Genomic DNA, 72,089 nt, shown 5'->3' with positions numbered 1-72,089 from the left:
CAATTTGCATTAGTTTTCATATAATCACTGAATCTATTGAAAATTGTGAAATTGTACATACCCTTCATTAATATACACTTAAAAACAAAGCAATTGTCTACAAGACTACAAAAAAACACAAAATAGCAAAAAAAACACAAAAAAGCTAATCTCAAATATCAAAGTCATGCATTTGGTTGTATTGAATTATTGCCTTTGAATTTCTGTTCCTTTATAATTGTTTTCATACGTATATAAATGATAATGCAGCACGTAGCTTAAGATAGAGTATTTAACATAATTTCCAGTTTATTTATTTCATTTAATCCTACTACATGGACATAGTTCAGCTTTCTTAATGTCGTATGATATTAAAATCTTCAAAATAATAACTTGTGAAGTAAATTGTAACTTTACATGCATTCATTTATCCGAGTTGTGATGTAGAATCATCATGATCTTTTTGTAATTCTGATATACATGTATTTCATGTTTTCTTCATTTAATTTATTCCTGCGCCAAGTTTTGTTTTCATCAATTAAATTGCAAATTATTATTCATTGAAACACGAAACAAGTATCTGCTTAGTCAAACAAACGTATTTTGAGTTGATATATTCATGTTTTAGACTGTTTGGCTAATCTTAAGGCTTGCTAAAATGTTAATGAAATTTTTAAACTAGAAATGTGTCCATAGGACACGGGTGTCCCAAAACGCCACTTTTCTGTCAATCTAATGACTCTAGGTCAAATATTTTTTGGACTCCATGTGCAACAAGTTGAAAACTAAACAAATTTACTACAAGTAAAGGGCAAGAACTTTTGTAAATACCGAATAAATCCATAAGCAAACCCCAAAGTGCATAAGTACACATGCTGACCAACATTCTCGTAAATTCAGGCCTACAAGTCAAATACTTTTTGCGCTATGCATGAACAAGTTGAAAAAATGCAAATTTATACAACTGTAAGTCAAGGGCAATAACTCTAACAAAACTAAAAAAAAGCCACATACAAAGTTGCAGGTGCATAGCTTCACAGCGATGTTGATCATTATTCCTGTAATTAAGTGATGTTGATCATTATTCCTGTAAAGTTGGTTGATTCTAACTCCAGCACTCAAGGAACAAATAACACAACATAATAAAAACGGTTTTAATAAGTCAAGGGAAATAATTCTACAGCTTGTGGATAAATCCACAAGCGAATCCCTAGGTGCGCATCAACATATGCTGAGCAACCTTCCCGTAATGTTTAATGACACTATGTCGAATCCTTTTTGAGTTACATGCGATACAAGTTGAAAATTGCAAATTTTTACTAAGTCAAGGGCAATAACTCTAACATTACTAAAAAATCCAGACATGCACAACAACACATGCTGATCAACATTCCTGTAAAGTTTCATGACTTTAGGTCAATGACTTTTTGAGTTACATGCAACATAAAAAAACGGACGGACGGACAAGGGTGAATCTAAATGCCCGCCACTATAAAAATACTAAATAAATCCACACGAAAATACTCAGGTGCAAAACTACACATGCTGATCAACACTCCTGTTAAGTTTCATGACTCAAGGTCAAATACCTTTAAAGTTACGTGTGACACAAAAGTTAACGGACGGACAGGCAAGGGTAAATCTAAATTCCCGCCACTAAAGTGGGGGCACAAAAATTAATTCTAATTGTTAAATAGCATTTATCTAAAAATTTGTTCTTTTTTATCCAAAGCTTATCAAGTAATGATTGATATGTAGTTGTTTTCATTTGATTTCTAGGATAAGGTAGCTACGTTAGAGAAAACTATAACATTTTATTTACTTTTGCACATTTTATTTGGTTTTAGTACGCAATTATATAATGTTTGCTATAAGAATTTTTGATAACTATTATTGAATTTATGGCTTGGTACCAGGTATTTTCGATTTATGTAATAACTATTCGAGTAAAAAGAAAATCGTGTTTATTAAAGATAATCAAATGTTAACTCTGAACGGATGTAAAACTTTGATGTTAAACTATAAAGTGTCTAACTTTGACAGCTTCAGAAATTATCTTGTTTTTTTTCTGTGATATATATGCTTAGGAATGGCAATAAAACAGTCATATTCAACGTTTTTAAAATACTCATTTCATTTTAAAGACTTACATTTTTATAATTATACGAAAACCCAATCTCTATATAGAAAATCAACATGCTTTGCAATATATACAGTCCGTTTTGCAATTAAGATTGCACTTTGAAAAGAAGCGTATGAATCGAAGCCAAACATTTACTTATATATGTTTCATTTTATTATAGTCTGATTTTATTGACCTGTCAATTATGAATACATTATAGGACTCATTTAGATATTCGATCCCACTTCGGCTTGGTCCGTGTAGTTTACGAGAATTAATGTGGAGTATATTAGTCATGGATTGAAAGTCACGAAGTTTTTCGTAAATACACAATAGGACAGTCGGTAAAGAGAATGCCTGATAATTGAGAGGTCTGTGGTTCGATCCTTACTGTTGCCATTGTTTTAGTACTCTCTTTATTTTTGCAGTATATTTTAATGGAACAGATTAGTAGTGTGTTTTACGGCATTGAAAAGACATGTATTGATTTTAGTCCGTTTTAATTTTAAACATAAAATCTTAAAAAAAAAATATGTTATTTAAAAAGAGTTATACATAACAAAATTAAGTAAAACATAATAAAAAACGAACAACATAAAATAATCATATATAGATTCAATAATGTTGAAAGTATTATTAAGAAAAAAATGGACCAACGCGACCACGAACTTAAAACACATGTGTTACTTAGATTATAAGCTCGTGATTTACCCTATTGCGCTATAGTGCTGAGAACACTTTGTTTAGAGATACAAATTAAATTAAATTCCATCGTACAGCTTACACTTCACGGAACTTACCGAACATCTACCGAAGATTAATATATTGTGTGCATCGACCGTGTAATCAGTATGTAATTGACAGGTCAATAAAACAAACAATACCAGGGACAGTTTCATCAGTTGGTGACTACAACAGACCACATTACCTACCAAACAAATTTTGTTTTATTTCTACTTAAAATATATATTAATGTTTGTTTGTTTGTTTGTTTCATTTTACGCCTTTTTCCAACAGTATTTCAGTCATATAGGCGGGTAGTTTCCTAACCATCGTTCCTGGAGAGTTACACCAGTACTAGACTACCTTCCTCCGCGCTAAACTACCAAAGCATCTCCCGGGGATCGAACTTACGCCAGAGAGGTAACTGGATTAGAAGTCATCGACTTTAACCCCTCGACCACGGAGGCGGTACAGATATTAATGTAGTAAAACATGTACTAAATGCAAACAGACACACACTGTAATTAATTAAAACTTTTATCCCTGCTTAACTTAAATTATAAAAGTATTCCGCCATTATCACTGCATAGCTTGAAATTTCAACCTGTAAGAATCAAAAGTGTGTGCAAACACACGTCAATAATCATCATATATCAATTATATCTTATTTCATCTTAACAAACGTGTTAATCTTACTATTGGAAATATCTAAGATCAGATCAGATAATTAAATATCTGTATTGATGCCCAAATTTTTTTAAAATAGGATAGCAATAATATAATTGAAGAGAAAGTAATTTTTGGGAAAGTTATAACAATATTACACATTTTACCTTTTATGCATGTAAAATAAAAAAAAATTAAATATTAATCCACTGATAATGTCTAGATCTTGAAGTCATTATCTAGCTGTATTTACAAGTTTTAAATGTAACTGTTTCTTACACTTATCCTTATTGCAATAATTTCAAATCCAAATATATGACGACACAAATGTGTGGATGATCAATTCATGTTACGCTCATATTTAAGAAATCAATTCATTTGATCAAATATGGTCTTTTCTTCTGAAAATACATGCCCATTCCATATTTATAAAAGAGGCAAAACATTCTAATGATTTTAAATTTTTAAAGAAATGAGACAAGATTGTAAAGATAATAACTTATCTGATATACTTATGGATGTCGTTTCTGTTACAGTAAGGTCAGGAAACAGGAAATCACAAATAAAACTGAACGGAAGAATTGTCGTAGATAAATGTTTTAAATAAGACATCGGAGATTATGTCCATGAACAGGCTCAATCAAACAGAGCCTGCAACATTTTCAATTTTGCCGTGTTGGGCTTATTTTAGGGATTCTGTTTTTATCTATTTCGTGAAAGGAAAAAGTGAAATGTGTTATTTTTATAGAAAAAACGGGTGGGGTGGAAAATTTAAAAGTGCTGATGGTAATAATTGCTTTTTATCCTTTTCTAGTAGGCATGAGAAGTTGTCAAATACTCTATGTATGATGACTTCATAGTTCATAGTAATGGAAAAAGGAACAAATACATATTGTCATCCTAGTGCAGTTATTAATAGAGTAAAAATCTGGAAACAAAGTGATCCCTTGGAAGCATTAATCACAACAAAATTGCAAGAGAATTGCAAACTTGGTTTGATTGAGTATGTACATGAGGGATACTGAATACATGCAACATCCCTCACGCCCCCTAGCACCGACTTGAGCGGTACTCAATTCTCAACACTTAATAGTGCTGTCATCAATGATCCAGAAGGACCAGAAAAATATAACAACACTGAAGTGAAGTACGGGGCAACATTTTACAGCTGCCACACAGCACCTGACACCTGCTGTTCTGAAGTAGAAAGACAGATTACTAGTTAGTTATAACTCTTAAGGGACAATTGTATACAGTTGAATGTATTGTTGAATGTCTCATTTTGGATGCAATATTGACAGTTTATTTTTTTGTAAAAACCTAAAAGTTCATAAAGTGCCATTTTATGATTAGAGTTATTTTAATCTATTTTGAATGACATTTTCTTTTACATTCCTAGCAATATATTTGTCGTACAAAGTTTAATATCTAACTCGTTATTTAAGTGCGTTCACTCCATAAGATCAATCACAAAATTATGCAAGAGCAGGACGGTCAAGAAGAGATGATTGACGTTGAGATATGCTTTGTTGGGAAAGACAACACGGCTCATTGTTAGAAGAGATAAATCGTTATTGAATCTCAGTACGGACAATAGCATCACATAATACATTTCTCTTTGTATTTGTCTGATATGAAAGGTAATTTATATGTATACAAGTTTCTAGAGTACAATCGGAATTGTTATTCTTACCAATTCCCTGAACAAAGAATCCAATTATTAAATAAAATGTAAAAAATGTCTTTGCAAAAAAGTTATCAAGATAGATATAACATATAAACCGATATATTGTAACATCTATCTTTTTAAAACAAAGTAACATCTATCTTTTTAAATCAAAGTACAGTATACAACTTGCGAAGTCACAAAGCACTCCCCTTGTGGCTAGTTCAATATATGTTTCTTTAAGATTTGTACTCGTCCAAATATTTTCCCGTATTTTACATTTTAAGCTCACCAGAACCAAAGATTCAGTATGAGCTATTAGTATCAAAAAGCCATGCTCAACTGGTGATGGGCAATATGCCAAAACAAAAACGGATATTGCAGAAACTTTGGCTAAAACTTTTGAAAAGAACTCTTCTTCAAGCAATTATTCAAATAAATTTCAACAACATAAAAGTAAAGCTGAGAAAGAGCATATTAAATTTGCTTCAACAAACAACATAGACTATAATTCCCTTTTCTCTGTTGATATACTTAATTTATTCAATCAAAACTGCAAAAGATAGTGCTGCAGGCCCGGACGAAATTTACTACCAGTTTCTTAAACATTTACCATCCCAATCCCTAGACTTGCTTCTTGAAATTTTTAACAAAATTTGGGTATCTGTTGAACTCCCCAACACTTGGAAAAATGCATTGGTTATTCCTATCCCTAAACCTGGAAAAGATTCAACTGACCCTACAAATTATCGTCCAATTTCACTTACAAGTTGCCTCTGCAAAACATTCGAGAGAATGATAAATAATCGGTTAGTTTGGTATCTAGAAAATAATGGAATTATCACTAATTTTCAGTCAGGTTTTCGTAAACAGCGAAGTACAAACGTTCATCTTTTACGACTTGAGACTTTTATAAAAGAAGCCTTTGTAAATAAACAACACCTGGTATCAATTTTCTTTGATCTTGAAAAGGCTTACGACACTACTTGGAAAAATGGTATCCTAAAAGATCTAAAGGATGCTGGACTTAATGGCAGACTTCCTCTTTTCATTTCTGGAGTTTTAAACGATAGGCACTTTAAAGTAAGACTTGGTTCAACTTTTTCTCAGGACCACCAACAAGAACAAGGTGTTCCTCAAGGACGCATACTTTCTGTTACACTTTTTGGCCTTAAAATAAACAATATTTCTAGCGCTCTTACACCAGGCATAGATTGTTCTCTTTATGTATACGATTTTCTTATCTGCTATCGATCGAAAAGTATGAGAACAATTGAACGACGACTTCAAAAATATTTAGATAAAATTCAAAAGTGGGCAATAGAAAATGGTTTTAAATTTTCAAAGTCAAAAACTCAATGTGTTCATTTCTGTCGATTGCGGAAACAACATAATGACCCTGAACTTTACATATCTGGTTCTAATATTCCAGTAGTTGATGAAGCTAAGTTTTTAGGAATTATATTTGATAAAAAACTTTCTTTTATACCACATATTAAACATTTGAAAACTAAATGCCTAAAAGCTTTAAATTTACTTAAGGTTTTATCAAGTACAAATTGGGGATCAAATTCTTCCACATTACTGAAATTATACAGAAGTCTTATCCGATCAAAATTAGATTATGGTTCTGTAGTATATGGGTCTGCAAGAAAATCATATCTTCAAATGCTAGATACCATACATCACCAGGGTTTACGTTTAGCTTAAGGTGCTTTTCGCACTTCACCTGTAGAAAGAAGTCTATATGCAGAAGCTGGGGAACCATCGCTTCATCTTCGTCGAAAAAAGCTATCACTTCAATACGCAACAAGAATTTCATCTAATAGCAAAAATCCAGCTAAAAATATTATTTCAAACCAAGTTATACTGAAAAATTTATTAACAAACCAAAGGAACTTAAACCATTACGCCTTCGTATAAAAGATGATTTAGATAAACTTAAAATTAATCCAGACAGTATCCTTCAAAATGACGATGAGGATATTCCACCTTTGACTTATAATTCCCGAAAATAAATATTAACCTTTAAAATATAAAAAAGTCATCAAATTCACCTGAATACTTCAAAGAGAAGCTTCTAGCAATTAAGGAAGAACATGAAGATTTTATACATACTTATACGGACGGTTCAAAAGAATGTTGCAAAGTAGGTGCGGCTGTGTTTGAAAATAATTTTACATCTAGTATGAGGTTACCAGATAATGCATCAATTTTTACTGCTGAAGCAAAAGCTATCGATTTAGCATTATCATACATAGCACAGCATACCCACGATAAATTTGTGATATTTTCTGACTCGCTTTCTGTTTTAATATCCATTAAAAATAAAAAAATCTGACAATATCATGGTAAAGATACTTCTTTTACGATTTCATGATATACTAAAAACAAAATATGTTAAATTATATTGGATTCCAAGTCATGTAGGAATACGAGGAAATGAAAAAAAAGATGCTTTAGCTAAACAATCATTAAATTTTCAAAAAAACTGACTTATTGTTACCTGCTTGTTATTTTAGACCGGCTATAAATAAACTCGTATCATCTGAATGGAAAGCAAACTTGGACAATGCCGTGTTTAATAAACTTCACGATATAATCCCATCTCTTGATGTGTCACCATCTCTATCTCTGTCGAACCGCAGTGATCAAACAGTTCTTCTTCGATGCCGAATTGGACACACTAAAATCATCCACTCTTCTCTCCTTAAAAATGACAATGCCCCTTTCTGTGTAGGTTGTAATGAAAATTTTACTGTCAAGCACTTTCTTCTTGAATGTCATGATTTTTCACAGGCCCGTAATAGATTTTATTCTGTTAATTCATTCAAAGAACTTTTTAATACAATTCCATCAAACAACATAATTGATTATTTGAAAGAGATAAACTTGTATTCTAGGATCTAACTGGTTCATTTCTATTGTCATTAACAAAGTTTTACATAAGATTTTAAGCCTTTAGTAGCATTCGGCACGTGTTGACGTGTCGTAAAAATCCAAACAAACAAACAAACAAACATCCAGCGCCCGTCGTTATGCGTCAACAATCGTATTCTACTCTGAAACTGCTGGGCAGATTTACTTCAAGTATGGTCTGTAGCATCCTTATGACAGTCACACTTAGATTTGCTCATGTCATTTCAATTGGCCCCTTTAAGGGGTCAACAGAGCTAAAATCAGAAAAACCTTAAACATCACCAACTACAGAACTAATTGATGGATGATCACCAAACTTTATCTGTAGCATTATTAGGTAGTCTTTTATCAAGTTTGCTCAAATCAATTTGATTGGCACATTTACAAAGTCTCTTGAGCTTAAAATAGAAAAAAGACATCTTTTTCTACAGAACTAATGAATGGATGATCACCAAGTTTTGTCAGTAGCATACTTGGTAAGTCGTTTAGCAAGTTTGCTCATATTAACTTGACTTGCCCCTTTGATGGGCCGCTAAAGCTAAAAATAGGAATACCTTCAAACGTCTGTTATTACAGAACTAATTGAAGGATGATCACCAAACTCTGCTGTAGCATTCTTAGGTTGTATTTTATCAATTTTGCTTATATTGATTTGATTGACCCTTGTAGGGGTCTCTACAGCTAAAAATAGAAAAACCTTTAGACGTCTTCTTCTACAGAACTAATTGATGGATGATCACCAAACATTGTCTGTAGCATTTCATGGGTAGTCTTTTCTCTATTTTATCACGTTTGCTCATATTAATTTGATTTGCCCATTTTTGGGGCCGCTAAAATTAAAAATAGAAACACCTTTAAACGTCTGCTTCTACAGATGTTATTGATGGATGATCACCAAATTTTTGTCTGTAGCATTCTTATGTGGTCTTTCATCAAGTGTGTTTATATTAATTTGACTGGCCTCTTTTAAGGACTGTTAATTTAAAGCTAAAAAAAGAAATACATTTAAACATCTCCTTATACAAAACTAATGATGGGTGATCACCAAACTTTGTCTTTAGCATTCTTCGGAAGTCTTTTATCAATTTTGGTCATATCAATAGGATAAACCCCTTCTAGGGACCGCTTAAGCTACTAGAAATAGAAAAAAAAAACATTGAACATCATTTCGTACAGAAATAATTGATGGATGATCACCAAATTTTGTCTGAACCATTCTTGGGTAGTCTTTTATCAAGTTTGCTCATATTTATGTGATTGGCCCCTTGTAGGGGCCGCTGGAGCTAAATATAGACATACCTTTAAACGTCTCCTTCTATGGAAACAATTTATAGATATCACCAAATTTTGCATGTTGCATTCTTAGGAAGTTTTATCTCAAGTTTGCTCATATTGTTGTGATTTTTAGGGGCCACTAAGGCTTAAAATAGAAAAACCTTTGAATATTATTTCCTACTGAACCATTCGTAGATGATCACCAGACTTTGTCTGTAGCATTCTTAGGTAGTCATTTATGAAATTCTGGAAACAAAGTGATCCTCCAGAAATATTAATCACAACAAAATAACATAGGAATTGCAGACTCGGTTTGATTGAGTCTGTACATAAGGGATAATGAATAAGTGCAGCATCCCTCACGCCCCGTAGCACTGGCTTGAGCGGTACTCAATTCTCAACACTTTATAGTGTTGGCATCAATAATCCCGAAGGACCAGAAAATATAACAACACTGAAGTGAAGTACGGGGCAACTTTTTACGGCTGCCACACGGCACTTTTGCTCATATTAATTTGATTGGCACTTGTAAGGGGCCGCTAAAGTTTAAAATAGAAATACTTTTAACGTCTGCTACAGAACTAATGGATGGATAATCACCAAATTTTGTTTGTAACATTCTTAGTTGCTCATATTAATTTGATTGGCCCATTTTAGGGGCTGCTTAAGCTGAAAATCTAAAGGCTAAGCTTAAACCTTTGATCATCATCTCCTACTGAAATAATTGTCTGTAGCATTCTTCCGCCTATATGGCTGAAATACTGTTGAAAAGGCGTAAACATGAAACAAACAAACTGCAGCATTCTTAAGTAGTCTTTTATAAAAAAAAATAAAGAAAGACAGAATCCCTAAAAAAATCCCATCACGGCAAAATTGAAAATGTTGCAGGCTCAGTTTGATTGAGCCTGTTCATGGACGGTACTGGAAAGTGCAAGTTACCGTCCACGCCCCCCCTCTAGCACCAGCTTAAGCAGAATTCAACATTTAATACGAACTGGTACAATTTGGAATTTTGAAACATCAGCAGATGTTCATATGCCGGTTATCATGGAACTTTCAATATGACACTTAAGTGCCATTCCATGAAAAGAGGCATATGGTCCCCAAGTTAAAAAAATGCATGTGCCCTAAACAAGAAAAAATGGGCGAAACTATATAAAACAGGCTTAGGAAAACTCCAAAACGAGCTATAATAGCTATCTCAAACGATCTATTATAGCTCGTTTATATGAATGAATGAAAATAATTAAAAGTAACGATTTACTTTCCTATCCGAATTATCGAGCACTGTCCGAACTTGTGCAACTACAACAATATAATAAAAATTCTGTTAAATCAGTCTCAGCAATCTGCTTCCTGTTTAAAGGGGGCAATACACAGTTTTCAAGGCTTCTCGGCAAACAACTGACTGCGCCACAATCAAAACCTCACACACAAGTCTGTAATCACACACCTGAAATAAATGCATTTTATATTTAACATATATATATGTATCTCACAGCAAACAATTAAAAATACATGTCCACCTTCTAGTTTTCTGGCACACAGCCCTGTGTTTTTCATTGTTTTGGTCGCGAAAATCAACGACAAAATAAGCGGATTATCCCTATTCGCAAAATACAACAATATATTAACGTCAAAAAATTAAATCACAAGCTCTAGTGTTTCTTCCTTCTTAAACAATGCACAATCTGAAAATAACATCCAAACGGGGTGCCATCCACCTACTTTTTTCACTATTCTAAGTCTTCTGCATACCCTTTAAATTGAAGAGCTGATTCACCGGCTAGCTCCAGAAACCACACGTTCGCATCCGACAGGTACTCTCTCATAAAAACAAGGGTCAACGCCACTAAATTCAATTTTACTAAATAGCTAAAACATAATACTAGTCATTGAAACTTGAAATATAGTAACTATAAACATTTAGAACCTCAAATATCCACTTTAATTTCAAAACTGTCTCTTATTTGTAAATTCCACCCTGGCCAATTCGAAACTAAACAGCCGAAACTGTGTACTGCCTCCTTAAAGCACAACAAAACATTTTTAAAACCACAATTTTGCCCTTCGTTTCTATAATTTGATCAATTTGAATGAAATTTACCAGCAAATATTGCCAATAAGAAAAGGTCATGAATACTGAGAATTTACCTTAAAATTACCCATTTTTTAATGACAAAACAAGAAGTATTTCAAAGTCCACAAAACACATGATTATGATGCATTTACAATTCTACTAACATTCTTTCATGCTAAGCATATATTCAGGCATATTTTCAATCCATTTTAAGATGTGCCAACTTCTCTCCTGCTCCAATTTCTGCTCTAGAGCATGTGTTGTATCAAGATTTTCAATGTTCAGTTATTCCGCAAAAAAGCTGCCATGCTAGAATTTCGAGCTACAGACAATGAAAAATTGTCATTCTTTGATAGAAATCTGCTTCAAGATACATAGCAAAATGACATTTCAAGGATTTAAAAGTGAAACTGATTTACATAATGCTAATTTATGACATTGCGAAAGGAAAATTGATTGCGATGTGTTTCGCGTTTGAGCAAAATCAGCTGTTTTATGTTTATTCTTGACCGTCCCTTCAAAATCTGCTTATCAAAGTTAAAAAAACTGTCAGATAGATCAAAATTGATATTTATTCAAGTATTTAGGCTATTTCAACCATTTATGACCACTCCCAGTATGAAACAGTTCTGAAAAACATGTTCAGAAATTACTTAAAAAATGGACTGGCCTCGCAAAAAATGCCCGATCCGAGGCCTTCATTTGAACTAAAATGGTTGGAATCGATGCGATAGTCCAAAATTTTATACGAAAATTGCTTTTTTCTATCATTTGATGCTCCTGGAACCACTATGTTAGAGAAAATGACTCAGGTGAGCTTAAATGTGAAGATGAATAGCTCACCAAACACTTAAATTCATGATTTTTAACTGTCAATGAAGAATTACCTCCCCTTGATTTTGCTTTCTTATATAGACATGAAGCAAAATATGCACTTTAAAAGCTCATATTTCACCATTGCCACAGCTTTGGGTCAATATAAACATGTAATTATGATATTAAAAAGTACTTACAAAAAATCAAATTTTGCTCTTAAGGGGGCAATACACAGTTTTCAAGGCTTCTCGGCAAACAACTGACTGCGCCACAATCAAAACCTCACACACAAGTCTGTAATCACACACCTGAAATAAATGCATTTCATATTTAACATATATATATGTATCTCACAGCAAACAATTAAAAATACATGTCCACCTTCTAGTTTTCTGGCACACAGCCCTGTGTTTTTCATTGTTTTGGTCGCGAAAATCAACGACAAAATAAGCGGATTATCCCTATTCGCAAAATACAACAATATATTAACGTCAAAAAATTAAATCACAAGCTCTAGTGTTTCTTCCTTCTTAAACAATGCACAATCTGAAAATAACATCCAAACGGGGTGCCATCCACCTACTTTTTTCACTATTCTAAGTCTTCTGCATACCCTTTAAATTGAAGAGCTGATTCACCGGCTAGCTCCAGAAACCACACGTTCGCATCCGACAGGTACTCTCTCATAAAAACAAGGGTCAACGCCACTAAATTCAATTTTACTAAATAGCTAAAACATAATACTAGTCATTGAAACTTGAAATATAGTAACTATAAACATTTAGAACCTCAAATATCCACTTCAATTTCAAAACTGTCTCTTATTTGTAAATTTGACCCTGGCCAATTCGAAACTAAACAGCCGAAACTGTGTACTGCCTCCTAAAATGTACGGGCTCCGTAAATGATCAGCATCCGTTTCAAACGAAATCTGTTGTTTCTGGTGTTATGTGTACAGGGTGTTCTCATTTTCATTTTACCAAATTGTTTTTCAATTAAAAGCAATCTATATTTGGTTTAAATAAAAAATATTTTAATATTAATCACATAAGTCACATGACTTCCTGTGCACGATTTTCGCGTAATTTCAGAAGTCGTTATTTTTATTATTGCCGCAATATGGTATATATTTGTTTATTATTTGTTATTATAGCATAAAATCGGCTATTTTTCCCTTTTTTGCCCCTGTTATAACGGGACCAAAACCATTAACATAGTCACGCGCTCTTGTTTTAGCCCGGTTTTACCTATGCACAATACATACCGGGCCAATTTGTTTTTGTTTGTTTGGATTTTTACGGCACGTCAACACATAACTGGCCATATCGTGCCGAATGCTATAATAGGCTTAAAATATTATGTAAAACATTGTAAATGACAATAGAAATGAGCCAATTAGATCCTAGAATACAAATTTATCTCTTTTAAATAACCAATTATGTTTTTTGATGGAATTGTATTAAAAAGTTCTTTGAATGAATTTACAGAATAAAATCTATTACGGGCCTGTGAAAAATCATGACATTCAAGAAGAAAATGCTTGACAGTAAAATTTTCATTACAACGTACACAGAAAAAGGCATTGTCATTTGTGAGGAGATAAGAGTGGGTAATTTTAGTGTGTCCAATTCGGCATCGAAGAAGAACTGTTTGATCACGGCGGTTTGACAGAGATAGAGATGGTGACATATCAAGAGATGGGTTTATATCGTGAAGTTTATTAAAAACAAAACAATGACAAGTTGGCCTGTCTACCAAAGCTTTATATTGAAATTATTGATTCGAGGGCCTCAATAGCATAAGGCAAGTAGAATTCAAGAAGCCATGCCGGAAATACGGCGTATAGACATAGCCGCTAATCTTGGTTGTCGCCCTTTCTAAGAAACGGACAGTTTTCAATGTAAACAAATAGATGTCATTCAGTTTAACCCTCAAATTAACTTACAAAACAAGATCACACAAAATTAATATGAGAAAATGTTGTTTAATTGATGTTTATATTGATAAATGCTCTTTATATTTTATTAAGAGAATAATGTTTTGTGCCTGATATTCTTTTATAAACTTGTGAGCTTGAAAAAAAAACGACTCTGATGTCACTGATCTTTTTTCTACCGTCAATCTGAAATCATTCTAGGAATTTCTGAGGGTCATGTTTTGTCTTGGGCAGAGCAATTTAATGTGTTTTTCTTAATAAAATTCCTAATGTTGAGCTTTGTTAAATCAATTAAAATTCGAATTGTCGAACGGTTCTGAGCATTTGGATTTCCCATTCAAGAAGTTGGCCCCGGAAAAATAAAACGCATACGTAAAACATGTAGAATTGGATAAATACCGTCCAAGCACAAGGATTTAATGTATGTGTTTTGTATAAAATATACATCATGAATCTTTAAAAAAAATTGTTTGCTATAATAGCGTCAACGCACGTTATTTTCTTGTTATAAAGTCTGCAGAGTCCTTCGGAACTGTTGGAGCCCTCGCCCTACCGGCCTCGGGCACCAACCGTTCCTCGAGACTCTGCAGACGTTATAACACGAACAAACGTGCGTTTACCCTATAATATAGTCCTTTTCATTTATTTCACTAAAATATCACAAATCGTCATCTGATTCAATATCATTTTCTGAAAAAAGATAAATTAATAAACATAAACACTTAGCCTATATTGCTTGTTACAATTACAATAATTATGTATTCTTATCGTAAAAATATATCTACTAGCGGAATTGATTTCTAAAATGAAAAGAATCATATGTTGCAATAAGAACATTAAAAAAGAAATATAATTATATCTGCTTTTACGTGTTTAAGCATAGAAAACGAAAGGAAACAATCCTGGCAAAAATGTCACAAACCAGAAATGTAGGGCCAAACAACACTAGTTATATAGAAGACCCAGTAAAAAGGTACCAGTCACTTCATCAAAGGAAAAACACGATTTATAAGAAGGAACATAATTATATATTACCATCATTACATTCTTCTACATTTGTATAACAACATCCTTGTAAAACATTAGAATGTCCTTCTTTGTCTTCACTGTAATTAGTAATTTGATTATATAACAACTTTGCTTGCAAAGTACTTTCAGATTAAAAAGAAGCGTTTCTACTTTCATTAAAGGAATTATTTAAATTTTCCTCTCTTTTTCAAATATGTAATGTTTTTTTTATTTATGGAAGATGAATGAGCTAGCCGAACTGACAAAAACGGAATTTAAGGTGAACTGGAAAACGCAGTCAGGGGCAAGTGGCGTCTTCAACATGGGAGTCCACGGTAGGAAATAAATATAACATGACATAGGGTTTTCTTTATTTTTTAATTATAATTTATATCAATATGTAATTTATATTTCTGTACATTAAGTCATAATACTGATAATATAGGAGAAAATGTTGTGGAGGAAGTTTCCGACACTATTAACGTTGAAGCACCACCTGAAGCGGAACCTGTGTACCCATATCCGCCGATTGTGCTGATGATGATTAGAAGGAGAGTGGAAGTGGATTTAAAACCAAATGTGACATTTGTATCAAAAAAGTGTATGTAAGAAAAAAAGATTTATGGCTGAACTGTGAATATAGACGTACTTGTGATTATTGGGCTCATGCTCTATGCGTTGGTATGTAGTGAAAAGTGAAAGAGACTTGCAAGATGTAAAATTATTTTGCCCATTTCATATTAAAAGTTACATGCAATAAATTATAGCGTTGATAACTTAAATTTCATGCCATTTACATTCTAAACCAAATACTTCTCCTGCATCCCCATTTTTCGAATTTCTTTTATGGCTTCTTCTATTATAATCGATATTTTCTGTTTTGTTTTCTTTTGACAGGACAGGGCACATAAGGTAACTTGCACTTTCAAGTACCGTCCATGAACAGGCTCAAAAACAAACCAAACCCGCCCAAAATTTTTATTTTTCCCGTGTTTGGGGTTTCTTTAGGGGTTCTGTATTTTTCCCCTTTTATGAAAACCTGCCCTATCAAAAGATTAGACGTCAAAATTTTTTAAAAAAACAGGCAATATCCTAAGGGGATTATACAGTATTCAAGTAAATACTTTGGGAAACCCCCCAAATTGAAAAGGGGCCCAAAAAGAAGAAACTTTCAAGTTTCCCAAAAACATGTATTTCACAGAAATTTAATGTTGTGCTGAATGATTTTCCAAAAGGAAAAAAAATTTAAAAAATAAATTGATTAATTTTTAAATTATTGGACTTTTCCCCAAAACCCGATAGCTAAAAAACCTTTTTTTCCCGGTGGGCTAGGGATTAAGTCCTGAGGGCGGGCCCAAAAAGTGTTAAAAATTTTGATGTTTTTGTCTAGTCTGGTTTTCATTATTACTTTTTTCTTTAAAATGAAAAACCTTACTGCTGTTATAGAAAACTAACAATGTTTTTTTACTATGAAAACCTATAAATTTCAAACGGTCTTAGTAATTTGCGATAAAAAGTGATGTTCTCTGAGCAATCCAGCAACCTGTCTTTGCCCTGTCCTTTTTTATGTTTGGGGTCCGCCTGGGCTCCTTCCCATTGGTTCTTGTTGCTGGGTCATATGGGGGTTACGTTCATTGAACGCCGCCTTTCCTTGTTGATCTTGTTTATCATATTTTAACATATATATTGTGTGAAATGATTACAATGATTTTTCCCCTTTCAAAAATCCATTTTATTTAGTTCCGCCCATTGTTTTCTCGTTTAGGGCACACGCTTTTTATTACTTGGGGACCATACGCCGCTTTTCATGGAATGGCACGGAAGTGTCACATTGAAGGTTCCATGATAACCGCCGTATGAACACATCTGCGGATGTTTCTAAATTCAAAATTTTACTATTTCAAGTTTAAATGTTGAATTCTGCTTGGGCCGGTGCTAGGGGGCGTGGACGGTAACTTGCACTTTCCAGTACCTACCATGAACAGGCTCAATCAAACCGAGCCTGCAACATTTTCAATTTTGCCGTGTTGGGCTTTCTTTAGGGATTCTGTATTTATCTATTTTATGATCACATCCGTGTTATTTGTGCCGTGTGGCGGCTGTAAAAAGTCTCCCCGTACATTTAATCAATGATGTTATATTTTCGATCCTTGAAGATCGTTCAGCACGACATTATTGTTGTGCTTGTGGTATTTTTAGTTTCAAATTTTTGGCATTTTCTAGTTGGGTGGTTCCAACATTCCTACTTGAATAATGTTGAATCATTCTTAGGATATGTTGCCTGCTTTTTAAATTTGTCTTTTGACGTCTTATCTGTGATACGCAGGCTTCATAACCTCTGATCCCCTTTCAAAATTCCATTTTTATTTAGTTTCCGCCCATTGTTTTCTCGTTTAGGGCACACGCTTTTTATTACTTGGGGACCATACGCCGCTTTTCATGGAATGGCACGTAAGTGTCACATTGAAGGTTCCATGATAACCGCCGTATGAACACCTCTGCGGATGTTTCTAAATTCAAAATTTTACTATTTCACGTTTAAATGTTGAATTCTGCTTGGGCCGGTGCTAGGGGGCGTGGACGGTAACTTGCACTTCCCAGTACCGTCCATGAACAGGCTCAATTAAACCGAGCCTGCAACATTTTCAATTTTGCCGTGTTGGGCTTTCTTTAGGGATTCTGTATTTATCTATTTTAATCAATGTTTTCTTTGATTATTTTGGGTTTTACGTCACATCGACACAGTATAAGTCATATAGCGACGTTCCAGCTTTATTGGTGGAGGAAGACCTCAAGTGCCCCTCCGTGCATTATTTCATGCACGAACGGGTACCTGAGTAGAACCACAGACGTTCCGTAAGCTAGCTGGAAAGCTTCGTCACACGAAAGAATCCAAAATTCAGGAAAGAAAGTGATCCCTGGGAAGCATTCATCACAACAAAATAACATACGAATTGTAGACTCAGTTTGATTGAGTCTGAACATGAGGGATAATGAACAAGTGCAACATCCCTCACGACCCCTAGCACCGCATTGAGCGGTACTCAATTCTCAAAAAATAGATTAATACAGAATCCCTAAAGAAAGCCCAACACGACAAAATTGAAAATGTTGCAGACTCGGTTTGATTGAGCCTGTCATGGACGGTACTGGGAAGTGCAAGTTACCGTCCACGCCCCCTAGCACCGACTTAAGCAGAATTCATCATTCAAACAAAGTATTACAATTTTGATACATCCGCAGATGTGTTCATACGGCGGTTATCATGGAACCTTCAATGTGACACTTCCGTGTCATTCCATGAAAAGCGGCGTATGGTCCCCAAGTAATAAAAGCGTGTGCCCTAAACGAGAAAACAATGGGCGGAACTAAATAAAAAATTCCGGAAACAAAGTGATCCCTCGGAAGCATTAATCACAACAAAATAACATAAGAAATGCAGACTCGGTTTGATTGAGTCTGTACATGAGGGATAATGGATAAGTGCAACATCCCTCAGATTCCCTTTCAAAATTCCATTGTATTTAGTTCCGCCCATTGATTTCTCGTTTAGGGCAAAGGCATTCTTTTACATAGGGACCATACGCCACTTTTTATGGAATGGCACTTCTGTGTCACATTGAAGGTTCCATGATAACCGCCTTATTAACACATCTGTGGATGTTTATAAATTCAACATATTATCATTTTCGTGTTGATTGTTGAATTCTGCTTTAGCCGGTGAAAGGGGGTGTGGACGGTAACTTGCAATTTCCAGTACAATTTCAATTTTGTTATGTTGGACTTTCTTTAGGGATTCTGCTTTTCTCTATTTTATTAAAAATTTCTTCCTCAAGGAAGCATATTTTCTGTTACACTACTTGGCATTTTAAAATAAACAATATAGCTAGTGCTCTTACACCAGGCATAAATTGGTCTCTATATGTAGACGAGTTTTCTTATTTGTCAAAAAGTATGAGAACAATTGAAAGACAATTTCAACAAAATTTAGATAAAATTCAAAAGTGGGCAACAGAAAATGGTTTTAAATTTTCAAAGCCAAAAACTCAATGTGTTCATTTTTGTCGATTACGGAAACATCATTATGACCCTGAACTTTACATATCTGTTTCTAAAATTCCAGTTGTTGATGAATCTAAATTTTTAGGAATTATTTTGATTAAAACTTTCTTTTATATCACATATTAAACATTTGAAAACTAAATGTCTAAAAGCTTGAAATTTACTTAAGGTTTTATCCAGTACAAATCGGGGAACAAATTCTTCCACATTACTGAAATCATACAGAAAATATGATAAACAAGATCGACAAGGAAAGGCGGCATTCAATGAACGCAGCCCCCACCCGGCCCAGCAACAAGATAAGTCGTATCCGATCAAAATTAGATTATGGTTTTGTAGTATATCGGTCTGCAAGAAAACCATATCTTCAAATGCTAGATACCTTACATCACCAGGGTTAACGATTAAAGTTGAAATCGTGAAGTCAAACTCGTGAATACGTGAAGTTGAAATCGTAAATTTGTGTAGTTGAAATTTTGAATTCATAAATTCACAATCAAACCGAGACTGCAACATTTTCAATTTTTCCGTGTTGGGCTTTCTTTAGGGATTCTGTATTTATCTATTTCATAAAGATAAACCTCTGAATAAACGAAATTGAAATGTTACCACTGGTCTTTCGCAATATCATCTTGTATTAATGCTTCAGTCAATAAATTTAACAACCGCCTCCGTGGTCGAGGGGTTAGAGTCGATGACTTCTTATCCAGTTACCTCTGGCGTGGGTTCGATCCCTGGGAGATGCTTTGGTAGTTTAGCGCGGAGGAAGGTAGTCTAGTACTGGTGTAACTCTCCAGGAACGATGGTTAGGAAACTACCCGCCTCTATGACGGAAATACTGTTGGAAAAAGGCGTAAAATGAAACAAACAAACAATTATTTTAACATTATAGTTAAAAGATGCTTCATTTTAATGCTTATTCAGCAGAGAAATATTTTTGGATACATTATAATTAATCTCTAATATGTACGTAAGAAATAATCAGTCAGGTAATTTCAAGAATTCGTTCTAGAAATATGCTTATAAAACTATTTTGTTTTTCTTTTGAATGATTTTGAAGTTTAGAATAGAGTGAAACGGTCATCAACACTATAACTAATGATGTAGACAGTAAGGTCAATATAATATTATATTTTTACATAGTTAGTACACCTTTTCGTCACTTCCGTGATCAACTAAATCACTTAAAACTCCTTCAACATTTTATTTTCAAAACTGTTTTTGTAAGAATATCCGAATGATAAATTGCTATTTGTTTATCAATATTTTAAATATTTTGGAGTTTATGCCAATGACCATCCGAGCTTAAAAATATCTATCTGCACAAACAGTTAAAAATTATATATACTGTACTGCAGTAAGAAAATATTTATTAAAACTGTAAAGATTGTGTAATGCAAACACGATACTGAATATCATAACATTTGTACATTTAAAGTTTGTTTTTTGTTTGGTTTTACGGCGCACTAACACAAACTTTGTTGTGATTAATGCTTCCGTTTCCAGATTTTTATACTTCACAACAGCAGGTGTCAAGTGCTGTGTGGCATGGCCCCGTTCTTCACTTCAGTGTTGTTATATGTTTCTGGTCCTTCGGGATCATTGATGCTAGCGGGCGTGAGGGATGTTGCACGTATTCATTATCCCTCATGTACAGACTCCATCAAACCGAGTCTGCAATACTATGTAATTTTGTTGTGATTAATGCTTCCGAGGGATCACTTTGTTTCCAGATTTTTGATTTATGTCGACCTTTGTTATTTACGTAAAGGACTTTCAATTCAAATGCTCCCACAATGAAAGGCTATAACACACTGAAAGTGACAATAATTCCATTTGTTAACTGATTTCTATGAACAGACTTTACTGAATTGAATTCTAATGGATTTGCTAACATTAAATTCAAAGTTATTTAAATAAACTTTATAACGATAACTAAAATCATTAAAGTTATTGTGGTTTGGTGCACCATTAACCGGTTTAAACTCCCCAATAGTCATTATTATGCTACTGACCGTTCCAAGGCGGCGCCCCTCTGTGTTCCTCAGATGTATGTCTATGTTGTTTTAGGTGTCAAGGGCCGTGTGGCAGGCGTAAAAAGTTGCCCCGTACTTCACCTCAGTGTTGTTATATTTTCTGGCCCTTCGGGATCATTAATGCCAACACTATAAAGTGTTGAGAATTGAGTACCGCTCAAGCCGGTGCTAGGGGGCGTGGGGGATGTTGCACTTATTCATTATCCTTCATGTACAGACTCAATCAAACCGAGTCTGCAATTCTTATGTTCTTTTGTTGTGATTGATGCTTCCGAGGGATCACTTGATTTCCAGAATTTTATACTGTTTTCGTGACAGTTTTGCTTGTGTCTCTTGTTGTTTCTCGTCTACGGTAAGTACCTTCCCCTTTGTCCCTGTTTTTTATTTATTTTATTCATCCCCCCCCCTTCCCCATGTCTCATGTCCCTTTCTCCTGTGCCTTTGACTTTATGGGCCTAATATTTAATCATTTATTTGTTTTCTTTTAGTTCCTAATCAGTTACTTATTAATTGCCTGCCCGTGCTCTACCTTATGCCTTTTTCTTTGGGGTCCTCCTGGGCTCCTTGCCGATGACTCTTGTTGCTGGTCGGGTGGGGGCTTCGTTCATTGAACGCCGCCTTTCCTTGTCGATCTTGTTTATCATATTTTTTGTAGAATAAGCCTCGGATATCAATACAAGGAGTAAGAATAGTAGTAGTTTATGATTATCAATAGAAAAGCGTCGTTTTGAAAGGTTTGATTGAAGGAAGAAACGATACAAGAGTCATGAAATAGTGTTATTGTGAATGTATGCATCAAGACGTAATTGCTGTTATTGTCATTTGTTTTGTTTTGGTGACACTTTTGCTCGTGTCTCTTGTTGTTTCTCGTCTACGGTAAGTATCTTCCCTTTGTCCCTGGTTTATATTTATTTTATTCCCCCCCTTCCCCTTGTCTCATGTCCCCTTCCCCTCTGCCTTTTGACATTGTGGGCCTTATATTAAATCATTTATTATGCCCCCGCCATGTAATGGCCGGGGCATATAGTGTTACCCTCTTCCGTCCTTCCGTCATTCTGTCATTCCGTCATCATCAATTTCCGTGCATTATCTTAGTAACGGTTGCACATATTCAACTCAAATTTGACATATGGATATGTCATGAGAAAATACAGGTCAAGTTCGAATTTGGTCATGGTTCGATGATTTTTGGCAGAGTTATGCCCCTTTTACTTTGAAAATAATATGAAATTTTCAGTTTCCGTTCATTATCTCCCCAACGGTACAACACATTCATCTCAAATTTGACATATGGATATGTCATGAGAAAATACAGGTCAAGTTCGAATTTGGTCATGGTTCAACGATTTTTAGCAGAGTTATGCCCCTTTTACTTTGAAAATAATATGAAATTTTCAGTTTCCGTTCATTATCTCCCCAACCGTACAACACATTCAACTCAAATTTAAAATATGGATATGTCATGAGAAAATACAGGTCAAGTTCGAATTTGGTCATGGTTCGATGATTTTTGGCAGAGTTATGCCCCTTTTACTTTGAAAATAATATGAAATTTTCAGTTTCCGTTCATTATCTCCCCAACGGTACAACACATTCAACTCAAATTTGACATATGGATATGTCATGAGAAAATACAGGTCAAGGTTGAATTTGGTCATGGTTCGATGATTTTTGGCAGAGTTATGCTCCTTTTACCTTGAAAATAATATGAAATTTTCAGTTTCTGTTTATTATCTCCCCAACAGTACAACACATTCAACTCAAATTTGACATATGGATATTTTTTTGGAATGCCCAGGTCAAGTTCGAATTTGGTCATGGTTCAATAATTTTTTGCAGAGTAATGCCCTTTTCACTTTGAAAATAATATGAAATTTACAGTTTCTGTTCATTATCTACCCAACAGTGTTACACTCAAATTTGACATATGGATATGTCAAAGGAATGGGCAGGTCAAGTTGGAATTTGGTCATGGTTCGATGATTTTTTGGCAGAGTTATGTCCCTTTCACTTTGAAAATAATATAGATACATCTTAGGAATAGGCAGTTTCAGCACTCATACTTTTGTGGAAATGTATGTAGCCATTATTTTGGCTACAAATATGAAATATGCTATTTTCAAAAGGTTAAGACTGAATAATTTCAGTGCCTTGAACATTGAATGAAAATGGTTTGTGTTAACATTGAAAAGTTTTAAGGGTTTTGAACTTAAAATGAAAACAATAATTTGTGCAAACAAATTTGGAACTAAATATTATAACATCTGAAATTTTGGCTGCATACGGGGGCATCCGTGGCATGATGACACATTTCTAGTTTGTTTTGTTTTATTTCCTTATAAGTTACTTATTATGTATTCTGATGTAGTGGTTTGCCTGCCCGTACTCTGCCTTGTGCCCAGTCCTGTTTTTCTTTGGGGTCCTCCTGGGCTCCTTGCCGCTGGCGCTTGTTGCTTGGTCGGGTGGGGGCTCCGTTCATTGAATGCCGCCTTTCCTTGTCGATCTTGTTTATCATATTCTCTAAACATCCTTTCTTGATCTTTGTTATCGTTTTATCAATTTTTACTTAAACATAATCTATAATCCAATTTTACGAGTCATATTATCAAATTGGATTTTAAGAAAAATCAAGATGTGATTGTTGGTGTATTTCAACCTTTAATGTAAAGAATCAACAAGACAGCGACGGCCAGTCATAAATACCGTACCGGCAACTGATGAATAAAGATTTACAACAATTCATCAAATAGAGTGAAATAAGAATCCCTAAAGAAAATCCAACGCGGCAAAATTGAAAATGTTGCAGGCTCGGTTAATTGAGCATGTTCATGGACGGTACTGTCAAGTGCAAACTACCGTCCACGCCCCCTAGCACTGGCTTAAGCAGAAGTCAACATTTAACAGGAAAATGGTTACATTTTGAATTTAGAAACATCCGCAGATGTGTTAGTGTATAATTTCTATTGTTCTGGTACGGATTTAGTTCCCTGATTGAAGTAGATTCAAATTATCAAAAAATAAGGCTATGCTGCCTGCCCTTGACATCTTGCCTGTGATATGCAATATGCATGTTTCATAACCTCGGATCCCCTTTAAATATTTCATTTTATTTAGTTTTGGTTAAGCCGTTGCTATGGGACGTTTTCCAGTTCCGTCTATGAACAGGCTCAATCAAACTAAAACTGCAACATTTTTCTTATTTTGTCGTTTCTGGTGTTCTTTAGGGATTCCGTGTTATGTTTTCACTTCAGTGTTGTTATATTTTTCTGGTCCTTCGGGATCCGTTGCTATGGGACGTTTTCCAGTTCCGTCTATGAACAGGCTCAATCAAACTAAAACTGCAACATTTTTCTAATTTTGTCGTTTCTGGTGTTCTTTAGGGATTCCGTGTTATGTTTTCACTTCAGTGTTGTTATATTTTTCTGGTCCTTCGGGATCATTGATGCCAGTACTATAACATGTAAGTGTTGAGAATTGAGTACCGCTCAAGCCGGTGCTAGGGGGCGTGAGGGATGTTGCACGTATCCATTATCCCTCATGTACAGACTCCATCAAAACAACAAGAACAACGACCAACAAGGTAAAGGCAACGTTCACAGGACGCCGCCCCCTGACACACCCAAGCAGGACACCCAGAAGGCACCAAACAAGCACCCAGAGCGGACACAAGGGCGAAAGGAGCGGGATATGTAATCAATTCTCTTGTAATTTTTGTGTCGTCTCTACGGAGTAGTGGCGACATATAGGGATCACTTCTCCGTCGTCTGTCTGTCCGTATGTCCGTCACAAAACTTGTCCGGACTACTCCTCATGAATTACTGGTGCAATTTCATCCAAACTTTGCAGGAATGATCAGTACCAAGTCTAGTTGTGCATATTGTCAGCATTTTCCAGTTCAATGATTTTTGTCAGAGTTATGGCCCTTTGATAATTTTTATTTTTAAAGTTTGTCCGGACTACTTCTCTTATACCACTGATGCAATTTCTTATACCACTGATGCAACCACTGTTTCAAGTGCTGTGTGGCAGCCGTAAAAAGTTGCCCCGTACTGAGTGTTGAGAATTGAGTACCGCTCAAGCCGGTGCTAGGGGGCGTGAGGGATGTTGCACACATTCATTATCCCTCATGTACAGACTCAATCAAAGCGAGTCTGCAATTCTTACGTTATTTTGTTGTGATAAATGCTTCCGAGGGATCACTTTGTTTCCAGAATTTTTCACAGGATTGATATGAAGCTCAAGACCTTGCGCATATTGCACGGGTTTTCCGGTTGAATGCTTTTGGCCGAGTTATGACCCTTTGATAAAAAAGGTGTTTTTCTTCTGTGTGTTGCCAGATACACAAAAGCTTGTCCGAACTACTCCTCATAAACTACTGGCGCAAATTCATCGAATCTTTACAGGAATGATCAGTACCAAATCTAGTTGTGCACTGTCCGTCTGTCATAAAACTTGTCCCAACATGAAATTGGCCATCATGAGGCGACACACGTGATCACTATTCGCTCTTGTGTTGTGATTAATGCTTCCGAGGGATCACTTTTTTTCCAGATTTTTATACTACACAATAGCAGGTGTCAAGTACTGTGTGGCAGCTGTAAAAAGTTGCCCCGTACTTCACTTCAGTGTTGTTATATTTTTCTGGTCCCGAATTCGGGATCATTGATGCCAGCACTATTAAGTGTTGAGAATTGAGTCTCGCTCAAGCTGGTGCTAGGGGGCGTGAGGGATGTTGCACGGAGCCATTATCCCTAATGTACAGACTCAATCAAACCGAGTCTGCAATTCTCTTGTAATTTTGTTGTGATTAATGCTTCCGAGGGGTCACTTTGTTTCCAGATTTTTAACTTTAACAATAAGTTTTTGGCTCAGTGTGGTTAGTATGTGTTAATGTGCCGTTAAACCATAATTCACAACGTATGACCAATGGCTACGAGTCATAACAATAGAAAGAAAACCAGTAGCGGTCTATGCATTAGCGGTACCGGTATGTTTTTATCACCTTTCTAGCGATTGCATTGATACTCCACAATACACACTTTAAGATGTTGTGCTTTCCTTGAAAAGAACGGCTTTACGACAAAACAACACTGTATACATGTAAGTCATAATTCTTTTAATATACATCCTGAAGAATGTATTTGGGAGGGAAAGTACTTGTTTTTATACGATAGCATTTTACTATAAATGTATTTGCAGTTTATTTCTCTACTAAATAGCTTATGGCTGTATTTCGACTCCGAAACATGTATCAGTTAAACAGGTTGGTGAAAATGCCCAATGTTTGTAGCTTTAATTGCCCCATCGGGCTTAAATATTTCAAAGGAAACGCCTCCTTTCCTTGTAGCCTAATTAATTTGGCGTGAACTGTCAAACCGTTACGCCTAATTTTAACTGTCATTTTTACGCACGGAAAATCTACCGGCAACACTATCGATAGTTTGGACTGATTTTTACTGCTTAAACCTGAAAGTAACTTCAATGTCCTCTAAAAATCAATAGAATATAAATTCTAGTACTAACTTCTCCTAGAAAAAATATTAGATTGTACCTGCCTTGTTCATCTTGTTTATCATATTTTATACTTGTATACCGAACCGAACCATAACAAACAGATAATGATTATCAATACAAGGTTCGACAAGCAAGCAAAGAAATGTAAAGAAACAGAAAAAACTTATCCACATATCCGCCCTCCAAAAAAACACACCAAAAAACGCCTGAAACTGCAAAACCGAAACATAAATACACATGGGTGCCAAAGACGGCTCTGGTAGGTACATGTGCTCCCTTGCGCCGGTTTCAACAGAATTTATCACTTAAACATAATAATGTAGAAATTTTAATCAACACCCACAGATGTGTACAAAATACGGCGGTAATCATGGAACTTTCAATGCAACACATTCGAGGTGCCGTTCAATGAAAAGCGGGAACTAGATAACATGGATTTTTAAATGGATATAGGTTAAACTCATACTCAATAAAACAAAAATTGATACTAAAATCTATTCAAATAAAAAATACAAACATTCATTTCGCTTCCTTTTCATTGATTTCTTTCACCCATTCTATTTGTTCACTAAGAAAAAATTAAAAAGTCGAGCGTTGCCCCCGCCCCGCGGTGGCTCTTGTTAGAAATATTGTAAAGATAGACAAATTGAACAGTTAGAAATTGGATTTCCAAGTGATAAAATTGTGGCTTTCCACTTGAAATAATTGTTATGTTTTTATATCAATTAATTGACGTCAGGGTAGCCTGACGTCTGTGGTATTCCACTGAGAAAGTGACATTAAATTACAAAACGGTACACTGTGTTGTGATTAAATCCACCTCAAAGAGAACTATAAATTTAGCGCATAAAAATACAACATGTATATTAAAAAATACTTGTAAGTGTTCCATCATATTAAACAATCGTTCGAGTTTTATCAAACTAAATCATATCACTTTGACAAAAATTTCCACAGTTACAATCATGAAAAACATGTGCCAGACAATCACAATATGCATACAAACCAGGTTAACCGCAGGCGTTATGCCCAACCCTTCTGGAAGAAATACATATTGTATAAAAAAAACAACAAACCAGCAGGGACGTAGGAGGACCCATGCTCTGTCCGGTCATAAAGTCGCCCTAATCAACCCCTTGGTTTATATCAAGTCTGCTTTGTAAAACCATTGCAACATGCATTAAAGTTTTGCCAACATCAACAAATAATGCTTTAAAAACCATATTCATGATGCTAGTACAAAGTCATTAATACTTGAAAGGCTAAATTTTAATTTGTAAAAGGTAATGGCTGTTCTCTTTGAGATCCTCGATAGAAACTGAATACTAGTCACACCCTGTTAATATATATACTCCGACGCAGTCAAGCAAAACTGACCCATCCAGTTTTATTCCAACGGTACGGACAAGACAACAGTTATCCGCCATACATTGTAATGCGGATAATTTGAAAATAACTAGTTAAAATTTTAGTAAATGACTGTGTTAGTGTTCGTGGTTAGATTATCATAATTGATGAACTTATGCAAAAACCTTAAAATAAATATACAACATAGTCACAGAGCACCAGTATAGAGGAGTTCTTCATTTAGTTTCAAAGAAAATGTCAAATTATTATTATTGCTGTGCAATTGTCTGGTCATCTTCATGCAAACATTTCTGTCGCCCATGAATCACACAGTATTTTGCCCCTTTTCAACTTGGTCAAAATTGCCAAATTAAGTAGAATTATTATAAAATTATGAAAGGTATCAACATGACACATTGAGTACTTGTTTATCACGACGGGTACAATGGTTTGACAAGGGCATAACTCTGAATACTTTATAGTTTTCAAAGTTTTGCCCCTTTATTACTTAATTTTCTTTCTTGTAAGGCCATTTTCTCTTTAAGTTAAAAATAGGGGCTTTCTCTAAAGCCAGCGTGAGCCCTGAATCCATTTAGAAAAGGCAAGTAAGATATTCCCCATTTTTGACTTTGAATTTTTTCGGGTAAAATTTGGGGTAAAATTATTTTTGAAAGACGTTTCTTGAGAACAAAGATTTGTACTTGAAATCATATTTGAAATTATTTTTCTAGGGGAAGATAATCATCTGCTTAATAATTTCCCTTTTTGTGTCACCTTCTATATTGTAGCAGTGACATAAAGGGATCACTTTTCGGTCATCTGTCGGCCAGTCTGTCCACAGGGCTGTTGTCCCCAGAAACTATTGGTGCAATTTCATTATTTTGTACTACTAATTCAAATTAAATTAAACTTGACACTGGATTAATTTTTACCTGTACTTTCACATATTTAACGTGTTTTATTTTGTTACATTTTGCCGAGTTAAGCCCGTGTTCCTTAATTGAAACTATATATTGTCGAGTACATCACTAAATATCCTTGAATTTTAGCAAATGATAGGTAATAGTTGGAGGCGGTTTATAAAATGAGTGTGTTGAATTGTGAGAAAATAGAATATACTTTTCTTTATGTTTGCTTTTTACATCACTAAATTCGATCCAAGAATGCCTTTCAAATCATTCATTTAAATTATTAGAGCAACAATCCCTACAGTTCAGTAAATACTTACAATTTATTATATATTTCAGACGTGTGTAGGATTAAACAAAGAAAATGAAAAAGCGAAAGGTAATTTTAAATTTATATTCCATATTTTATCCTGACCACTATTATAGTCCCTATCCGCCATGCCTGCTTTAAGTATCATAATAGAAGTTGTTAAAATACTGATGATCAAGATGGCAGCAAAAGTTTACAATAGATCATGCATTAAGAGCCCTTACCAAACAACTTGGCAGTCAATGAATGGCACAATGAAGTCGGATCACAAGCTGATAACATATATAAATTTGGTGTGAAGCTTGAAATATTTTGGAACCAAGGAGTGTCTATATTTATCCTTTGGCGCGGGGAAAACTGGGACAAAGTCTGGTCTCAGACACAAAGTCTAATATTATTTGTCTCTCAGAGCTGATTCAGAAGATTGATAGTAATTCACTTGTAAGGATATTGGTAATTACTGGTTAGTTATCGAGGAGATGGTTAGGTGGATGAATACAAACCGCAAAAGGACAAAATGTGTATTCAAATCAGCTAAAAATCAGATAAACAAAATTATATTTATAAAGATTTACGCTGTTTTTCTTTCTCCCTCAGCTTTGTAAATACCTTTTCCTACCTAAAGAAGAAGGCGTAAGTCATTACTTTTAATTACCGGAAGAAATAATTTGAAGTTGAAGCCCCCCCCCCCCTCCTCCCATATTTACATGTACCTGTAGTTTTCATCCACTCTGTTATATTAATGGTTTGGTTTATACAGATTGTATTAGTTCAATTGTGTAGAAAGCTTTGAGCTTATAGACATACTTTCGAACCCGTGCCTGGAACCAGCTAGTACTGTGCAATGAATGTAAAGTTTCTTGCCCAAGGAAACAATGATTCTTCCCTGACGCGGTTTGAACCCGTGCGGCTAGCAATCATTAGATTACTAGGCTGACGGTTTATTTGACACTTGATCGACTATGTTTTAACAATTTATAGCATACTTAAAGGTTTCATTTATCTTATTCTTAGTTTGAAATTAAACTAGAATTTTCAGTGGAAAATGCTCCAGCAAGAAGCAAAAGGGTTTCCAAGGTAAGACAGAATCATTTTTGATGAGTTAATTTTAACATTTTGATAGATTTCTAACTAAAATTTTCAGGTTTTTCCTACAAAAATATAAGTTGCTCTTGCCTAAAATAATGCTTGGAAGCCTGGGTTCTTCCTACACCACTTAAGCTAGAATGTCGCCATATGACCAATACATAAAACCCAATCAAACAAACAAACTTCATGTGATATATTGTGACACAGTTGTATTGGGAAAAATTGAAGAAAATGAAATCATTAATCGATAGTAATTGAAAAAGAATAACTAAGTTTATTATTTACAATACTAAAGAAAATAAAAATTTGTTGGTCAATAAGGTTGAAGCATGATGTAGATTAAATAGAATTCTTGAAGATTATCCTCTCATTAATTTAAATCATTTTTTAAAATTTGGACACATTTGTTAAGGGAGATTTACAATTTTTTTTGTTTGTTTGTTTGGATTTTTACGGCACGTCAACACATAACTGGCCATATCGTGCCGAATGCTATAATAGGCTTAAAATATTATGTAAAACATTGTAAATGACAATAGAAATGAGCCAATTAGATCCTAGAATACAAATTTATCTCTTTTAAATAATCAATTATGTTTTTTGATGGAATTGTATTAAAAAGTTCTTTGAGTGAATTTACAGAATAAAATCTATTACGGGCCTGTGAAAAATCATGACATTCAAGAAGAAAATGCTTGACAGTAAAATTTTCATTACAACCTACACAGAAAGGGGCATTGTCATTTGTGAGGAGATAAGAGTGGGTAATTTTAGTGTGTCCAATTCGGCATCGAAGAAGAACTGTTTGATCACGGCAATTGATGCATGAAAAACAGTGGTATAAAGTCAGTCAGAATGTTTTCCTTTGACATACAGATCAGTTGCAGTATTACATGCCTATATTCACTTTCTGTTTCAGAATTTTACAAAGTTAGATCTGTGAATGGATGTGAAAGATTCTTAAAGAAAAAATATTTTTAAAGACAATTAAAAAGGAAATAAAGAATAAATATATATCACATACTGTGAATAACATTTTTTCTGGTTATGAGACATTTAAATCATTATACAGGAAAAAAATCCAAGAACATTATTTTTTTGTAATTTATTATTAAGATAATTGTAAAGAACTTGGGGGTAGAGTCAAGTTATTACAACAGATGCTGATGCATAGGGGTTATGTTCAAGAGTGCCAATGAGTATTTTTGTATGGGCCTCCTAAACATACTGTAGATTTGAAATGCAGGAGAGTGGGCGATATGGAAGAAATAGAGAAGTTTCATTATATGTAACAGGTACCAGTTTAGTCATCTTTCACAAGAAGTGAAGAATGTAATTAAATGCAAAAATTGTAGAGGGAGTTCCTTTCAAAAAGTGGCAAACTTTAGGTAAATTGAGCTAAAATAATGCAAACATTCGATTCTTGACGCAACACTTTTACGGAAACATACTCTGATAATCGCCCTTTACATTAGCAACTAAGCATACAAAATCATTTTTGAACGAAAAATATTTCAATGAAAATTTATGCTCATCATAAAATATTTACCTGTTTGAAACAAATGGCGTTTTTAAAAAACAATTCCCTATTTCTAAGTAGAAACGTTAGATTGCTACGTGAAATTCTTTAAGTTAAGAGAGATGATCGTATTTTTAAGGGAAAAAATAAGATAAGATGTTTATTAAATATAAATAAAGTTTTGTCTTTAAAAAAGGTGATTTTAAGATTTCCACATTAGTAATGTGATATTTAGGGATAAAATAAATGAACAGCAGGAGGTAACTTTGTTTGTTTGTTTCATTTTAACGCCCTTTTCCAACAGTATTTCAGTCATATAGGCGGGTAGTTTTCTAACCATCGTTTCTGGACAGTTTCACCAGTACTTGACTACCTTCCTCCGCGCTAAACTACCAAAGCATCTCCCGTGGATCGAACCCACGCCAGAGAGGTAATTGGATTTGAAGTCATCGACTGTAACCCCTCGACCACGGGGGCGGTATAGGAGGTAATTTCTATTGGACTACGCTTATAAACAGTACTAAGAGAAACTATGTCAGAGATACGTGTAATGAACCAACTTACCATGCTCCAGCATATCCATATATTTACTACAGTATTGTGCTAACTGGAGCAGTGTTTATTTACATATGTTGACCTTAGTTATTGAATATTTATTGACAACCGGTTTTCCACTTTATAATAAGGAAAGTTGTTCTAAAAATAAACTGTGTAAACTTACCTCCATCTGTACTGTATTTTACACTTTTAATTTTATTAGTTAATAGAACGATATGAATTTCATATTAAAGAACATGCATTAGTTGTACACCAACTTGTGTACAATAAATGTGAATTGCAACAGATTGAACAGTTGCTTACAAGTTTAACTTTAAGGCATTTTGCCATATCTGCTTAGCTTCAAGTCCTACAAACAAAACAGCAGTTACGGCAGAAAAATGACAATATATTAAAGACAATTTATGTTCAGTTACTTTCTTAAAGCAATTATTTAAACTGATACAAACTAGTTTCTGCATATTTTAATAGACTGAAAGATACATCAAAAACACATCTTATTCTTTTCAATTATAATCTCTAAATCACCTTTCTTGTAATCTTCTTTGAAGTTGTATGCATACACAGAGGGGTCATTTTTATGTTTTACATTGTACCATTGTGGAAACCCTGGGACTATACTTATAACTATTCTTTGTATGACCCATCTTGAAACTTGTGTTTTACCAACAAACAGAGGTATGTGCCTTCAGAAGTGTCAACATCAAGAGCATTCTCGATGAGTAGCAGCAAATTGCTCTTCAGTGTTTCATTATCAAGCTTTTTGCATATGCCTTCTTGATTTTTTTGTTACATTGAAAACTGTTTTATCCCTGCACTGTTGCTTGAGAACATTTTTCTGAAAACTATCTGGCTTTTCAGTGCCTTTTCTATCTGTTTTGCAGAATGTCCAACAGCCGCTATGCCTTCATCACATTAGTTTGTTTGTTTGTTTGTTTCATTTTACGCCTTTTCCCAACAGTATTTCAGTCATATAGGCGGGTAGTTTCCTAACCATCGTTCCTGGAGAGTTACATCAGTACTAGACCACCTTCCTTTGCGCTAAACTACCAAAGCATCTCCCGGGGATCGAACCCACGCCAGAGAGGTATCTGGATTCGAAGTCATCTACTCTAGCTCCTCGACCACGGAGGCTTGACCCATTTTTAAACAGTCATTAGAAGCTCCATCAAGAAAGTCTACAAGGATTTTAAAATGAATGTTTCCTTAATGCCCAATGCCACTGCTTTCAAAAGATCATTTGATGTCCCATAAATATTATCTAGAAAAGTCTGTTTATCTGGCGCATGGAAAAATACCGCTTCACCGACCATAAAGAGCATGTTAAATTTGTTGTGCCGAAATCGCATGATTAAATTTTTTTGGTCTTTAGATCCAAGATAAGTTCTTTCATGGCATACTTGCTCCATTTTTTTTCATCCTCCCCTACTGCACAATCTTTACAGAATGTCCTCAGTAATCTCAAAGTGCCGCTTTCAGATTTATGATAACGCTTAAGCCTTAAATATGTTGCTGATTCGATATTATCGGTTGTATGATTTTTTTTTCAAATTTCAGGATTGAGCTTTCACAATTATCAGCCATGCCAACAAAGAGATGTAAACCACAAAAGGAGTTATTCATGTTTCCACAAAGCTCCTGCTGTTCTGTTGACATTTTTTCATAATTGTCAATCACATGACGTAGACACTCTTGTCTTTCGAGAAATTGTTTAATGTCTTTTCTGTACTTGCTCGGTCGGACATAGTATTACGGATATTTTTTAGTATATCATAACCAATACCAAGATCTTGCTTTTTGTCACAGTGTGTTGAAATATCACTTACAATCTGTTTTAATGTCTCTGATGTTGAACCACTTTTGTCTGACATTTCCCTTAAGACAAGCATATATGAGCTATCATTGTCACTAATAACATATGTTTTTCCCATGCTTTCTTGTTTCATCAGTGTACTTAGAGGTGCTGTCGAAGACGCTGCAACCTTTCCTAGTTGCTTGTGAGCTAGGGTAACTTTGTGATCAACAAATGAGTCAACTGCTTGCCGAAAAGGTATATTCAGTAAAGTTTTGCCACAAAGTTTACCTATTTCTTTGATAACTGGTTCAACATTGCTGGTCAAGTTAAATCTGCCAAGTTAAGTGTTTTTCTCTGGATCCATCAGGTTAATAGGAGGTGTGTTTTGGACAAGAGATTCAAGATAGGTAACATCAGTTATAAGTTCATTATTTGAAAATTTTAATTTTCTATTTCCTTATTCAAACTCATTTATATTGAATGTTTTAATTTCAACTTGTTTCTTTAACAAGTAAACAATCTTTTTCATGTTTCATTGATTTAATATCCCTTGCCATGTTCTTCATATGAAGATGTGTGGTAGCAAGTCTCTTTTTATGCACCGGGCATATAGTAATTGAGCTGTCCGTCTGTCTGTCTGTCCGTCCGTCCGTCTGTCCGTACGAGGTTAAACTAGAACGACAAGTTGGAGTTTTTTTAAGTTCTACCTGTACCAATGGCTTCTTAGTTTACACACTTACTAATCGATACAAAGTACATGATCTGGTCAAGTTGCATAACTATGGCTTCCATATTTACCAAGTTATTGCCCTTATCAGCACTTAGAAAATGAATAATGGTTAACCTTAAACGGCAAGTTGGAAATATCTTAAAATTTAACTATACTTATGGCTTGATAATTTCCACACTTACTTATCAATGCTTAGTACATGATATTGCCAAGTTATATAGCTGTGTCATCCATATTTCCCAGTTATTTCCCTTTTTTCACTTTGAAAATAAGGCCTTGTCTGGTTAACCTATTCCAGCAAGTTAGATTTAATGTAAGTTTCTCTTATTTAATGATATCTTGCATATTTGGTAGGTTGTTACCTTTAATGGTCCTCTAATTTTTTGTGGAGTAAGTGGTCTCTAGGGTCAAAGTCAAGGTCACTGGTTTAGGAAATAGATTTAAACATTTTTGCTCATACAGCCTTTATTTTTTGGTTGATGTCTTTCATGTTTAATACAAACATGCCAAGGGAGGTCCTCTTTCTTTGGGTATAGTAAGGGGTCATTTGTCACCAATGTCAAGGTCACCAATGTAAAAATAAGATTTTTACATTTTTACAGGTGTATTAACCATATTTTATAGACAGATGCCATTTATAATTGATAGGAAAATAAAATTTGATGGAGTTAGTGGTCAGTTGGGTCAAGGTCACCAGTGCTAAAAATAGATTTTTACACTTTTGCCCATACAGCCTTTATTTATTGACATATAAATTGCATATTTGGTAGGAAGAAAACTTGCATATTATTCTTACTTTGGATGTAGTAAGGGGTCAGTTGGGTCAAGGTCACAAGTGCTAAAAATAGATTTTTTACACTTTTGCCCATTCAGCCTTTATTTATTTACAGATTTATTTCATTATTGGTTGGATGATAAAATTTTTAAATTTTCGCGACACAAGGCTTTTTAAGCAAAAATTTGGGGTTTTTTGGTTAAATTTTGGGATGGGGAATTTTCGGGAAATTTTTTAAAAAACTTGAACTTTCCCCTTTTTAAACAGTATTAAATAAATTTCAATTCCCTTTACCATTTGTCATTTCCCTTAGGAAAAAGCAATTTTTCATTGAATTTTTTAAAAAAAACAAAATCCGGGGGATTTTGAAATAGGACATTTTGTTTCATTTTTGAAAAAATTTTAACTACATTTATTACTTTATGGTTACTGACTACATTTAAAAAATGATATAATTGTTTGTGATGTTTAGTTACAGATTGCTTCCCCAGTCACCTGATTATCAGTAAAATATGGACAGAGTCAGTCTCAATGTACCAAGTGAATTCAGTTTGAATTGTTTTGTATTAAAAATATAATTAATAATCTATAGAGAACCCTTTAAGAAAGTCTAAAGCAACAAGATTGAAATGCTGCAGTGTCGGTTTTATCGAGTCTGTTCATAGAAGTTATATAGTGGAATGTGCAAACCTGAGGCGCGTTCGGGAAGGAGAGTGCCCTGCTTAAAATAGAGTGCTCGTCTCCTGAACGAGTGCGCGCGAGAGTGTTACCTGTGAGCGCGCGCGAATCGACGATAAAGGAGATTCGCTTGGAATTTCAAGATGGCAGACATTGGAAGTTTAAGCGAGTTATCGCTGCAAAATGTTGAAAATAATCAAAGTTTTACGATTCTAGTGCCTGAGAATCTATTTGAAAAATGTTCAAACGGTAAGATTTATTGTTTTATTAAATTTTTAATGTTCATTTAGAGGTATTATTCGTGTTTTTGGCGATTAATAGAGGTTGTCAGCACGATTTCAATTTCCAGAAAATGAGTTGCACTCAGGAGTCGGGTAGCTTCTCATATTTAATTAAGCAACAGTAGATAGGGCCGAATGAATAAGCGTAAGATTCTCCACTACGTTTATGAACAGCAGGGCTATTTCTAAAGAAGAAAAATGCCTGTTGGAACGGGAGTATTTTTCATGTTTTGAAAGTGGTAAATATCGTTTTACAAATTGAGCAATTAGGGAGATCCCCAAGAATAACTAAATGGACTTGGTTTGATTATTTTTAAAGTAATAATTTCAATTTCTCTCGATTAATTTCAGATCCATTGATTGCTACGCAGATTTCAATAAGATTGAAGAACCGTTCACAACTGATGGTATACCAAAGGAGAGAACTCTAGGTAGGTTGGCCCAAAAAAATTTAGTTGCACATTTTAAGTGATAGAAAAGAAGCATTCTTACAATTAACATGAAAAGTGAGAAGCATGCGACTATGTACATGGTAAATTGATATAAAATAAAATGATAAAAGTTAAAAGACAAACTTGAGTGGATTTTTATTAAGTACCTTTAAAAATTGACATTTGTGTTGTATGCAATTAGTAACAACTTTCAGATTGATTTCACATAAACACGATAATATTCATTATTTTAGGTCTTTCTTTCTTCTTCGATGCCGAACTGGACACACTAAAATTACCCACTCTTATCTCCTCACAAATGACAATGCCCCTTTCTGTGTAGGTTGTAATGAAAATTTTACTGTCAAGCATTTTCTTCTTGAATGTCATGATTTTTCACAGGCCCGTAATAGATTTTATTCTGTAAATTCACTCAAAGAACTCTTTGATACAATTCCATCAAAAAACATAATTGATTATTTGAAAGAGATAAACTTGTATTCTAGGATCTAATTGGCTCATTTCTATTGTCATTTACAAAGTTTTACATAACATTTTAAGCCTATTATAGCATTCGGCACGATATGGCCAGTTATGTGTTGACGTAGTGTAAAAATCAAAACAAACGAAACGAAACTTTCTTTAAAGAATTTGAATTTTATTAGTGTTCGAAATTAGCAGTAGTACCTATTACTAAATATCTCCACGGGCTACCAACTTTTCATAGTTACAAGCCCAACCCAGCTACTGTATTTTCAGAGGCAATATAAACACCGTTTTGAACAAATGAATTGTGCTAGTGAAATGTCTTTTGGGCTAGTAAATATTCCAATCTGGTAATCTGACCAGCCTAGTGGATTCAAATCCGAATTTCTTACACTGTTTTATTAATGTTAAGTTAAATTGAAATTTTGACTTTTTGTCTACAGAAAAATATGGTAAGTGAGTAGATATTAGCTTCAAAATGGTATCGATAAAATATGTTTTGAACTAGTGATGCAATATTTTAATAATTGATATTCGAAATGAATTTTGTGTCTTGAAGCACATAAACAATGTAAACAACATAAGATGGACACTTGAACAATACTATATTATTTTATTGATACCATTTATGAGTTTTATTGTGTAGTCTCTTGAAAAGTGCCAATTTAGCTATGTTTCTGAAATATATATCAAAACAGTAAAAGGGATTCTTTTAGAAAAATTGGATTCAAAAATTTCATAATGTATTTAACAAAGAATGTCATTCTCAATATACCAAGATTATTGATTTACTCCGAAATGAATATATTTGGGTTTTCCCAGATTATCATGTAGGTACAAATAAACCTATCATACGGAAAAGTTAAAAAATGCTTCCAATAAAACGAACATGGTCAAAACAAGACTTTTCCGGCCCTGGCGCTGTTGCAGTTTTTAACTTAAAAGAATCTATCTAGCAATGTTGGCATTGGTCTCCATTCTACTACATATATGTAGAATTTAGGTGAATAGTATCGTTATTGTGTCTGTCGTAAGTAGTTAGGTTTTGGGAATTATTAACAGAAATCCTAGACAAAGCTTATATTAATTTTCTTTTTTTGGTATTGGTTTTCTGCTCTAGCTTCTGTCTGTGAGTCATACTTTATTAATTAAATATTAAATATGCAAGATATCATTAAAGTAAAAATGTTATTTTCAGCTTTGAACGTCCAACTTTCACTTTTTACTTTGCTTAAGACACATATGTACTTTAGTGAAGTCTTCAAGTCTTATTCAAGCTTCTGATTAAAATAAAAACAATAACATGAATTGTTAGTATGGCATAGACATTCTGTTGACTTTAATTAACACTTGTGTTTCCCACTAGCAAATCTTAAAATTTTGAAAAGACAGCATCAATATAAATTCACTGATTTAAGCTTATTTATGTAGGTAGACATCTACTTTAATTGAAAAAAAATAATTATGTATAAAACCATAAAATTATGATGTTCGAAAATCACATGCTTATTTAATTGGATGTGTCACTGCATGTTTTCAATGTTTATAGGCTATGTTGAGTCACTTCGTGTGTTACAAAGCTGCAACTTGTTGGTTGAACTGGTTAACAAGGCAAAAGGAGAGACCAAGAAAGTCACCATGAACCTCAAAATTAAATTTGATGCTATCGCTGTAAGTGCATACAACAAGGAAGTTACAGACGACACGCTGACAGACCAGAGTTGGTCTAGCTTGCCCCTGGACACCTCACTCCTCCCCAGAAAGTGAGATTCATGGAGCTGCTTGCTTCAGGTGTTCCTGATAAGGTTGACGAAGGTATGATACTGTTTTAATTTTGCACATATTAATTTTGCTTATATCTAAAATGTTTTATAATTGTAAAGAGAAAAAAAGATAAACATTTTTTGTGTTAAAAAGTTTATGTTACACTTTTCAGTCAAATTCAATTGATATATATATTGAATACTTTGTGAAATACAAAATTCATGCTATTTTTAATTCTATCTAGTGCATTTCAAAACCAGAAATGCACTGAGGATCAGTATGCAAATTTGTTCTGGAATCCGCCTTTAGACCCTAAAAATGATGAATGACATTCAAAGAGTTGATTTCTAAATGAATTTCAGTATTGAATACTTTGTGATATACAATTCATGCTATTTTGAATTTTATCTAGTGCTTTTCAAAACCAGGAATGCACTGAGGATCAGTATGCAAATTTGTTCTGGAATCCGTCTTTAGACCCTTAAAATGATGAATGGCATTCAAAGAGTTGATTTCTAAATGAATTTCAGGGCGTACATCTCCAGCACTAAGCCAATGTTCAACGGACAGCCATTTGTCAGAACAGTCAAGCCTGTCAGCTAGCCAACATGCTGATGTACATGGATTAGGTAAGCCTATTGAAATGTATCTTTTGGATAATGTATATTGATTAAAAAAATGTGATGGAGTATCATGATAATTTTACACAAAAATGCATAACATCTCTTTTGAATCAATATTTGTTAATTATGAAACAATCTTTTCTACCAGTGACTATACGGACAAATACATCGCTGTTGTAGTTCTGATGTAGGAATCTAATCCTGAGGGTGTTCAGCTACTCAGTGTTTACAATATTTTTTCCTTTGAGTAACATCATTATGCACTACAAATGACAAGTGGTGCAATTTATTGTGTATTTTATCACTGTTGTCATTCCGTCTTTGTTTATGACTCATGATAAATGGCTTTTCATCAAATTGAGCACTCCCAATGCCTTACATGGATTTCTTCTTTTATTCAGTGAAGGGCTCCGTCTCGTGGACACATGAAGCCATTATGCTACTTATAGACAGACGAAGAGAACTAAACCATCTCTTCGAAAGTAGCACAGTGACTTCTTGTCAGGCATGGCTATATGTGGCAGCTGACCTTAAAGAGAAGGGTCACGACTACTCCTGGGAAGATTGTAGGAAGATGGTCAGTTTGAAAAATACCGGTAGGTAATTATCTATTTAATTCTCTTTTAAACAGATTTATGCAAAGACCTACACGGTTAAGAGCACTGAAGATATGATCACTTTCTTCAGGGTGTTTTTATTACATTCTCTTACAGTTCAGTCGACTGGAAATTTCACTTTAACTCCTCCATAATTACTCTTGTGCAGATGTAGTTTCACTTATTTACGTTTATCTTATGTTTAAACAGTAAAGTACTAAGCTTTAAAATTTTCTTTTGTAAACATTAAAATGATAGTTTGATTATTTTCAGTCACAAGACTATTCAAGAAAAAAAAAACACAATGCAACTGGTAACAGTAGAAACAACTGGAGATACTACGAGTTAATGGACGACTGGCTTGCTGATGATCCAGCTGTCATCCCAAAGAAAGTGGTCAGTTCCATGATAGCAGTTGTAGCTACCCTAGCTCAAATGGGACACATACATTATCCAATGGAGGACAGAGTGTCTCATTCAGTGGAACGCAGCCTGAGTCTTTACTAGAAGAGACAACTGCTGATATGCAATCAACAACCACGCCAAAACTAAGAAAAAGACGCCCACCGCATACGATGATGAACCGCCACAATGGTTTGCTGAATACCAGCGCAACCAGCAAAAGATGCACGAGGAAAAGATGGCGTTAGATACCCGTCGTGTTTCTGCCTTAGAATATCTTGTTAAATTGCTACAGAATCAACAGTTGAAATAAGTTAAAAATGTAAAAAAGTGCTTTAAAGTCCTTGAATTTGATTACTGTCTTGAAAAGTGCTTAAATTTGCTATAAATATGCTTGAAAATGATTGAATGAAATAGTGTTGATAAAAGTCAACAGTTAACAAAATTTTAAAACAAAAGATCCAATTTAGTATCAAAATCAATGAAATGTTTGCTCAATGTAAAGGGACAAATTGCAGTTTGTTTTAATTAATTTGTATTTGATGCATTCTTTGTTGTTCTTCTATAAAACCTTAAAATTTGGGCTAGAAAATGTGTATAATTCAAGAAAAAGTGATGAAATAAACTATCCTTCTAAGGTTGAATATTGTGTCGATACATGTGCAACAAATGTGCTTAAAATGGGAATATGTGCTTAAATAGTGCTTAAAAAGAATTTTGACATTGGATGTCTGTATGAACCCTGGATTGTTTTAACCAAACACTTTTCAGTGACATCTTGCTTTTTAATTCATTTACACAGTTGGGTCAAACAATTTTTGATGTAATTGTAGTCATTATTGAAACTGTCTTTTGTTATTTTAATTATGCAGAACTATATATAATATGTTTTAACTACAATAAATGTTTTTGTGGTATATTTGATTCATTTAATTATTAAATTCTTCATTTCCTTGGAAACCAACCAGTACTGAGGGATTTCTTGCTTAAGAATTTTGGCTTAGCTTAAACCTGCAACCAACAGATTAAGTAAAATGTTGTAACCACTTCACCACTTTATAAACTGAGCTGCCACGAGATGCACAAGGGAGAGATACAATGCCTTATTTGGGAACAAATTCTCTCGGCATTTTAAGTGAGAGTTCAGGCATGTCCATTTTCCCTAAATGGTACTAGTAAATATGGGGACAAACTGTACGAAGAATCACCCAAGAGATGACACTGTCCTGTCCCTTCTGTCTGTAGCTTGTCACTCAATGGGCAGTTCCTGAAAACCCGAGAATCATGGACGGAACAAGGGTAAGCACAGTATACATCCAAAAACCTTAATTTGCTGTCACAAACACCCTGAAGGTGGAATGCTGGCCAACCTTTCCTACATATATATGAGTCTCTGAATTCTGATGGCCCTGGAATCTTTATGTAGGTCTCATTAACTGCTCCAATCACTCCTGGAAATCCTGCTCTTTTAGCAAAACCCTCAGCAATATTTCCGTACTCCCATCTGTCAGGCCAGCATACTAAAGTTGACATGACTTCTTCACTGCTTATAACTCTGTAATTGTAATGAAAAACTTTTAAAATCAACAAAATAGCTGATAACTCTGTCATTGTAATGAACAACATTTAAAATGAACAAAATGGCTGACAACTAAATAAAACCTTTTTTCAGGGAAAAAAAATCTAGCTCCCTGTCTTTAAGAACTGGAACATTTTTTATCAACAGACACACAATTGTTTGCACTGATGCAATAACTGCAATACTAACTTAGCTTTCACTTTGAGTTTTTTTTAGATGTTTTGAAGTTTTCTCCCTTTTTCAACATTAAATATAAGGAGAAGGTGTTGTCATCAGACAGCCATTGTTTATAAAAGTATGTTGAGGAACATATAGAAACAATATAAATTTCTTCATCAAGTCATTCAAAATACTACAGTTTAAATACATCACATACCCGACCAGTACATTAAGTACTAGATCTACATTAAATGTCAAAGTTTTTGTTCTAAACAGGCAATTTGTCTATTAGCTAGTTCCTTTTGGCAAAGAGTCAACTTTTTGGTATTTAATTATTAAACCTTTTGCAACCATAACAACTGTTAGAGTTTCACTTGACGGGGATTAATTTTATTTACACTGTCTCGTTTATAGGAACATGGTGGGGCTAAAAGTGAGGTTTGGTGCACCTTTAACGGGTTAAAACTCCCCAGCAGTATTTATGCTGCTGACCGTTCCAAGGCGGCGCCCGTCTGTGTTCCTCAGATGTATGTACGTGTTGTTTTATACTGTTTTGGTGGCACTTTTGTGTCTTTTGTTGTTTTCTCGTCTACGGTAAGTATCTTCCCCTTTGCCCTTAGTTTTTATTTATTTTATTTATATACCCCCCCTTCCCCGGGTCTTATGTCCCCTTCCCCTGTGCCTTTTGACTTTATGGGCCTAATATTCAATCATTTTTTGCTTTTTATCAGTTACTAATTATTTATTCTTAAGTAGTGGTTTGCCTGCCCGTGTTCTGCCTTGTACCCTGTCCTGTTTTTGTTTGGGGTCCTCCTGGGCTCCTTGCCACTGACTCTTGTTACTGGGTCAGATGGGGGCTGCGTTCATTGAACGCCGCCTTTCCTTGTTGATCTTGTTTATCATATTTTAGCCCTATACCAACTCTGTACAGGTCAATCCGACATACAGTGTAGATTGTTTCAATGGGTTTACAATAATATCTTAAAGGGACTCCACTGAGGTTTTGACATGACGGGACTGGAAATATTTTTTTGAGAGTTTTAATCCATTTGATGTAGATCTATACTTAAAACTTATGTGCAAATTTTCAGATCATTAGCTCGCTACGTTTTTCCAGAATAATTATTATAAGAGTAAAATATGACCCAAAATTTAAAAGCGTTTAAAAGCTTTTCACTCAAATCGGACTAAAAAAAACACAAACATATGCTTTTCATTGTATTTCTTGTATATTTCTTGGTTATATTTTATTTATATTTCTGTTTTAAGTGATCATGTTTATCTATATGAAAAATTAAAATTTTATGTTTTTAGGCTTATAAAAAATGTTGGGCTTTCTTTAGGGATTCTGTATTTATCAATTGTAAATGTAATGTGACATGAAAGTAGTGCAACATTTTTTTGTTTGTGTCACTATTGTAGTCAATACTATTATCTGATAATAAAATATCAAAGCATGTACATTTTCTTTTTCACCTATAATGCTACTCACTTTCTACAAATATCAACAACTTATCATTGTAGGAAAAATTTAAATTTACATGTAAATAAGCCAAATCGACTTTATTTTTCAAAATGTACGTTACATTTTCGCGAAAAATGGTATATCATGTTAACCCATTACTTCATGAGCATTTTGTGAAAAATGGCTGTTTTCATTGAAAAGTCTCCCGTTACAAGTTCAAATTGCTATAATACTATAAAAACTGCTTAAACACTAATCAAACTTGGTACAAATGTTCACTGGACCATTGCCCTTGCGACAACATGCTCAGGCTTAAATCTTCTGTTACCATGGCAACGAGGGGAAATCTCAAAATTGCCAAAAATCACTATTTAGCGTTGATTTTTTCCATCAAAATTGATTTCAAAGTGCTGCAACTTCTCAATGGATTGAGATAGAGTCAAACGCTTTTCAGCGTTGGTTACAAGGTACCTTATGATCAATCTTGGGTCATTTATAGCCTCTCACAAGTCCAAAATTTTCTTGGCGATGAGGGGTACTCCGCCCCCTTCAAACCCCCAAACAGAAGGTGGCACATCCTCCTTCTGGCAACCCCCTGATATATCTTTTGGTTGGGGGGCCGCACCGAAAAAGAGGTCACTTTTTTAACAACATTTCTCAAACAAAAATAAGTGTATTGGGCCTAAATAAGGAATTTTTTTCACCATTTGAGACAACAAAAGGGGGGGGGAAACGCGTTAAAAGGCGTGTATATAACGTAATGGGTTAAACAAGAAAGGCATTGATGCAAAACATCAAAATGCGTCCAAGCAAGAAATGCTCAAGTGGCGATGAACTAGTAGACATCTGATGACCTATTCTTTTAAACTTTTTAATGGTTAATTGGATTTTACCAGAATTGTACATGTTTACCATTGATAAATGGGCGGATGAAAGACATTGTTCATCATAAACTTTGGACAGCTTGTTAAAAATTCAAATTATTAAATGTATTTTTTTTTTTTGGAACATACAAAACAGTAGTCAAATTTGTACACAAAGTCTGTTTTTATTATAATTTTCACAAATATTCAAACAGCATATAAAACAGTAACAAAAGAGACTTACATACTCGTTATATAACTGGCATTTTCTCTATCAAATTAACAAAAATGGTTTCTTTTTAATAGTTGTTATGCCTTTGACTTAAGATACATTAGCTATATTGTAAGTCTCAGATAAAAACTATAAGAATCTTACACTGGTTGCCGGTAAAGAGCGGAATATCTAGCTGGAGGGTAAATGTTTACGGCGTTAACGAGGCATATTTTGTAAGAGTGATTATTGGAGGGACAGTTTACATGACCTTACGAAAGAAATTTATTAAAGAAAAAGATTCCATCACACAGTCATTGCTGAAAGAGGTTTACATATTTTTGAATCGTCTTGCTGAAAACAGTAACAGATTAATTTGTTATTTTTTACCAGAATCTTGAAGCATGGATGAATGAATGCTGTAAATTTGATGCAAGTAACATGTATAATTAATGTTTGAAAGGTTTATTTTATTCTAGATGCTACGGAGCTGCCTAAAGATTAATCCTTAGGCCCACTTGGTCACTCCTTGTTTTTTCAACAAATATTTGGAAAACATATTAAGAAAGTAAACTAGGCATTTAAAGCTGGCATTTTTGTCTCTAATTAAACGGTAATGCTGTTCATTATTATAAGAGATTTTTTATCGTCTCGCCTTGAAAAAGACGACATATAGGGTTTTCATTTGTCGGCGTCGTTGTTTGCGTCCCTTTAAGCTTGTCCGGAGCATAAGTCAGTCACTATAAGAAGAATTGACTCCAAGCTTGGTATGCATGCTTCTTATAATGATCACAAGAATCATTACTCTGCACTTCTAATTTTTGAGTTATTGCCCTTTGTTAATTTTCATACTTTTTGTGTTTACCATTTTTCTTTTGTCCATGGGCCCGGATTTGAGCCATAAATCCTTTCGATTAACAGCTAAAAGTAAATCCGCATTCAAGAACTCCTTTCGATTTCTATATTGGTTTCCCCGTTGGTGATTCGCAGCATGTCATATTAATGAATGAGAACCGGAAAGCAGTTCTGCTGTTACACAAATTCGAAAGCTATAAATAGCTATAAATGTTCTAAGGTTATAAATTTGTTATTTCCCTTTTTTAGTAGTACATGAAATTATAATTTGTTACATTTTGAAATACATTTACACACAGCATATCAAGTATACTATTAGTGATTGAATTTGTCAATATAAAGAAGATTTCAGGCAAAAGATTTTAACAATTTTGCTTTTAATAATTACTTTTAATTTATATTTATGAAATTAAATGTTAAATAAAAACATTTTGATATATTGATTGTTTTGAAATAATTAAACTTTAGTATATAATGTTACATTTCATTAGCATCATTGGTACAGCATACCACTTTGTGATAATGGTAAGACTGGTGACCTATTCGGGGGGTCCGTACTCGACAGCGAAAGCTGCATTTTGTAGCCTAACGAGCGGATGGACCCTCATTAAGGTGATTCCACTTTGTCAGCCAAGTATGTTTTCACAAAGTCTGTGCAAAGTAATAGTAGGCCAAAATTCATATAACAACAAACCTCACATTGTTATATGATGAGCCATTTGCAAGTACACTTCCAATTCTATTTTTAAAAGACTATTTCAAACAAAAATAAAAATGATAACAATAAGAAATTTACCTTGAATGGGCTACATTTCTGAAGACCAAAAACATTCTGTTGCAAATCTTTATGCACATTTCATGAATGGCAAAATCATTTTAAAGTCTATTTTAGTGCAAACAAATGCTATTTTTTGCAGAAAATACAAAAAACTTTAAAAAACATAAATCTTAGGAAAGTAGTTTATCTGACCTTGAAAAAACATGGCCTCCATGACATGTATAAAAAAGTAGTACCATGAAAATAAACATCATTTACCTATTTCTTGTGTACATGACAAACAGACACACTTCACTGTTACACATAAAAAGGTTAGATTTTAAAGTTTGATTGTGTTTTCATTTTAATTAAAGTTCATAAGGCTATTAATGATGATTGTTTTCTTGCACTACTTTTTTACAAAAAATAATGGAGGTCATGTGCTTAGAAGGACATGAGATACTGACTCCATTTTAAGTTTTGAAAGATTTTTGTATTTGCTGCAAAAAAATAGCTTTTGTTGGCACTAAAACATACTTTTAAAAGGATTTTGCCGTTCATGAAATGTGCATAATAACTTTGCAACAGAATGTTTTTGGTCTTCAGAAATGTAGCACATTCAAGGTAAATATTCTTATTGTTATCATTTTTATTTTTGTTTATAATTGTCCTTAAAATATAAACCTGGAAGTGTATTTTCAAATGGTTTATCATTTTCCAATAAGAGCTTTGTTGTTATATGAATTTTGGCCTACTTTCACTTTGGACAGACTTTAGTTAAAACAAACATGGCTGACAAAGCGAAATCACCTTAAGCATAGGCTATAGATAGATATAATGACAACAACAGAAACTTTGATCTGCAGTTTGAACCTGAAGTGTAATGTTTTTCATGAATGGTTTTAAAGCAATTCAACAAAAAAAATATATATTGATCTCCCTAAAATTTAATTAACAATAGTTTTTTTTATATATTACCAATGTCAAATAGCTTTCATATCTTTGTTTTGCACGAATATGATATTAGTGAATTTCCTCATACCTACCTAAAATTCAGGTAACAGTCTTCTATTATATTGATAGATACTGTATCACCATGTAACGCGTGTATAACAAACAAAAAAAATCCTGAATTTGGTCTTTTGGAAATTCATCCCATTTTTTCATTCCCGACGTGTGTTCTACTTTCAGTATTGAAATAAACCATTTTTTTAAATTTGACATGAAAAATATGCATGTAATATTACTAAATTATAATATTAGTCCCTTTTGTTACTATTTGTATATTTGTTACAATTATAACAGACTTTGATATTTCTATCATCTATCTTCTGTTACTGAAACAGAACACAGTACAGTCATGTCACATAACATTTACAAGTCCTGTGAGTCTTGTTTGTATTCAATGGAATTACTTTCCTTACCAGGTAGGCATCAGTGAATGCATTTTTATATTAAATATTTTTCCCCTCTTTTTAATTATGGACAGTGCATAAGATAAGTATAATTATTCAAAAAATGGTTAACAAAACATTCGGAAAATTGTATGTTTGTTTGTTTGGATTTTACGGCACGTCAACACATAACTGGCCATATCGTGCCGAATGCTATAATAGGCTTAAAATATTATGTAAATCATTGTAAATGACAATAGAAATGAGCCAATTAGATCCTAGAATACAAGTTTATCTCTTTTAAATAATCAATTATGTTTTTTGATGGAATTGTATTAAAAAGTTCTTTGAGTGAATTTACAGAATAAAATCTATTACGGGCCTGTGTAAAATCATGACATTCAAGAAGAAAATGCTTGACAGTAAAATTTTCATTACAACCTACACAGAAAGGGGCATTGTCATTTGTGAGGAGATAAGAGTGGGTAATTTTAGTGTTTTCAATTCGGCATCGAAGAAGAAGTGTTTGATCACGGCGGTTTGACAGAAATAGAGATGGTGACATATCAAGAGATGGGTTTATATCATGAAGTTTATTAAAAACGGCATTGTCCCAATTTGCTTTCCATTCAGATGATACGAGTTTATTTATAGCCGGTCTAAAATCACAAGCAGGTAATAATAAGTCAGTTTTTTGAAAATTTAATGATTGTTTAGCTAAAGCATCTACTTTTTCATTTCCTCGTATTCCTACATGGCTTGGAATCCAATATAATTTAACATATTTTGTTTTTAGTATATCATGAAATCGTAAAAGAAGTTTCTTTACCATGATGTTGTCAGATTTTTTTATTTTTAATGGATATTAAAACAGAAAGCGAGTCAGAAAATATCACAAATTTATCGTGGGTATGCTGTGCTATGTATGACAATGCTAAATTGATAGCTTTTGCTTCAGCAGTAAAAATTGATGCATTATCTGGTAACCTCATACTAGATGTAAAATTATTTTCAAACACAGCCGCACCTACTTTGCAACCTTCTTTTGAACCGTCCGTATATATATGTATAAAACCTTCATGTTCTTCCTTAATTGCTAGAAACTTCTCTTTGAAATATTCAGGTGAATTTGATGCTTTTTTTTATATTTGAAAGGTTAATATTTATTTCCGGGGAATTATAAGTCCAAGGTGGAACATCCTCATCGTCATTTTGAAGGATACTGTCTGGATTAATTTTAAGTTTATCTAAATCATCTTTTAAACGGAGGCATTCGGAAAAAAATCTACAATAGTACTTAATCTGAATATAATATGACCTGTGCGTAGGAATAATTTGGTAAGGTATCTGTAATGAGCACATTTTTTTTGCGCAGAGCTTCTAAATTGCTGCATTGCAGCAACATTTGTACTTGTAAGATGATAGATCTCACTAAGGAGAAGTGCGGTGCACAAAAACCGATACTCTGCATTTCTTATTTTTGGAGTTAGGGCCCTTTGTTAATTTTCACACTATTTTTGTCTCGGCATTTCTCCTATACAAACTATGGACATCAACCTTCATAGGCTGAAAGATATCGTTGAGATGAAGTTGACTGCACAAAAACTGGTACACTGTTATCCATGATTTTTGAGTTATTGCCATTTGTTATTATGTTTTCTACTTTTTTTGTCCCAGCTATTTCACTAAAATATGGTAAGATCAACAAGGAAAGGCGGTGCTCAAAGAACGCAATCCCCACACGACCGAGTAACAAGACCGAGTTGCAAGGAGCCCAGGAGGATCCAAAACAAAAACAAAACAGTGCAAAACTCAGGGCACGGACAGAAGTAATTGTTTGTTTGTTTGTTTCATTTTACGCCTTTTCCTAACAGTATTTCAGTCATATAGGCGGGAAGTTCCCTAACCATCGTTCCTGGAGAGCTGCGTCCTGTGAACTTTGCCTTGTTGATCTTTATTCTTGTTTTTTTACACCAGTACTAAACTACCTTCCTCCGTGCTAAACTACCAACGCATCTCCCGAGGATCGAACCCACGCAAGAGAGGTAACTAGATTATAAGTCATCGACTCTTACCCCTCGACCAAGGAGGTGGTCAGAAGAAGTAATTTGTAACTGACAAGAAAATTATAAAAGCTATGGACTTAGAACATCATACGATGATAGATCCTATTGAGAGGAAGTGTGAAGTGTTAGTTATAATTATTTTTTCCGGGCCAATTCTCCTACACTTTTCTAGCTAATGACTTGAACTTTCATAGGATAATAAATTTCATTGAGAAGAAGTGCAGTGCACAAGAACTTGTACTCTGCATTTCATAATTGTTTAATTATTGCCCTTTGTTAATTTTCTTACTTTATAGACTTGTCCAGAGCACAACTTGGTCATTATAAGTTTGATTTACTCCATTTTTTTCATTGATCTAAAGTGCAGTGCTTAAGAATCCATCACAGAGTACTCCATTGATCTGCCAGCGTAAAACTTTTCCATGATATTTTTATATTTGATAATATAACAGTTTTATTTATCCTGATGAAGCATTGTTACAATAAGTTCAAATGCCACTAAAGTTAAAGGTACATGACCATTGTTAGAGCAGTGTTTCAGAAGAAATGCCTATATGTTCACAAATCCGACTCCCAGAGTTCTAGTTGAGAGAAAAATATCACCACATATTACGGTTTTAATGTGTTTTTATCAGACATTAGAAATATTTATGTATAAACGTTTCTATTAAACAGTTCTCCCATACCTAAAACAAAACAGAGCAATAAAGTGAGCTTTAATTAATCGTACAAATAAAACATGTTATTGAAAATGTAACTGTGAAACGTTATAAAGATAGATATTTTATATCATTTTCTATCTTGGTACACAACATGAGAAATAATATAGGTGTCCAACACAAGTACAACGATAAAATTATTTAATACTGTAGAGTGATAAGTTGCAAATACAATTATGGTTAAATGCTAGCGTATAATGCATTCGTCAGGTGGTATTACACAACTTAAGACTTTTACTGTGTTGGTGTGCCGTAAAACCAAACACACCAAGCAATTTTATTGACTAAACGAAGCAAAACATATTTTTACGTGTTTATTGTGTAGTATTAATACAGTCTCTAGAAACATGATAAAACATACCGATTATGCATAGACCGTTACTGGGTTGTCATTGTTACTTTCTTTACATTAGAATGTTATAGCCCGCGGTAATACGTAGCTAAATTTTAAATCTTTGTTTTTGGTTTAACGGCACAAAAACACATAACTTAGAATGCAGGTTTATCTTTCAAGTGCTGGATCAGTGTTTTGGAAAGAGTGCATTTACTCGGTCATATCAATCGCGAATTGGTGAAAGATCATGGCATATAAGGAGAAAACTGATTTGACTGATATATTCCATACAACCTATACAAAAATTGTTAAAAGTGTCTATGTAACTATGTGCGTCGTGTTTGACATCTAAGAATGGCAGTTTACCATAGATAGAGATGGCGACACGTTCAAGCAGGGTTAAACATCATAAAGTTTGTGAAATATGACTTTGTCTCAGACTGAAATCTATACATTCGAAAAAGAAACATCAGTTATGTAGTTTTAATTTGTTGGTTTGTTTGTTTGGATTGTTACGGCACGTCAACACATAACTGGCCAAATCGAGTCGAATGCTATAATAGGCTTAAAATGTTATGTTAAACTATGTCAATGACAATGAAAATGAACCAATTAGATCCTAGAATACAAGTTTATCTCTTTCAAATAATCAATGATTTTTGATGGAATTGTATTAAAGAGTTCTTTGAGTGAATTTACACAACACAATCTATTACGGGCCTATGAAAAATCATGACATTCAAGAAGAAAATGCTTGAAAGTAAAATTGTCATTACAAGCTACACAGAAAGGAGCATTGTCATTCGTGAGGAGATAAGAGTGGGTAAATTCAGTGTGTCCAATTCGGCATCGAATAAGAACTGTTTGATCATGGCAGTTTGACAGAGATAGAGATGCTGACACATCAAGAGATGGGTTTATATCGTGAAGTTTATTAAAACGGCATTGTCCCAATTTGCTTTCCAATCAGATGATACGATTTTATTTATAGCCGGTCTACTTTACTACTTTAATAGTTTTTTTAAGAACACTTCGACACAAATGTTCTTTTTGCAAAGCAAACGCCGATAGATTTTACTTTTTCCAATCATTTCACTGGAAATACATGTTGAGGTAAAATAATAGAGGATATGTCTTTTAAAATGCCATTTCCGTTCCTAACTCATTTATAATTTCATTAGCAAAGTTATATTTGATATAATCCTATGTTATTCCCCGTATTGTCTAATTTGCAAACGTCGTTTGAACATGAAAAATATGCAAACGCCGGTTGAATATATTAAAGACGTTTTCGGGAGTTTTCATATGGACATATAGGCAAAACTAAAACTGTTCAATAGATATTCTTTAATCTAGGCATGTTGTAAGAATATGATAACAGAAACATTTTAAGCGAAAAGAAAATTGGGGTCACCGTTCTCGTTGTTGAGTTATCTGCCCCTGAATCAGACTTTTCTACTTATTTGTGGCCATTTCAAGTGCAGATAACTTATACATACTTAAATGATTTCTTGTTTTTACTTCTGGATTATGTTTTTCTTTTTATTGTTGAGTACAATACATAATAACATGCAATTCCTTACATCGTTTCTGTTAATGTTTTTCAATGAAAATAAAGGTACTTTAAATTCTTAAAAAATAGTCCATTTTTTTATGCCCCCACAATGTGGGAGCATATAGCGTTGCACTTGTTTGTCCGTCCGTCCGTCAGTCCGTCCGACCCGAAATCTTGTGAACGCAACTCCTGTTAAACCAGATGGCAGATTTTGCTTAAACTTACAGGGATGAACAACCTTAATGTGTAAATGGTAGTAAAGGAAGGAATTTTTACTGCGACCAAATTTAACAGAATTATGGCCCTTTGTTGATTTTTTCACTATATTCTATGGAGAAATTTTGTGAACGCAACTCCTCTTAAACCGGATGGCAGAAGGAATTTTTGCTGCAACCAAATTTAACAGAATTATGGCCCTTTATTGATTTTTTCATTATATACTATGTAGAAATTTTGTGAACGCAACTCCTCTTAAACCGGATAGCAGATTTTGCTTAAACTTCCAGGGATTAACAACCTTAATGTGTAGATGGTAGTAAAGGAAGGAATTTTTGCTGTGACCAAATTTAACAGAATTATGGCCCTTTGTTGATTTTTAGTTTTCAACTTGTGGCACATGTAGTCCAAAAAATATTTGACCTAGAGTCATAAGATTGACAGAACAGTGGCGTGTGGGGGCATCCGTGTCCTATGGACACATTTCTAGTTTTGGAAAAAATGCACAGGTTAAAAGAAGAAGTTTATATAAAAACTACCCACTCTAAGTTTGTTCTTGAAATTTTGCATATCAACTTAATCCCTCGGAAGCATTAATCACAACAAAATAACATAAGAATTGCAGACTCGGTTTCTACGGTAAGTATCTTCCCCTTTGTCCCTATTTTTTATTTATCTTAATTATTGACGTTTTCGGGAGTTTCCATATGGACATATAGGCAAAACTAAAAACTGTTCAATAGATATTCTTTAATCTAGGCATGTTTGCAAGAATATGATAACAGAAACATTTTAAGCGAAAAGAAAATTGGGGTCACCGTTCTCGTTTTTGAGTTATCTGCCCCTGAATCAGACTTTTCTACTTATTTGAGGTCATTTCAAGGGCAGATAACTTATACATACTTAAATGAATTCTTGTTTTTACTTCTGGATTATGTTTTTCTTTTTATTGTTGAGTACAATACATAATAACATGCAATTCCTCACATCGTTTCTGTTAATGTTTTTCAATGAAAATAAAGGTACTTTAAATTCTTAAAAAATAGTCCATTTTTTTGGAAAAAATGCACAGGTTAAAAGAAGAAGTTTATATAAAAACTACCCACTCTAAGTTTGTTCTTGAAATTTTGCATATCAACTAAAACGAAGATAAGCTTCATGAAAATAGGAAGAAAAAATTGTTTTGTTACCATTCATTTTAAATTATATGCCTTTGAATTTAATAAAAAAGTCCATTTCAAGGGCAGATATCTCAAAAATGAGAACGGTGACCCAAATTTTTTTTCTCGCTTCTGTTCAACAAGCCAAGTTTAAAGAAATTCTATTGAACAGTTTTAATTTTGCCTATATGTCTATATGAAAACTCCCGAAAACGTCTTTAAATATATGTGGTCGAGAAGTTAGAGTCGATGACTTCTAATCCAGTTACCTCTCTGGCGTGGGTTCGATCCCCGGGAGATGCTTTGGTAGTTTAGCGCGGAGGAAGGTAGTCTAGTACTGGTGTAACTCTCCAGGAACGATGGTTAGGAAACCTCCCGCCTATATGACTGAAATACTGTTGGCAAAAGGCGTAAAATGAAACAAACAAACAAACTCTAAATATATATATTTCTTGCATCTCAGTTCTTAGGATGACGTCATTTTCCTTTATGAATGAAGTTGTATGTTCATACTCTACTATAAGAATAAAGTGCGTCATATATATATCAGTGTTCATAATTTCTGTTCCAAAAATATTTGACATGTAATATGCAAGAAAAAGAATGGGTCAACCCTTTTGCCAAATATGTCATGCCATTGTATTGTAACTGTCTACATGTATGTATATGTCTAATTTTTGGCAATAAAATATGTTTAAATCAAATCAAAAATAGAATCAAACACCGGCTGTTGGTACAGACGGGAATATCCAGCTCTCGGGTACTGTTTTAAGCGGAAATTCGACAGATATTCCGGTCTGTACCGGCACCCGGTGTAAGATTCTGATAAACCGGTGGTTATTTAAGTCAAAAAAAGAAACGGGAGTTGATTTAACTGGGATTTTAACTCCAGACCTCTCTTGAAGAAAACCACATTATTCTGAATAACCGTTTGTAACCCTTATTTTCGAGATGTTTTGTTCACGGTAAACCTGCTGTTTAACCCTGATGTTAAGTAACAGTTTTACCCAACTTGTTTTTCTGATAAAAATATTGCTTTTTAGCTTTCCGTTTACTCGCAACGAAAGTTTTATTATTTATTTTTAAACTATGTATGTATTATCCATCAGAAATCAATAGAAATATACATGGGAAAAGGCGTAAAATGAAAGCCCAACACGGCAAAATTGAAAATGATGCAGGCTCGGTTTGATTGAGCCTGTCCATGGTCGGTACTGTCAAGTGCAAGATACCGGCCACGCCCCTAGCACCGGCTTAAGCAGAATTAAATATTTAACATGAACTGGTACAATTTTGAATTTTGATACATCCGCAGATGTGTTCATATGGCGGTTATCATGGAACCAAATTTACACGTAAGTGCCATTCCATGAAAAAAGCGGCATATCCCAAATAAAAAATGTGTGTGCCCTAAACGAGAAACCATGGGCGGAACTAAATAAAATGTAATTTTGAAAGGGGATCAGAGGTCATGACAAATCTGGAAACAAAGTGATCCCTCGGAAGCATTAATCACAACAAAATAACATATGAATTGCAGACTCGGTTTGATTGAGTCTGTACATGAGGGATAATGAATAAGTGCAACATCCCTCACGCCCCCTAGCACCGGCTTGAGCGGTACTCAAGAGCGGTACTCAATTCTCAACACTTTATAGTGTTGGCATCAATGATCCCGAAGGACCATAAAATATAACAACACTGAAGCCTGCATATCACAGAAAAGACGTCAAAAGACAAAGTTAAAAAGTAGGCCACAAATCCTAAGGGTCATTCAACAGTATTCAAATGAGGAACACTAGAACTACCCAACAAGAAACAACCGAATAGAAAGAACTAAAATACCACAAGCACAACAATAATGCCGTGCTGAACAATCTTTAAGGATCGGAAATGTAACATCCCTGATTGAATGTACGGGGCGACTTTTTACACGTATATAAAATTTCAAACATCAAGGTTACATCTAAACCACTAGGGCTTTTTCTAACCTTCTGAAAAAAATGCTATAATTGTTCTGCTCATTTGCAAAAAATGGCGCTAAATAGTTTTTTTGTCTCTTTCTAGGTGTAAATTACTTTTTTCACAATATGCTGTCACATTTTCTATCAAACGTAACAATTCTTTTCATGCATGTTTGAGAAAAAAAAAATAATATGTAACTTGTACTCTATTTTTATTCAAAGCCAATGAGTGCTGGAACCTTTTTCTTAAAGATCAATTGAATATGCTGACAATGACATAAATCCAAATGTAACTCGAGGGTAAATCATTAAATTGCCTAATAATGACCCGTTACTCCACATTTTGTAGCCAACAAAAATAGAAAAATACAGAATCCCTAAAGAAAGCCCAACACGACAAAATTGAAAATGTTGCAGGCTCGGTTTTATTGAGCCTGTTCATCGACGGTAATGGAAAGTGCAAGTTACCGTCCACGCCCCCTAGCACCGGCTTAAGCAGAATTCAACATTTAAACATAAAATAGTAAAATTTTGAATTTAGAAACATCCGCAGATGTGTTCATACGGCGGTCATCATGGAACCTTCAATGTGACACTTCCGTGCCATTCCATGAAAATCGGCGCATGGTCCCCAAGTAATAAAAAGCGTGTGCCCTAAACGAGAAAACAATGGGCGGAACTAATTAAAATGGAATTTTGAAAGGGGATCTGAGGTTATGAAAATCTGGAAACAAAGTGATCCCTCGGAAGCATTAATCACAACAAAATTACAAGAGAATTGCAGACTCGGTTCGATTGAGTCTGTACATGAGGGATAATGAATGAGTGCAACATCCCTCACGCCCCCTAGCACCGGCTTGAGCGGTACTCAATTCTCAACACTTAAAAGTGCTGGCATCAATGATCCCGAAGGACAAGAAAAATATAACAACACTGAAGTGAAGTACGGGGCAACTTTTTACAGCTGCCACACAGCACTTGACACCTGCTGTTGTGAAGTATAAAACTCTGGAAACAAAGTGACCCCTCAGAAGCATTAATCACAACAAAATTACAAGAGAATTGCAGACTATGAAGCCTGCATATCACAGATAAGACGTCAAAAGACAAATTTAAAAAGCAGGCAACATATCCTAAGGGTGATTCAACATTATTCAAGTAGGAATATTGGAACCACCCAACTAGAAAATACCGAAAAGTTGAAACTAAAAATACCACAAGCACAGCAATAATGTCGTGCTGAACGATCTTCAAGGTCGAAAACATAACATCATTGATTAAATGTACGGGAAGACTTTTTACAGCCTAGAAGACTAGGAAGACTGCATCAAAGAATTTTTGAGGGATGTCTTGTGTCTTATATAATTTTGTTCATTATGTTGTACATTGTATTACTTTATCAACAAAAAAACATACTCAATGTTTGAAATTTTGTTTCTAGGCCTTTTTAAGCTGTAAATGAACCGTCGGTTAGATCTGATAAATTTTCGTCCACGATCTCTTCAGGGAAGTAAGAGTTAAAAATAAACTAATCCAAAGAAAGAATTATTATTAGACGGATTTCTGCAAAAAGGAGAAATAGACCTGATTATCGTCACGTTTTGCGAATTCACAGTCGCTACTGCTGAAAACCAGACCGGACTCTTCATTAAAAATCGTTTCAAGAATTTTCTGCAGAATTTTTTCTTGTCCCATTCTTTGTTAATTTGTGTCTTACATTGTCTTTCAGGTGTTTAGTACAAATTAAAAATGTTGCATCCGAAAATTTATCCGAAGAGCATTTCGTAGCCCCCTATCCTCGTCAGTCCCGAATTTCAGTTTATCTGAACCAATCTTTTCCCTGATATGATCAAAAAAATGTTGGTGCGAGGTTTGTTTTCCATCCCACTGAAGGCATATGGGACCTACAAAAAATGGATATTGTTGTGTTTTCCTCTTTATAACATTTCTGCTTTTGTATGACTGTGACAAAGAATTTTCCCATTTTAAATGCCCGGTCCACATAACAGATACATGTATAAAGTATACGAGTGAAAGACAAACATATATTAATATTTTCATTATTCTATATTCTTATGTGTTAGTTGTAATGACCACCTGAAAAATCATAACTGTATGGTGACAATGTCTTTTGTACATTAATTATGCACTGTTCTTTATCTTGAAAATATAATGTTATAATGTCATCATGGGCTTATAAGCTCTATTTGATTGAAATAAATTAAATGTCTGACATCAAAATTTCGATAAAGTGTTAAAACAATTGTTCTCCAATACACCTTACGTTACAAAAATATCTCTCATTCTCATTAATATATGCATTCGTAAATCTTTCGAGTCACGTTGGTTAACAAACATATCAACAAGGGATAGCGATGTCCACAGATTACAGCCCTTAATTTACAAGGTCAGATCAGACCAACTAGTCACTCTCAATGTTTCACTCAGAAAGACTCATATAGTAATATAGTGGAGAAACAAAAAAAAACATTAATCCCTTTTCTTTTTAACTTACACATAATTATCATCAAATATACAATGTAGTAATGTACCGATACGTGCGTCCGTCCGTTTTCACGTGCAATATTTTTGTGACCGTAAATAATTTTTTTTTATTATTGAAACTAACATCCTTTTTTTTCATAAAAAATGATTACATGGAAATACTTTCTGATCGTAGAAATCTACAAATTAAGCATACTTTATTTCTTTCTTAGAGCAGTCCTAAAACGTTGCATATATGTTGTTATTACGGTAAATACGGACATATTAGTGGTGCACCTTTCTTTTTATGAAAATAAAATTAAATTTTATGTTTTAAAGTTTTCAGATCGGGGTAATATACTTGGGACTAAACATATTTTTACTAATAGTATTTTTGTTTGTACCAGGACATACCAAAAAAACTTTGTTTTATCTCTCCAGATATAACTTGACCTCGAGATATAACTTGACCTATCACTGAATGTGATTAATACCCCAACTAGCATCTTTGACGTTTGAAAAATAATTAGTTAGAAGAAAAAAATGAAATAAACCTACAGTAAATGAAGTATCAACAGCACTGTGTACAAAGAATTATTTCAATTTATTGCAATCCCAACCAGGATTTTGATATAAGCTTGATTACAATATCTCATTCCTAACCCTAGTAATTGTTTAGAGCCATTTTTAGCTCACCTGTCACAAAGTGACAGGGTGAGCTTTTGTGATCGCTTATCGTCCGTCGTCCGTCCGTCGTCCGTAAACTTTTACTTTAATGACATCTCTTCATAAATGACATCTTTTTATAAACCACTTAGCCAATTTCATCCAAACTTCACAGGAATATTTCTTTGGTGGTCACCTTTAAAATTGTTCAAAGAATTTAATTCCATGCAGAACTCTGGTTGTCATGGCAACCGAAAGAAAAAAACTTAAAATAGCTTCTTTAAAAAAAACCCGAAGCATATAGTAAAACTTAAAAATCTTCTTTGAAAAAAAACACACAAAGAGCTAGAGCTTAGATATTTGGCATGAAACATCTTCTAGTGAGTGTCTACAAAGTTTGTTCAATTAAAAGCCCTGGGGTCAAAATTGGCCCCACCCCGGGGGTCATTGATTTTCCTTATAGGTGTATGGCAAAAATCGTCTTTAAAAAAACCCGAATAGCTAGAGTTTAGATATTAAGCATGAAACATTTTCTAATAAGTGTCTACAGAGTTTGTTCAAATAAAAGCCCTGGGGTCAATACTGGCCCGCCCCAGAGGTGTCATTGTTTTTAACTAGATGTGTTAAGTAAAAAGTTAAAAAATATTCTTTTAAAAAACCCAATGAGCTAGAGGTTAGATGTTTAGCATGAAACATCTTCTTGTGGGTGTCTACCAAGTTTGTTCAAATAAAAGCCCTTTGGTTAAAATTGGCCCTGCCGGGAGGTGGGGAAGGACAATGACGAAAGCAGGTCATTGTTTTTCATTATACCTGTGTAGTAAAAACTTAACATCATGAAACATCTTCTAATTGGTGTCTTCCAAGTTTGTTCAAATAAAAGCCCTGGGGTTTAAACTGGCCCTGCTCCGGGGGCCTATTTGTTCTACTTTTAGTAACTGTCATATTTACCACAGGGGTCAAAATGCAATTACAAGCGTGGTCTTCATATAAGCTTGCTAAACACCAAGTTTGATTGCAATATCTCATTCCTAAGTAGTTGTCCGGAAACCATTTTTCTATTTTAAGTATCGGTGACCTTGCTCCCAGGGGGTCCAAATGCAATACCAACCGCTGTCTTCATGCAAGCTTGCTATACACAAAAAAATATGATAAACAAGATCATCAAGGAAAGGCGGCGTTCAATGAACGCAGCTCCCAACCGACCCAGTAAAAAGAGCCGATGGCAAGGAGCCCAGGAGGACCCCAAACAAAAACAGGAAAGGGCACAAGGTAGTGTACGGGCAGGCAAACCACTACCTAAGAATAAGAAATAAGAAACTGAAAAGGAACTTAAAGAAAAAAAATAAATGATTGAACACTAGGTCCTTAAAGTCAAAAGGCACAGGGGAAGGGGACACGAGACTCGGGCAGGAGGAATCAATAGAAAAAATGAAAACTAGGGACAAAGGGGAAGATACTTACCGTAGACGAGAAAGCAACATAAGACACAAAAGTGTCACCGAAACAGTATAAAAACAACATAGACAAACATCTGAGGAACACATAGGGGCGCCGCCTTGGAACGGTCAGCAGCATAAATACTGCTGGGGAGTTTAAACCGGTTAAAGTTTGATTACAATATCTCATTCCTTACTTTAGTTACTGTCCGGAAACCATTTTTCTATTTTTAGTAACGGTGACCTTGACCTTAACCTTAGGGGGTCCAAATGCACTACCAACCGGGTTTTCCACATAAGGTTGCTGTATACCAAATTTGATTACAATACCTCACTCCAAACTCTAGTTATCGTCCGGAAACCATGATGTGGACCAACCGACCGACAAGCTGACTCCTATATACCCTCCTAATATTCGTTTATGATGTACGGCATAATGTACGTTCTATCGTTTACATTTCTACATGTCGCTACTTTACAGTTATACATTTCTAAATACAATTTGCAATTTATCTAAGTTGCATGTAAAAACACGGAAAAATGTAAGTATTCTCGTATTAAAAACAAAAATCATGTCATGATTTCAACGGTATTGTGAACTTATCCGTTATTAGAGTCGGGTTTTAACTGTATCGGGTGTCCACGGTGATTTAATCGGCAGAGTGATCTTACATACGGGTTCCCGACACGATCGCGATATATATTATATATTTTTATAATTATTTCAACTTACATACACAACACTATTATATACTTTGGTGATATTCCATTCATTATAAAGTGTTTTACCTTACCTTTAATTAATTTAATTAACCTGCACTTAGATGAAACTTTTACTAAGCAAGCAAGAGTGTATAAATACTGAGTAATTGCGTTTTTGACTTGAGTAAAGTGCACGTTTTTTATTTATTGTATATGAAATAATTCGTTGTTCACCTCTTATTCATGCGGAGATTTTGTCAATTATTAATGAAGAGCAGTTTGTATTGGTACAGAATTTGATAATCTTAATGTGATTTCGTCAGATGAATTCTTAAAGATAACACATCTAAATGAGTAGTCTTAATCATAACATGTTTGAATATATATGTTCATAAAATGCAATATTAGTTGTCGTATCTTTTTGATATCTAATTTGTCGTAGATTCAAAAACCTTTAAATGCTATTTACATATATAAACACTAAAGTAATTTTCAAGCAGTGAGCTCTGTCGGAATCAGAAACAACATGCTTATTATTGGCAGGAGACCTTTAACGTGTGTCAATGATAAACTATCATCAGTGATATTAGATCCGCATAAATATCTGTCTATTCAAGATTGGTGTCTTTTTTAACTTAAAGGTATCATTGTTATTCTTCAAAAATAATTCCCAATAGCTCAATAATATATCATATATGTATATATACGTTCCTGGTAACTGTGAGATCTGTTTGTGAAAATCATGAACTTATTACTTATTTATCACTGTATATTTAAACATAATTTTCAAGTAGAACACAATTTAGATTGCATATAAGAGAATAACCTATGTTATATTATATTATGTTATTTCAACATATTTTAAATAAAAAACGACAGAAATTTAAGGATTTATCTCAAAGCAGTATAATAATCTGTGTATGCACATGTTCTACTATACTATTTTTAACATGTGAAAAAAATCTTTTTTTTGTTTTGAAGATAGGGTACAGAACGAAATTAACACCAATGTGCTACATATTGGTAAACCGAAAGTATCCCGTTAATATGAGTGATTCGGCCTTTCTTGTGAAAAGTGTGGGATAGTGTCCACATTCCGAGCGTAGCTGCCTCAAATGTTTAAAACGCTATAAAATGGTTTATGTTTTAACACTTTGATGGTGTTGAAAATGTGTCAGATGCCGATTTAGACTTAGACATAGATATAATGGAAGAAGCTAAGGCTATGGAAAATGCTAAAATTGGCAAAGCAGCTGAAATATATATATATCTGTATAGCACTAATGTTAAACTCAATTTTTTAATTTGTTCATATGATGATTATATAAATATACAATTGTTACTCTAATCAATATGGCTGCTTTGATATCAACCTTTCACAATATCATTGACTCTTTAGAAATGTAATAGAAATTATACCATCTCAATGCAGCACAGCATAATGAACGCTCTAAATCACTGTATTTTTTATATTTTAGTGCTCATTTGCCATGAATAAAATATACTGATATATTCTATTTCTTCTAGAGCTCTGATCACAAAAAAAAATGTTAGTTGCCAAATATTTCCATAGCTTTATTGTTTCATTATAGTAAACAATTTTCATTTTCCTCTTTTCAGAACACCAGTTGCTCTAGAAAACGTTGATTCCATTCTTTCTTTGAAGAAACCAGGAAAATTTGACTACAAGAGGATTGTCTTTACAAACATATACCCTGAATTTTGACTACTGTTCACAAGTGTCTCAAATCAAATAATACTCATTGTTGGCAGTCAAAAATGAATACACAGCATTCCAAAGGGTAATTTGATAGTCTTCTAAAAACATGTGAAAGAATGTATTGATTGACACTGAGGCCTCTTTTCTTTAAGAAAAAAAAATACTTTGATTATCCATCATGTTTATTCCTTTATTTTTTTACAGTCACAGCAAGTTCAAACTTAAATACAATTACAGTTAAAATAGAACTTAAACATTAAACTTGTCTGCTTTATGTATAATTTAACATTTTGTTCTTTACTTGGGTAAAAGTAAGTAATTAATACACAGGAAAGTGATTTCATAAGGTTATCTTTCGTTTGTAGACTCCGTCTTCAAAATTCACAAAGTATATATTTGTGAAAAACCCTGCTGGTTACAATATTTTTCCTCATATTTTGCATTGATAAAACCAGATGGATATGGTTATTTTATTGTATTTAACACCTATATACTAAACACTAAGTATTTTTGTTAACATAACAATGTATTTCAAAAAGTCTGTTGTCACATACATACAGAAACTTAAAAACAAAATAGAGCCCTAAAGAAATTATGTTTGTTATAATTTAAGGATATTAAATCTTTAATGAAAAATAAGCTGCTATATTTAACCTGTTATTGACCTTCAGATAATTATGACTCTACAAATGAATTGTTCACTTTTGTTACATAGCTAAAATTCACTTTTATTTCAAAGACAACTTCCAGTCAGACTATGACAGAGCTCTCATTTTGTATATTTTGCCAATTCTTTGCAAATCCTTATTTGTCTTTAAAATACAACTTTTCGTTTCTTCAAAGCCCTACCTTATTCTTTCTTAATTTATTTCCAGATAAATGCTAGATGTAAAGTTTTAGAAATGAGAATCCTGAACAAATTTCGAAATCATCAAAAAAGTTGTAGCTGTGGTCGTAGACAGTACTGCTTCCTATGCAACTTGCGATATGGAATGAGCAAGTTGATACAAAACAGGTTGGGAAATCATATGTCCTTACAGAAGTGTCTGTCAGACATTTTGATGGTGGTGTTACGCTCATCACAGCAACACAGACATTGATTACATTAACAGATGATATAGCTGATAGCGTTACATCACTTGTAATGAAACCATCAATTCATGAGATTGATGCTGCCGAAGTGAAATCATCTTCAAGTTGCCAACTTTGCAATTGTACAGTGTCCTACAATAACGAAATTCTAACTTTCAAATGCACCAGTAGTAATAAGAAAATGTTAACCAGTAAAATTATACAAAAATCAATTACTATTGCCAGTCATTAAACTAGTTTCTTGTGATATTCCCTGATCCATGGGTATTTTATTTTACTTGCCTAAGTGTTGGCACACAGATAATGGTAATTATATTAACTTGTAATTATCTGCAAGATCTTTTAGATTACCGGTAAAGTATTTCTCTATGTATCATTATTATTAATTATAATTTTGTATGTCATTTCAAGTTTTGTATTGCTGTCTCATTGATATATAGCATAATAATTCATCTTTTTCGACCGAAGGCCGTCTGATTTCACCTTGACTTCCGCTAAAATTAACAGTAAAGAAATGAATATAGGCAGTATTTCCATTGGTGTTTTTATCACCAATAGCCTGTTTGACTGATACTTTAGACAAGCCTCCGTTATAGGTAGACGTCTGTTCGATTGCGCGATGGCGATGGCAAGAAGTGTTGGAAAAAGATAAAAGGCAGAATAAATATAAAACACAATAATAATATTTTCTAGATGTTTCTAACAGCTTTTAAATAAATATATGAAATTAAATATGACAGATCGCCTTCTGATACTTTTGCGTTCGATTGGGCTCTTCTAAGCTGTTCTAGTCATTATATTATCTTCTCGAACCGGGCATAAGACGATTTAAACGAACTTTCGACTAATTAACAGTTGAAAAATTTTCCGTAAAATAAGTGGACAGTATCTACGTAATCTTTGTTTTATTATAAATTCCTATTAAAATCAAATTCCATTTTGTTTAAAATCAAATAATGCAAGTAATAATGTTTAAATCTAAGATGACAATTAATGGGGAAAAATACATTGCGGAAATAAAACTATTGAGGACGGATAAAATGTTCTGTTTGCGGTTAGCATGGTTAGTAGTAGCTTATCCTATGCAACTCAACAAGTTAACTTCGCCCGAGTACCTTTTAAAGATCCCTCTTGTTTACTTGTAACACAAACAATCTAGTCAAACTTTTTTCATATCAAACCCTTAGACGTCACATAAACAACCCAACAATGGTCCCAACATTCGCATATCAAAGCTATTAGCCCTCATTTGTTATAGACTTTTGCATTCACTCAATAACGTTCAATATCAGATGAGATGTATCAGTTTTTGTTCGGAGTTTTCTTTGAAGAAAACCAAAAGAAATGTTTTTAAAAGCATGTTTGCATTAATGTTGCTGTTGGCCAAACATACTTTACATTTGACACCTTTAAATGGCATTAAAGAATTTTGTAAACCTTTTGTTTATATTTTGATGCCAAAATTGCTGTTTTGTTAATCTTAACAAAATTAAAAAATACAAATGTAACTGAAATATTTTTTGGATAATAACGAATAATTTAATTTAATATCGGTAATTAACGAATCATTAAATTTGATATCGATATTTATTTATGTTGTTAAATACACATACTTGAATGACTGCAACTTTTGATTTTTCTACTGATATAACCAGATTGCAATCCATAACAGTTAAAAAAAATCTATTTTTGTGAGAAGTTTAAACTTTCTTTTTTATTTAGGCCTTTGCATTTCTAACATTTGCTTCTAAAATATTAACGAAACCCATTTTGTTTTTCAGATTGAAATCAACATTGATTAGCCGAAAAAAAAGCAATCTAATTTCTACGGCAAAGAGTGAGCAAAAGTTGTTAGACACATACAGGATTAATTTACCAAAACCAGATTACTCGTGCATAAGGCATACTGACGAAACCTCTGTGGAAATTCTTCGAATGTTTCATCCTGCCATGTTAAATAGCTCGATTCCTATAACAACAAGTGGTGATGGAAATTGTTTGTATAGGGCAGTGTCCCAAAGCTTGACCGGAAGTGAGAAATATCACGATCTATTGCGCCTGAAAACTGCATTAGAACTTATACTTCACGAAAGCTATTACAATAAAGAAAATTTTATAGGTGATATCAGAATAATCACAAGTGTGTTTAAGGTATTAGTGCACGATGCTGTGGTTTTAAAGTCATATTCTGAAATGGCCCACGTCTATGCTTTAAGCGCAGCAATAGGGAGACCTATCAGATCTTACTATCCGCCACAGATCAACCCCGAATACTCATCTGAGCCACATACACGCCGAATAGTAGGTCGAAATGTATCGGACACAAATCCCAATATTGTGATTATGTGGACACAAATGAAAGTCCCTGTAACTATGAATGACTTTAGACCGAATCATTTCGTACCGTTATTCAATTTAGATCTTGTCTCGGAAACAAATGAATCAGTTCTAATTGAAGAACCTAATTATAATACTAGTAACTCTTTACAAAGTTGTTCTGATTTTAACATCACTGTTTAAAGTGTCAATGGCCCATATAAATGATGATATATTTAGTGTTTCCGTCGATGTCTCTTTGGACTCTCCTGTGCGTAAACAAAATATGATAAACAAGATCAACAAGGAAAGGCGGCGTTCAATGAACGCAACCCCCATATGACACAGCAACAAGCACCAGTGGCAAGGAGCCCAGGCGGACCCCAAACAAAAACAGGACAGGGCAAAGACAGAGTACGGACAGGTTAATCACTTACGGATAAATAATTTGTAACTTATAAGGAACTCAAATAAAACAAACAAATTAACACGAATAAGTAACCTGCGCTGAAGAGGAAACAATGTCTATTCATGAAAATTCGGACTTGGAAGGAAATTCACGCCGGGATGAAAATCCAGAATTTTCAGATGAACAACATACAGGTACATTGACAGGATATTTAGATACAAGTGATGTTGTCAACAAGTTACTTACTTGTAAGGCTCCACTGGAAAGAATACCTGGCGGTAAAAAAGACAACATGTTTTTTATAATAGATAATACCAGAAATAAAGTAAAAAAAGAAAAAAAGAAACATAGTCGTTTTCCCGACGACTGCGGTGTTTGGGATTCAGGATCTGGATCTTCTCCAACTACATGGTATATGAGAAACGGCAATGGAGATTTGATTTTAATTTTTCTGTTTAGAATTAGATCGTCATTATCGTAAGCGTGTCACATGGTTAACTGACAAAGGGTTCTCTAGCAACTGTGCACTTGTAGAGTATGTTGGCCGAATCCCTGACCTTGGTCTGCATGGCAATGCAAAATGTAAGTCCGATGAGTACTTGCGTACATCTCACTATGTACTTGAAGATTTAGGTGAAATGGTAAAGAGTGACGAACCTAAAAAAGTATATGACAAAATGAAAAACAAATACGACGAGGTGACGAGACCACGGAGTTAGAAACAGGTGAACGACAAAAAACATGCGATGCTTAAAAAAAGAAAGACCAACAGCTTTGACTTAAAACGTAGCCGACCAAATAAAAAATCCTTTGGAAATAAGGTATCAGAAAATGATGAATTCGTTAAATGTTCAGTTAGGTCAGGTGGTAAACCACCATGTTTGATTCTTTATACTTAGAACCAAATTGCAGACATAAAAAAAATTTGTTGTTCAGGTCATACTGTTTTAAGCATTGACAAAACCTTCAATCTGCATGACATGCATGTCACCCTTTATGTTTACAAGCAATTAACAGTCGTCAAGTCTACAACAAAACACAATCCTATATTCCTTGGTCCAACCTACATCCATGACAATTCAGATTTTGAAGCATATTGTCATATCTTTCACCAACTAAAGATGAAGCTTTATGATGGCTAATCTCTTTCAAAATTGGTCATTGGTAGTGACAATGAACGTGCCATGGCGAACAACTGCCTTCCCAGAATCCAACCATATCCTTTGCACTAGACATCTCAGAGAAACCTGTAACAACTAGAACTGCCACTATCATGGCGTGAATACCCCCGCATGCCACTTTGTCAGAATCAACAGTGGCCATTTAGAGCTCAAGGACAACCTCCCTGCCAAATCTGAGGTCACTAAGCCAATGCATTGCTTAAGTTATGTATTCTACATGCTTCAAATGTGAAAATGTCAAAATCAATACATTGCGGACAGGAAATTCTTTAGCAATTGAGAAGAAAAGCTTTTTTTGTCAAGGTCCCTGTGACCTTGACCTTTGACCCAGTGACCTCAAAATCATTAGGGGTCACCTTATAGTCATGATCAACATCCATGCCAAATATGAAGACTGTGGGTCAAAGGAATCTTAAGTTATTGGGCGGACAAGCTTTTTGAAGTCAAGGCCCCTGTGACCTTGACCTTTGACCTAGTGACCTCAAAATCAATAGGGGTCATCTACTAATCATGACTAACCTCCTTGCCAAATATGAAGACTAAGGGTCAAAGGAATCTTAAGTTATTGGGCGGACAAGAAAAAACTGACCTTGACCTTTGATCTGGTGACCTTAAAAATCAATAGGGGTCATCTACTTATCATGACTAACCTCCATGCCAAAATATGAGGACTTTAGGTCAAAGGAATCTTAAGTTATTGGGCGGACAAGCTTTTTGAAGTCAAGGCCCCTGTGACCTTGACCTTTGACCTAGTGACCTCAAAATCAATAGGGGTCATCTACTAATCATGACTAACCTCCTTGCCAAATATGAAGACTAAGGGTCAAAGGAATCTTAAGTTATTGGGCGGACAAGAAAAAACCGACGGACGGACAGCCGGACGGACGGACGGACAAGCTGATTCCAGTATACCTCCCTTACAACTTTGTTGTGCGGGGATATAAAAATAGCCATAAAGCAGCCTTCCGGAAAGCTGAAACACGGAGATACAAATATGTACATCAAAAACAAATATTCAATGCAAAAATAAATGCTCAGTAGCAGAATATTACAAGTGTTCAATATTAAAAATATGAATTGAGCAACGAGCAGCAAAATTTATTGCCTCAGAAGCTACTGCAACATAATTTACCATTTATTATATACCATTACATTTTAAGAAAAACAATAGTTTCAATGTACTTAAAATTCTATTAGTTATTTAAGACACTTAATTATAGCTTTCAATAGATAAAATTCATGAAGAACGGGTGAATACGTATCTTTGCATAAAAGACCATGCCTTCTATAGTTTGTTGCTCTTATCCATTATCCCTCATGAACAGACTCAATCAAACCGAGTCTGCAATTCTTATGTAATTTTGCTGTGATTAATGCTTCTGAATGATCACTTTTGTTTCCAGATTTTTTTTCAAGAGATCAACTGATACTGGATTGTAGTGATCTAACACGCCATAGAATTGTTTAAGATGATAACACTTCCTTCAAGCAGCCTTACAGGAAAATTCTCCCTGGTATGTCTGAAGAGATTAGACAGCACCATAAGGATATGCTTGATTGCGATGCCATTAGGCTTAGTGACTATCCATTTTATTCCAATGTTGTTCTTGTCCGGAAAAAAGGATGGTCCTCTTAACTTTTTCATCGATTTAAGAATGCTCAACTCAAGAAGAGAAGTTGCTTATATCCTCCCTCGTTTTGATGATTCCGTTGACCTTTTAGTGGGATCAAGATTTTTCTCCAAACTTGATTTCTTATTTTCTCTATTTTATGCAGTGGTTATTGGCAAGTTGTGATGGAAGAAGTAGCAAAGTCAATCAGTGCTTTTTCTGTGGGTAACCTGGGAATTTACGAGTTGAATAGGCTAAGTTTTGGATTGGTTCACTCAGGCGCAACTTTCCAAAGAGTTATGGAAAGTAATATGGGTGTTTTTATGTGAATGTCTTGTTTTGTTGACGACAAACACATTATTGATACATTTAATAGTAAGAAAAGTTAAAGGTTGCCAATCAATGGAAACAAAATGGATGCAATTACTGAAAATACTCACCATGACAGTCCTGGAAGTTATTGTTTTAATTTCTGATGTATTACAAGGTGTGTTATGCGGGAAAATATAAAATAGAACTTGTTTAGACTGCAAAAAATCTGTACTTACAAAATTGTTTGGCATCAATCAGGATTTCAGACATTTAAAAATTCGACACAACGTGCATTGGTAGTCTTTGTTTGTTTGTTTGGATTTTAACGGCACGTCAACACATAACTGGCCATATTGTGCCGAATGCTATAATAGGCTTAAAATGTTATGTTAAACTTTGTAAATGACAATAGAAATGAACCAATTAGATCCTAGAATACAAGTTTATCTCTTTCAAATAATCTATTATGTTTTTTGATGAAATTGTATTAAAGAGTTCTTTGAGTGAATTTACAGAATAAAATCTATTACGGGCCTGTGAAAAATCATGACATTCAAGAAGAAAATGCTTGACAGTAAAACTTTCATTACAACCTACACAGAAAGGGGCATTGTCATCTGTAAGGAGATAAGAATGGGTAATTTTAGTGTGTCCAATTCGGCATCGAAGAAGAACAGTTTGATCACGGCGGTTTGACAGAGATAGAGATGGTGACACAAAAAGAGATGGGTTTATATCGTGAAGTTTATTAAAAACGGCATTGTCCCAATTTGCTTTCCATTCAGATGATACGAGTTTATTTATAGCCGGTCTAAAATCACAAGCAGGTAACAATAAGTCAGTTTTTTGAAAATTTAATGATTGTTTAGCTAAAGCATCTACTTTTTCATTTCGTCGTATTCCTACAGGACTTGGAATCCAATATAATTTAACATATTTTGTTTTCAGTATATCATGAAATCGTAAAAGAAGTTTTTTTACCATGATATTGTCAGATTTTTTATTTTTAATGGATACTAAAACAGAAAGCGAGTCAGAAAATATCACAAATTTACCCTGGTCAGATTAAGCAGATTAAGTAAATGGGTGGCTATGCAAGCGAAAAGAAAAATAAATTAGGAGCAGAAGCAATAGTAAATGACTCAGGACGTTTCATTGGATAAACGAATTGAAGACCAGTTGAAGCAGCGCAACTGGTATACATAGAAATTATTCGATGCTGTTGGCATGTGGTCGATATTCGTTTTTCGTAATTCGTTACGAATATTGGTTTTGTATCATTTTGTTTCTTTGTTTGGGTATTATAATTATAGGTCACATCGTGACGTTCCAGCTTTACTGGACTCAGATGCACTTCCGTGCAATATTTCAGGCACGAACGGGAACTTGAGTAGAACCACCGACGTTCCTATCATTTTGTTCATGTATTTGTATATATATCGATGTGTTTTATTTCTTTACAGTCCGATATACAATCCATTATTCAACGATATATGATAAACAAGATCAAGAAGGAAAAGCGGCGTTTAATGATCGCAATATATCATTCCTGTATTTTTCCATTTCATCACCTTTCATCCTAACAACTGATTGCTAAATATTTTATTTAGACATTAATTGCATGCCGGGCGTCAGTATTTACAAACTTCTCGTAAAAAATCATCTCACGCTTGCGCACTTTTATCAATATATTTCTCAGGTTTTCGCCAGAAATTGTTTATTTATTCAATTATCAAGGCCTTTGTTTTATGACCTTTACAGATAGTGGTT

The 72,089-nt window shown here is 34.1% G+C and overlaps 1 protein-coding gene and 1 long non-coding RNA gene across 4 annotated transcripts; one reads left to right on the top strand and one right to left on the bottom strand.

The window, feature by feature from the left end:
* Positions 1-10,681: 10,681 nt before the first annotated feature.
* LOC132752162 (uncharacterized) lies at positions 10,682-13,114 on the bottom strand. 3 transcript variants are annotated; one of them, XR_009628772.1, is made up of 3 exons: positions 13,035-13,114; positions 12,444-12,554; positions 10,682-10,803 (listed from the first exon to the last, which is right to left on the bottom strand). It is a non-coding gene; the product is annotated as an uncharacterized LOC132752162 (long non-coding RNA). The 3 variants fall into 3 exon arrangements; XR_009628771.1 differs by lacking the exon at positions 13,035-13,114 and adding an exon at positions 12,830-12,936; XR_009628773.1 differs by lacking the exon at positions 13,035-13,114 and adding an exon at positions 12,860-12,878.
* Positions 13,115-38,774: 25,660 nt separating this feature from the next.
* LOC132752156 (uncharacterized) lies at positions 38,775-42,801 on the top strand. The gene is made up of 4 exons (XM_060742447.1): positions 38,775-39,524; positions 40,004-40,102; positions 40,498-40,692; positions 41,223-42,801. Exons 1-4 carry the CDS (start codon positions 39,482-39,484, stop codon positions 41,405-41,407), a joined length of 522 nt encoding a protein of 173 aa, XP_060598430.1. The 5' UTR covers positions 38,775-39,481; the 3' UTR covers positions 41,408-42,801.
* The last annotated feature ends 29,288 nt before the right edge of the window (positions 42,802-72,089 follow it).

This window comes from Ruditapes philippinarum, unplaced genomic scaffold, assembly GCF_026571515.1.
Source record: "Ruditapes philippinarum isolate M1 unplaced genomic scaffold, ASM2657151v2 ctg95_1_1_1_1, whole genome shotgun sequence".
NCBI classification, from domain to species: Eukaryota; Metazoa; Mollusca; class Bivalvia; order Venerida; family Veneridae; genus Ruditapes; species Ruditapes philippinarum.
The sequence above is the reverse complement of the archived record's forward strand: the minus strand, read 5'-3'. Positions and strand labels throughout refer to the sequence as shown.

What these genes read in the sequence shown, in the direction of transcription:
- LOC132752156 (XM_060742447.1), top strand. Translation starts at nt 39,482, where the DNA reads ATGGAGCTGCTTGCTTCAGGTGTTCCTGATAAGGTTGACGAAG. An exon ending in TGCTGATGTACATGGATTAG is followed by an intron (nt 40,103 to 40,497) that starts GTAAGCCTATTG and finishes TCTTTTATTCAG; the next exon opens with TGAAGGGCTCCGTCTCGTGG. An exon ending in GGTCAGTTTGAAAAATACCG is followed by an intron (nt 40,693 to 41,222) that starts GTAGGTAATTAT and finishes GCTGATATGCAA; the next exon opens with TCAACAACCACGCCAAAACT.